This window comes from Sesamum indicum, linkage group LG11 (assembly GCF_026168435.1).
Source record: "Sesamum indicum cultivar Baizhima isolate 11 linkage group LG11, ASM2616843v1, whole genome shotgun sequence".
Taxonomy (NCBI): domain Eukaryota; kingdom Viridiplantae; phylum Streptophyta; class Magnoliopsida; order Lamiales; family Pedaliaceae; genus Sesamum; species Sesamum indicum.
Window position 1 is genome coordinate 1,558,747 of NC_142667.1, and position 70,174 is coordinate 1,628,920.

The 70,174-nt window shown below is 32.8% G+C and overlaps 9 protein-coding genes across 15 annotated transcripts in view; 3 read left to right on the top strand and 6 right to left on the bottom strand.

Annotated features, from left to right (window-relative positions):
* Positions 1-1,203, bottom strand: part of LOC105173190 (putative pectin methyltransferase QUA3) — a 4,969-nt gene extending 3,766 nt beyond the window's left edge. For both annotated transcript variants that reach the window (XM_011094867.3, XM_011094866.3), the window contains exon 1: positions 547-1,203. In XM_011094867.3, coding sequence (XP_011093169.1) covers positions 547-987 — 441 coding nt within the window. In that variant the 5' untranslated portion in view covers positions 988-1,203. The remainder of the gene's footprint in view (positions 1-546) is intronic.
* An 865-nt stretch (positions 1,204-2,068) lies between these two features.
* LOC105173191 (COP9 signalosome complex subunit 1) lies at positions 2,069-5,321 on the bottom strand. Of its 2 annotated transcripts, none has more exons than XM_011094869.3 (6): positions 4,786-5,321; positions 3,865-4,191; positions 3,271-3,387; positions 3,088-3,173; positions 2,665-2,899; positions 2,069-2,521 (listed from the first exon to the last, which is right to left on the bottom strand). In XM_011094869.3, exons 1-6 carry the CDS (start codon positions 5,176-5,178, stop codon positions 2,459-2,461), a joined length of 1,221 nt encoding a protein of 406 aa, XP_011093171.1. In that variant the 5' UTR covers positions 5,179-5,321; the 3' UTR covers positions 2,069-2,458. The 2 variants fall into 2 exon arrangements, with proteins under 2 accessions (XP_011093171.1, XP_011093170.1); XM_011094868.3 differs by having other exon boundaries at positions 2,069-2,567; positions 4,786-5,320.
* Positions 5,322-15,519: 10,198 nt separating this feature from the next.
* LOC105173264 (cytochrome P450 87A3-like) lies at positions 15,520-23,387 on the bottom strand. Its single transcript, XM_011094953.3, has 9 exons — positions 23,167-23,387; positions 22,044-22,368; positions 20,468-20,614; positions 19,453-19,698; positions 18,683-18,775; positions 18,355-18,433; positions 18,149-18,255; positions 17,886-18,013; positions 15,520-16,172 (listed from the first exon to the last, which is right to left on the bottom strand). Exons 1-9 carry the CDS (start codon positions 23,364-23,366, stop codon positions 16,076-16,078), a joined length of 1,422 nt encoding a protein of 473 aa, XP_011093255.1. The 5' UTR covers positions 23,367-23,387; the 3' UTR covers positions 15,520-16,075.
* A 3,793-nt stretch (positions 23,388-27,180) lies between these two features.
* On the top strand, positions 27,181-28,269 carry LOC105173192 (short-chain dehydrogenase reductase 3b). The gene is made up of 2 exons (XM_011094870.3): positions 27,181-27,302; positions 27,441-28,269. Exons 1-2 carry the CDS (start codon positions 27,289-27,291, stop codon positions 28,198-28,200), a joined length of 774 nt encoding a protein of 257 aa, XP_011093172.1. The 5' UTR covers positions 27,181-27,288; the 3' UTR covers positions 28,201-28,269.
* A 119-nt stretch (positions 28,270-28,388) lies between these two features.
* LOC105173193 (F-box protein PP2-A13) lies at positions 28,389-30,795 on the bottom strand. The gene is made up of 3 exons (XM_011094872.3): positions 30,342-30,795; positions 30,139-30,257; positions 28,389-29,048 (listed from the first exon to the last, which is right to left on the bottom strand). Exons 1-3 carry the CDS (start codon positions 30,648-30,650, stop codon positions 28,601-28,603), a joined length of 876 nt encoding a protein of 291 aa, XP_011093174.1. The 5' UTR covers positions 30,651-30,795; the 3' UTR covers positions 28,389-28,600.
* A 14,089-nt stretch (positions 30,796-44,884) lies between these two features.
* LOC105173194 (F-box protein At4g00755) lies at positions 44,885-49,045 on the top strand. 4 transcript variants are annotated; one of them, XM_011094874.3, is made up of 6 exons: positions 44,885-45,084; positions 45,694-45,827; positions 46,108-46,533; positions 46,649-46,794; positions 46,963-47,081; positions 48,589-49,045. In XM_011094874.3, the coding sequence occupies exons 1-6, from the start codon at positions 44,996-44,998 to the stop codon at positions 48,740-48,742; spliced, it is 1,068 nt and encodes a 355-aa protein (XP_011093176.1). In that variant the 5' UTR covers positions 44,885-44,995; the 3' UTR covers positions 48,743-49,045. The 4 variants fall into 4 exon arrangements, with proteins under 4 accessions (XP_011093176.1, XP_088731578.1, XP_088731579.1 ...); XM_088875452.1 differs by lacking the exon at positions 44,885-45,084 and adding an exon at positions 45,091-45,498; XM_088875453.1 differs by lacking the exon at positions 44,885-45,084 and adding an exon at positions 45,102-45,211.
* A 245-nt stretch (positions 49,046-49,290) lies between these two features.
* Positions 49,291-51,636, bottom strand: LOC105173195 (peroxisomal membrane protein 11C). Its single transcript, XM_011094875.3, has 8 exons — positions 51,509-51,636; positions 50,986-51,219; positions 50,634-50,708; positions 50,477-50,551; positions 50,315-50,395; positions 50,131-50,205; positions 49,871-50,044; positions 49,291-49,581 (listed from the first exon to the last, which is right to left on the bottom strand). Exons 2-8 carry the CDS (start codon positions 51,175-51,177, stop codon positions 49,546-49,548), a joined length of 708 nt encoding a protein of 235 aa, XP_011093177.1. The 5' UTR covers positions 51,178-51,219; positions 51,509-51,636; the 3' UTR covers positions 49,291-49,545.
* A 2,588-nt stretch (positions 51,637-54,224) lies between these two features.
* LOC105173196 (serine/arginine-rich splicing factor RS31) lies at positions 54,225-56,920 on the bottom strand. Of its 2 annotated transcripts, none has more exons than XM_011094876.3 (6): positions 56,763-56,920; positions 56,471-56,580; positions 55,530-55,642; positions 55,168-55,403; positions 54,495-54,932; positions 54,225-54,421 (listed from the first exon to the last, which is right to left on the bottom strand). In XM_011094876.3, exons 2-6 carry the CDS (start codon positions 56,574-56,576, stop codon positions 54,382-54,384), a joined length of 933 nt encoding a protein of 310 aa, XP_011093178.1. In that variant the 5' UTR covers positions 56,577-56,580; positions 56,763-56,920; the 3' UTR covers positions 54,225-54,381. The 2 variants fall into 2 exon arrangements, with proteins under 2 accessions (XP_011093178.1, XP_088731580.1); XM_088875454.1 differs by having other exon boundaries at positions 56,471-56,587; positions 56,763-56,911.
* Positions 56,921-60,649: 3,729 nt separating this feature from the next.
* LOC105173197 (RING-H2 finger protein ATL5) lies at positions 60,650-63,324 on the top strand. The gene is made up of 3 exons (XM_011094878.3): positions 60,650-61,767; positions 62,501-62,598; positions 62,695-63,324. The coding sequence occupies exons 1-3, from the start codon at positions 61,609-61,611 to the stop codon at positions 63,050-63,052; spliced, it is 615 nt and encodes a 204-aa protein (XP_011093180.1). The 5' UTR covers positions 60,650-61,608; the 3' UTR covers positions 63,053-63,324.
* The last annotated feature ends 6,850 nt before the right edge of the window (positions 63,325-70,174 follow it).

Below are 70,174 nucleotides of genomic sequence, written 5' to 3' on the forward strand. Positions count from 1 at the left end.
CAAGGTCATCTACAAGAAACATGTGTAGCACTCTACTAGCATATAATTTAAAGAGAGAAAGTTCAACTTCTGAAGCAATATACACATGTACAGAATTTATCACATGAGTAACATGAAGTAGCAATGATACTAACAAGGTATCAAACTCAGCAACAATGCAAGATTAAACTTTTAACACCTAAACCAGTTGTCAATTATAGTACTAAGAGTAAATTTAACGAGTTAAACTAATCAACCACTCTAACAATTCCTTGCACAAATTTGAACACGAAGCTCTATTGCAGAAGACTAATTCAACATTTTCATCCAAGAAGCTAATTTCAAGCTCAAGAGATACAGGTCACCATTCAACAGAGTAAACAAAATCATTTGCTTGTTTTCTCCCACATACTAAACAAGCTAAAGAAACATCTAAAAAGCTAATGCATACAGCCGAAAGACAGCATTGTACTAAAAATCAAGAAAATCAAACAAGAAGTAAAATAAAATTATCTTTTTGTATAACATCCGGAATCAATAAACTGATAAACCAAATAAGGACTTCACCTTGTGCAAACTCTCAGGCCACTGGACCGGAACCCGATACCCCTGCGGCGGAGGGATCAAACAAAGCGGCGTCTCCTCCGCCTTGGGACAATGCCTCTCCCTATAATAATTCATCTCCCTGCTAAGCTGACTATTAATTCTGGGATCCTCACAAGGCATGTGATCCACCATGTCGGCAGGGCAAGCGTCGATGGTCACCCCTTGTCGCCCAAGCTCCAGTAGCGCCAGCAACTTCGCACGGTTGCGGGGATCCAAAACAGGGGATTGCAGCGCCGTCTTCCTCCCGGATGCGGCAAACGCGTCGCCTAATGGGGTGAATACTAGAAGAAAGAGGACAAGAACTGCTAAGAAGAAGGCGGCGGTGATAATGTCCAATAGACGCCATTTCCGGGCGTTCCGCTGCTTGGAAGATGCAAGATTGAAAAGGCCCATTTGTCTCATTTGAAATGGAGGGAGCCCAGAAACTCAAGATCTTATTGTACGTATACATACACAGAGGGGTACGTATAGGCGTAATGTATCTATGTGTGTGTGTGTTTTGCTTGAAGATCTGAAGTGTGAGGAGTGTGCTTTACGATTCAAGAGCTGATACTATATTATTTTTCACCTTTCTTGTAGACTGCGACGTTGGGCAGGAAGTGATAATACAAGGCAGGGGCATAAGTTCTGCGTAATGTACACATTCATCCTTGGTCGATTCGATTCTGGAATAGCGACTAAGCTCCACGTCAATGGTATCTCATCGCCTCTCTCCTATGTGGTCAATCACTCATACTCACAACCACGTGCCCAAGTCACTTGTACCCGGTCGACCTATGTGTATCCTACAAGGCATCCAGCTCAGCAAACTTCCATTAAAAATGAACATTTTCAATGGGATTGTACTAAATAAACAAGCTTCCAAAATATTAAATAATATAAAATTAAAAATTAAATTTTGAAAATAAAACCAATCAAGTTATAAGTTTCTCCATGAGTGTGGTCAACGACCAATTGCTAACACGTCAAAAGACATGCACGATCCAACGTGGAAAATCACATGTCTTGACCTTGTGATGTGGCTTCCTAGCACTACTAACGACCCAGCTATGGTTCTTATATGCTATATGACGCGCATGATAGTTGTCACTTTATGATAATAAGTATGTGACATATATGTTATCTGCATGTCCAATGACTCATTCTATCTCCTATGTGGCAAGTAACTTGTTTGGATGGCTGATCTTCTCGTTCCTACGTGCATGTGGCCAGTGGATGGCTCACATACCACAGCTATGTGTTGGTGACGTGTCCTACGCTCTAGCAGCTGACCCACAGCTGGTGTTACATGGAAGATGATCCCTCTCCTTCCTACGTGGTCAGCTTCCATATGCCAGCATGGCTAATGACTCAGCTTATGATCCTACGTGTCACACGCCTGCATGGCTTTGTGATAGAACAGAAATCGCCATCCCAATACAAGAATTGAATCTGAAAATGTGAGGTGTGATAAATTCATGTTGAAGTTGTAGAATACTGAAAATGGCAGCAAATATCAGGTAGCCCCCGAAGGGTGCTATCAACATAGCTTCTTACTAGGCTTTTATAAAATCTGGCTATGAACAAAGAACAATATTTCAATCTTAATGACAGACAAAGATTCCAGAGCCTGTGATCCCCTCGACCAAACTAGGACTGCCTTGAATAGCCAAATAGACTCAAACTTCTCGTTTCAAAAGATGTAAGCATCCTTTCAAGCCATATCAGCAATACAAGTTTCTAAACTCTGACTGTATGCAGAACTTCCCAAAATCGACTTTTCAAATCCATATCAGAATGAATCTGATGTGTATATAACTTTGCAACTGTACATTTCAATGCTTCCGAAGGTTATGTTCATGTTTGATAAGATTTGCCCTCAAAATCATGGTTCTCACTTCCCTATCAAATTCACTCGCAGTCTGCAAGACACGCTGGAATGTGCTGTTCCTCTGATCTGCATGCCGTGCATAAAGAATTTTATTATGGGAGTCGATTCGAGCCTGCACGAAAAAGTGCAAGTTGCAATCATGAAAATTGTCAACTATATCTAGACGTTTTCTATATTTATCCGGAAACGCAACGATTGGCCTTGATTACCTTTATTTGGTTGTTAGGAATCAGTGCTTCAAGTTCTTTTTCAAGGTCTGTAACGCTTGTCTTGAAGGCATTCGCCATCATGTGTAGATCAACAGAAACAAATGGGAGTACGTAGTGGGTGAGAGCCTTGTTACGTATTCGCTCGTATAGAGTCTTCAGATGATCATGTAAATGGATGTCAAGCAACAAGTTTGCCTTTGGATTTTCGAGATACTCCATACAGGAAACATAGCGGCTGCAAAATAAGAGTATGTGCTGAAGTCAAACAAGGAACTTAAGATTCTAGTAGATACTATACCCTTTCTTAATGGTTTTTATTCCATGATGAAGTTCTTGTAGTGAAATACTGCATCAAGTTAGCCAAAATAGTGTGGCTCTGATTCCTCCTCTAACAGTGATTATCTAGGTGTCGCTTTGAGTTACCCGCTATAGAAATCATTAATGAGCTCCCTTATTTCAGGTACCAATTCCAAGCAATTCCTGAAATTAATGTTGTCAATGACATATCTCTGCAAAACATAAACAGTTTAAGTGGTAAGGAAATTGCAAATCATCAAACTCATTGTAATCTACTTCAAGAAAAACAAGCAAAGCATGGTATATTGCCTTCAGTTCTGCCCGATTAAAAGTTGCAAGTGCACATAGACCACCATAAGTTGCAACATCTTGCAGTGCGATTACTTCTGTGTAGCTGTTCTGTATTAACATTCCAGTATCCACGAACTGCAAGTACTCTTAGCAATGTTAGAGAAATATATTAAACACAACCAAACGCATATCATGATTTGCCCTCACATATAGCCTATTCAAATCAGTACTACTTTTTCTTGTTCAGAATATTTATCATTAGGTTCTTTAATTGGAAAAGACCTTCAGTTTAGCAATTGACATATCTTCTAGGATTAGAGATAAATCTCACTTCTATCATTTGTATGTCAATAACATTTTCTCCTTAATATAGAAATTAGTTTTGCAACCTCAACCAGTAGTATCCAAATGTCCAACCGAAAAGAAAACCAACGAAACAAAATACGAACACATTAGAGTAGAAAATGGGGAACATCCTAGTTCATTCCACCCTTGCATTGGTGCCTCTGTGACCCAAAAATCAATTGGGGGTATTATCTACAAGGGAATAAAATATCAACTCTTTAATACTCTCTTACGGCACAGGATGAAAAGAACATTTTACTGGCATACCTCTCGAGCAGCAAACTTATACTTTTCGCCCATCATAGCAGCCAACCCAGCAGCACAATGTAGTTTTGAAATTGTAACAGAATCGGGTCTGAAGCGATCCTGATTTTGCCATGCCATACAAAAATAGCTTGAAATATTGAAGAAGTGACCCATCTCAATGCTAACCAATATTGCATTCAGACACATGTGAACGATATGTGCTGATGTAGTACAATACTCATGAGTACGGATGTAACTTTTAAATGCTTCTTCAAGCTGACCATGTGCATAGTAAAAATCTCCAAAATCATTGTATCCCATCCGAATGCTCTCTTTGATTAAATTTGTCTGCAAGACGAGAGAGTGAAGTTACAAAGTAATAAGCAGAAAAACAATGATCTGCTAAAAAGCAAAGCATGCAAAAGACGTTCCAAAAGATACATATAACATGAATAAACTTGAACAAGAACTACAGGAAAATGCGAGACTTTGATAATGGACATATGTGTTAATGAATTAACATGGAGATTTTGAGAAAGTAAATTCATAATGCACAGAACATGTGGCATAAAAAACAAGAAATATCATCAGTTTTGGCAGGCAAATTGACAAAACCGAGATTCATCAGTGCCTGAGCGATCACAAAGCTTTAGCCATTGCATACTGATATTCACAAGAAAGAGAAGGTATAAGCGCCAACTGAGTCAGCTGAATCGGTGAACAACAATTTCACGAACTGAAACAACTCTAGGATATATTGATTACCACACAGTATTTCGGTCGAAAGGCAAGCAGCAAATATATGTCGTGATTGTGAAATACCCGATCCAGGACCAAAACAAATAACATAGAGTCACATTAACAACAAATAACCAACATGTAAAGGAGAAAGTGACAGAGCTATCAGTGTGCTATCTACAGTTTCCAAACTAGTCACTCTACCATGGAAGCATTGAGCTCATTCTCGAGCTTCTCCTTCCTCAACTCAGCCCGTCGGTCCACATCATCCGCCCAAGCGTTATCACTCCCATAATCCGGCCCCAATCTGCCATCAATCTTCGCCACAACCTCCCGAAAAAGCTGCGTATCCTCGCCCTTCCTAATCTCGTCATACGCCATCCGCAAAGCCTCCAACTCCATCGAAGCGACGCCGCAGTTCTCAGCAATGAAGAGGAGGCGGCTGATCTTCGTGCGTCCAGTATACAGCGCCGCGTACGCCTCAATGTCGAGGTGCTCGACAACCATAACTGGGCGGTGCCGGCCTTTCTCTCCAACGTCGACGGAGATATCGTCCTCCTCAATCACCGGTCCCACGGCGTCGCCTTCCGCTGCCATTCTCTCAGCCAAAACCGACCTAGTACTGACTAGGGCTTTTCGTTCTTCGAGTTTCCTAATTCTGCTTCTCTCCCGCTTCAGTGTTGCTCTGGTGGTGTTGTGTGCTGTGTGTGGTGTGCGGGTGTACGCAAAACCAAACTCTCTGATCAGCTAAATATGTCCTTTAAGAAAAAGTCAAAGATTTTTCTTTAAATGGAAAGAGTAGAAAATGGGAAAACTAAAATTAAAGGAATTTGGCAATATAAAAATAAGAGTAAATTAATGGGATAATTACACTGCAATATCTTTAAATTTGATATAATTACACGTAAATTCATATAATTATTTTTTATCTAACACATCCTATTAGTCAATATTTATAAAATTCGTTAATATCAACAAAAAAGAATATTGAATTAAAATTTATATTTTATTATTGATTGACTTATTGTTTATTTATTACGAGTCAAATATTTTTTTTTTTACCAAAATATTCTTATAAGGGTGAAGATATACCTTCTCATAGAATTTCGTGCAAAAATGCATAAGGGTAGCTTGATAAAAGAAAAATATTTGACCTGCAATAACTAGTACAATATAATTTTTTTTTAAGCTATTTTTTGATCCCATAACTACTAAAAGTAGCACATTTGATCCGAAATACACGAAAAACGGAAAGGTGTTTTGGACCAAAACTGCTATTTTTCAAAAGTTATGGGACCAAAATTGAAAATTTTGTAACCAATTAGATCAATAGTGAAAAAATCCCAAAATACAGTACGAAAAAATGCGATTTTTCCTTAATTTTAACTTCAAAATAATTCTGTATTTTTAATTCAGTTCAAATGAGTCCTTTCAATGAATAATTTTTCATACTGTGCTAAAAATCACATTAATTAGAAAAATATAACCGCTTTAATTGCAACAATGCAGTTATTTAGATAACGATTGGATTAAATGACTAACATAATTATTATGAATTTAATGAGTTTATTGGATTTCAAATAAAAAAAATATTTAAACAACAAAGTTCTATAATTAGAACAGATATAAGAAAATAAATATGTGAGCTAAGATATTGAAAAATAAGGTAAAAAAACCCCTTATTTATTCAAATATTCTTTGATTTGAAAGATTATTAAATTCACAACAATTACATTAATATGACATTTAATCAAGTTATTATCTATATCTAACTTTGGACTTCCTCACCATCATTTGATAGTTATTTTCTTTATCATTATTTTAATGCATTTTTTTTGTCACCAATTTTTCATAATCTAATATTAATTACTATTTTTTTGTATATATTTATTAAATAATAATTATTATATTTTAAATAATATTAAAGAACTATGCACACATGTAGAACGTGCCACAAGGTACTCGATTTTATATAATCGGCGAACACCATTTAGTGTCCTCAATTTTTATTGTCCGTCATTTTTATTTTTTTTAATTATTTTATGAATTTCCTTCCCTCTCTTTCTATATATATATATATATATATATAAATTCTCATTTTTCTCTCTTCTCAACTTCTATTTCTCTTCTTTTTTTTTAATAATTTCTCATAACTTTTTTCTGTTTCTTTTTATATTTTATTTCTCCAATCAATATATATACACACATTTTAAATTAAGAATTATTTTAAAAATTATAAAAATTAATTATACGCACAGATTTGAGTGCAACTGACCAAATTAATTATGCACACACATGTAAATAATTATTCAATAATAAATTATTTTTATTAAAATAATTATATTTTTTTAAAATTTATGTGTGATGACCAAGTTGCAATTAAAAATAAAATATGAAGGACGGGAGCAATCTTCTACAAAAATGAAACAAAAAATTCGAGGGGTACTACTAATGAGCTGGCTAGGCTCTTAGTCAGCTGGGCTAGTATGCGTAACTTGTGAGTTTAACCAATAATTTTAGGGGGCATCATCACTCCCTTCCACTAGGGGGCCTATTAGGAGGATGCGCCAGTTGGTGGCGACTTATTAGGAGCGGGCGTCAGCTGGGGGCAGCTTATGTAAGTGCGTATGCCAACTAGGAACGACTTATGTAAAAATATGCTCCAGCTGATGATGGCTTATTTAGAGTCAACTACAAGTTGAAAACTAATCTTGTGAGTAACGTAAGATGGAAAACAAGAATTGCATTTATTGATGTGAGATAATGCTTGATTACAACGATAACAAGTCGTTAGTAGAGAGTAGGGATTTTAGGGGGGGAAAAAAAAGAACTTTCTAAGGTTATAAGCGTTCCACGGTTGAGAAAGCCTCCTGCCATCAGTATACCTGTGCAGCAAGGTTGCGCTTTCAAACTTATGGATATGCTCGAATGGATCAGTAGTACCATTATAAGCAGGTAGGTGCGATGGTGCTCAAAATTGAGCAAGGAGTTCTTTCACCATGATGTGTTCGTTGAAGGGAATACCACGCTCAATAGGCATGGTCTCTTTCGTCACTTGTTGGCAAAGTTCCACCATCTCTTTCTTTAGTGATTGCCAAATGCCAGGGGGCTGGTACCCAGCTGCCTCCTTGCTTACAAAACCAGCAGGGGTGGATCGACCTTGCTGGCGTCCAGCAAAAATCTACTAGTCCATACCTTGACTTCCTGGCGTCTGTCCTCTCTCCAGTTGGGAAGAGGTCCCTGCTTCGCTAGCTTGAGAACCACGGAGAGTTGGGTTGATGGTTTCCATGATGAATTGTCGCAGTTGCTCACAGAACAGCAAGTTCAGAGCAACAAATCTAACTGTTTGGTTAGGAGTTGGAGCTGGGACTGGAGTATTAGCTCTTGGTGCTGGATCTAGATCGGAACGTTAGCATCTCCCACAGTGGGGTCTGTAGGTAGAATAGCAGGTCCAGACACAGTAGGGAAAGAAGAGTCTCCCTCATAAGATTCATGGTCACCTTCATTTTTGGAATTTATCATTTCTCACACCAAAGCTCAAGTGTTCCCACAGACAGCGCCAATGATGCGTACCAAAAATTTAACCAGATAATCGAATGATCTTCAAGAAAATTCTAAAATTATCAGAGGACTAGCCCTGCAAAACAGAGGTTAACACTCTGATATTTAAGTTAATAACGGATGAAAGGAGAAATAAAAGGAAAACTTGAAATAAAATGAGAATATGGTGAAACATGTTTAAAAATGGTGAATATTCTTATGTTGCAAAATATAAGCTTGAAATATCCTGAAACTCGAGAGAGAATAGTGCAAGAAAGTGAGAGTTTGAGAATAAGTGTTATGTTACCAGAAGCCTGCACAAGACCTTTATTTACTGGCTTGTACAGAGTTGAATACGGGGTCAATTGCTAAGTTCCGTACACCATTAAAAAGCTCTTTGACATCCGAAACAAACCGTTGGTATTTTGGATAAATATTGACTAAGATACATAAGTTGGACTAAATTTTGCCAAATCTGCCTAAAAATCGAACAGTTGGAGACGTGTACAAATGTGTTGGCAAGTTACATGATGTGTCCTCCCAACTGTATGATGACGTGTCCAACTGAAATAAGCTTATTTCTTGCCCTACCAGTTTAGTAAAGTAACAAGTAAGCCTATGGGCCTTTCTTCCCTGCTGATGGGCTTTTATCCATCCTACTAGTGGATTTTTATCCATCCTATTGATGATGAGCTAGTTGGGCTCTTAGTCGGCTGAGTTAGTATGCCTAGCTTATGGGATTGGCCCAATAATTTTAAAGGACATCAATATTTATTTTAAATAGGTTCGAGTTAATTTTTGATATACATAAGCAGAAACTAATTTTTTTTTGTCTCTAAATTCAGTCTCTTTTGGCCTTCCTAAGCTGGAGACACAGAGGTTTGGGGAATGTCAAACCTGATTTTCGGACTATCCTTCCTTCTTTCGTTATTTTCCACCTGAAAATATGAAATATTCATATTAGTTATGCAAATAATTACATGAGTATATGATAACTATACCTCATGAGATTGTAGTTGTAAAATTACACTAACACCAATATTCTCTTTGCGGGGGTGGGGGATATTTATACTTTTAGAGGGGGCAAATGGTATTTGTGTAAACATATTTTTAAAAGGTGTAAATACAATTTGCCCTAATTATAAATAAATTATGTGACGAGTCATTCTCATCAAATTAATTTTTTATAAGTTTCATTAACATCTTTAACCCTTTGTAAAATTATAAATACACTACTCAGATTGTAATTGTAATTCTAATTCGGGAATAAAATTTTACAAGTACACCCCGAGATAAATTACATGAAATCTCGTTATGGGGTGCGTGTATTGGTAATTTTTTTGCAAAAAGCATGGAGTGATTTTATAATTAAATCTAACCTTAGCGGATAATCACATAAAAACATGTGTAGGAAAAAACAAATTACATTTTAGAGGAAAAATGCAACTTTAGTTCTGTAATTTATGGGGTGTGGTCATTTTTGTCATGCATGAGTGAATTTTCTTCAATTTTGTACTGTAACTTTAAAATTTTGGTAATTTTGGTCTTTTCTCAAATATTTTGACTGAAAAATTACATGTGGCTTGCATATGACCAAATTAAATTGTAATTTTAGTTCTGTAACTAATGAGGTGTTGGTATTTTTAGTCTTGTAACTCAGAGGGTTGGCACTTATGGTCCTGCACAACTAGATTTTTAGAACAAAAATTATAATTTAATTGAATCGGGTGTGCAAGTCACAAGCAATTTTTAGGCCAAATTGGCTGGAAAATAATTAAAAGTGTCGAAATAGGACCAAACATGCCGTCTTCCTAAATTACAGAACTAAAATTATAATTGTTCCTATGTTTTAGTCCTATAATAAAAAGGATATTGTATTCGTAGTATGGTACTTCTGGAAAGATAAATACCTGTACTCGGTGACCAAATAATGTAAAAATGGCGATTTGAAGCTTTGCAAAGTAAGCTCCAGCACAAAGTCTGCAAACTTTTGATAAAATTATCAACACAGGATTAAATTTATTAAAAAATGATTAAATTTGATATGCTAAGGACTAAATTCATCAGAAAAAGGACTAAATATGTAATTGAAGTAAGTTATATGACAAAAAAATACTAATAATTTAAAGTTACAGGACCAAATATGTAACTTTGCCTTATTTAATTAAACAAGGGGTGAATAGTAATTTACCCCCCTATAATATTGAAATGAGCACATTATCTTCTTATGAGAAAAATATTGCAATTTACCCCCCTGTATTTTTTAAAATGAAGCAATTTACCTCCCTATATAAAGAGGTAAATTGCTTCATTTTAAAAATCATAGGGGGTAAATTATTGTATTTTAAAAAATACAGAGAAGTAAATCGCTATTTGTTTTTCATAAGGAGGTAATTTGCTCATTTGCGATATCATAAGGGGGTTGCTTGCATTTTTTCCATTAAACAAGTATAACAAAAATTTAAATTAAGTAGATTTGTGTTTGGATCGTCAGTATATTTAAATCCTAATTCATTTTGTGTTGATCACATGCATGCAAAAACACAATTAAATAAAAGAAAATTCACTTGCAATTATACATTCTTTAAGGCGTAAAATTACAAACATATATACTGAAAATAATATATATATATATATATGTTAATTCTGATCGGTTACTTAATTAAATAAATATAATAAATATTTAAATTTATACATACATAATCATGTGTGACGCCCCAAAAATTATAATATATAATTGTGGGATTAATTGATAAATTTTTATGAAACTTAATTAATTAATAAATAAATTATAAATTAAAAATTGAATATAATAAAGTTTGAACGGAATAAATTGGAGTTCGTTATAATATTTAAGAACAAAGTATATTAATTAATAAATTAAAAAAGACGTAATTGGTATTTTAAATATATATATATATATATATATATATATGAAGAGAGAGAGAGTTGAGAGTGGTGGGGTGGTGCCACAAACCCCCACCGCCTCACCTCTCTTTCTTACCCCTACCTATATATATATATATATATATATGTTGCTATTGGCCAAATCGACACGCACACTTCACACAAATCACAAATTGAACAGACATTGCGCATAGAACAGAGGGACTGAATTTTGGATTTTTAATTTTTAATAATTTATATAATTATATTATTTAATTAACCTGTTTATTAAATATTATTTATATTGATTGATATACCATTTAACTGAAATATTTTATGAGTTTGGCTATTTAAATTAGTGTTGAATTAAATATCAGATTTATATAAAAATAATATAGTTGGGTAATTAAATTATTAGATTTGTTAGATTTAAATACTACTATAATTAATTTACACAATTTCATCGAAATGATTAACCAAATACGTAATTCTATATATTGTTGTTTAATTAAATTATATAGTAACGATAAATTAATTGAAAAATTCATAAAAATATTTTAAAAATTATATTTAAGAAATATTACGTTATTAAAAAGAGAAAATGAGGCTTTTAATGATAATCTAATTTAGGGATGATATTAAAAATGATAGTTATAAATATATAAGGAGGTTTAATTAAATGAAATCTTATAAGTTAGTTGATAAATTAAATATATATTTGAAAAGCTTAGAAAATGTAGTTATTTAAAAAAAATTGGAAAAGAGGTTTGGACTTTAATAAAAATGAAATAAGAGATTGGTAGAAAATGTACGAACATTATATAATATTTTATTTAGAGTTTTATGATATTCTATATATATTGGTTATACGTATAATATTCTATTATAGGACGTGACAACAAAATAGAGGATTGAGCAATCCCTTGTGCTAATTGAAGCATTTTGAGATTTGAGGTAAGTATAGCTAATCGGATTTATAAATTTATATGTGTAGTATTATATATATTATATATATTGGTTGTTTATATATTTAATTGTGGACTATTTGTTAGATTACTTTTATATCGGTGGAATTATTACTATGCGTTATATGTGATTGAAATGTATGGACGTGAGAGGTATGATTATGTTGTCGTATAATTGATTATTGCATGAAATCGAATTAAAAAGTTATTACTGAGAAAATAATTATTATAGAAAATAGAATGAAAAAAGTTAGTGGTAGTGCTGTTGTGAATTGAAATAAAAGATGACGCTTATCTAGTTGGGAACATAGTCAATGGTTTACGATAATGTGATCAATAGTGATGTAGTTGATGATGTGATATGAAAAATAAACGAATTAAGCTAGGTATCATGGCGCGTAGAGTTATCGGGATATTCCGGTAACGGGGGGTATCATGTGTTGTTAGCTACACACTTGGGTGGTATGGAGATGACATGCTTGTTGTGATGCCATGTACTGATATTGCTACACACTAGAATAGAAAGTGTGGTGGTATCACATACAACGGGTATCCTATACTATGATATGACATTGACTGAGATGATGATAGCCGACAAAATCATTAACTGATTTATTCCAACTAGAGTAAGTAGGGCCCTCAAAAAATAAATGATAGCATCAAATATTATATCGTGGATTGATTTACAGTTATGGGTATGTATTACTCCTTACATCTGTTGTTACTATACGATGAATATTTGTTAGTTGATGTGATTTCATTGTACGTAACTTGTTGTCTATGTGTATATATATAGACTGATTAGCTATACTTACTGAATAAGCAGTTCATTCCTTGTCACGTACTTTTCAGGAGATAGGTCACACTGACTAGCCACATTGGACTTTGAGCCGTACCGTTATTCTTATTAGGTGGATCAGCCGTGACATCTGAAACCGGGATTTTTGGTTGTTTGGTTGTTAAATATTCTAGCCTTTTGTCGGGTTTGCATTTAAAATTTTGTACTGTTGGCTGTTACGCTATTTCCCTTTGAGGTTATGTATATGAGGACATCTGGTGAAGTAAATATAAACTTTTGGTGATATCTATTATCTCTTGTGATATTTATATATTATACTGATAAAATAGAATTTATTTTATGCGTTGAAAAGAAATTACTTATAAAATAAGTTGTAATTAAGAAAATAATAACATAGTGATAATTAAATATAGTCAGTAGATGTGTTATATCACGTGCTTCATTGCTAGTATGTATTATACCATATGAGTGAATGTCAGAGATTTCTGTCAATGGTACCTCCACTACCTGCGATTTTCTCATGCTTTTCCTGCACCAAAAATTTAAATAAATAATAATAATAATAATAATAATTAATCTTGATTTGTTATAAGTTTTCAAGAATTTAATAGTGATATTCCTTTTTTTCAAATTTAATTTTAGAAAAAAAACACAACGAACTCCTATGATATTTGGTATAATTACGAATTTAATACACCCCTCGAATGTTTGATAAAATTATATAATTATTGAATGGAGGCACAAAATTGTCAACTTTTCCCTTATTGCATTTTTTTCCCCTTAAATTCAATAATTGTTAAAAAAAGATGGACGAAATAGATGGAAAATTATTCAATAAAAAAATTCAAAAATAAATAAAAATAAATTTTATAATCCATAAGGCATTTTGGCCATAAAAATTGATCGAAAACTAATGAAGACTAACAGATCAAATCAGTTATTAAACGACGGTTAAATCAGGAGGGGTATTTGTAATTCCCAAATAATGACCGAGTATTCATAATTAAGACCAATTTCAAGAAAAAATATTGTAATTTACGTATAATTTTATTTAATTAAATAAATATAATAATCCTTATGATATTACAACGGAGCAAATTATCCTCTTATAAAAAAAATTTAGTAATTTATCATCCTATACTTTTTAAAATGCAGCAAGTAAATTATTTTATTTTAATTAACACAAGGGATAAATTGCTATTTTTTTTTCACAAGGGATAATCTTATTTATTTATAATATCACAAAAGAGTAAATTGCATCAAAAGACAGAGCCTGATCTTTTTTACTTCACTTTCCGAGGAAAAGCGCGATTTCTCCTAATCGAATCCTTTGTGAAGGTGTGGAAACGTTGTTACAGCATAAATGAACGTATAGCAATAGCAAAAGCAAAGGAGAAAACAAATTCCTTCATATATATTTGACTTTAATCTTAATTAAGAACCCTTGTTTATATATATATATATATATATATATTAATAGGATACATTACAATAAGCTCTTTTAAGGTTTTATATAATTATAAATATTTTATTGTTGTTTGAAAAATACAAAGACTCTACTGATGCTTGATAAATGGCTAGAATGTCAACTTTACCTTTACTGTATTTTTTTTATTTTAAAAAAATAAAGAAATTAAACGAGGTGGAAAGAAAATTATCCAATCCATAAAAAAATAAAAAAAATTTAAAAAATAAGTAAAGTTATAATTTATAATCCACAAAGGCATTTTAGTAAGTTCAATACAAAAAATGAATGGAAACCTGATGGAGACTAAAGGGTTAGTCTAATTGTTAGATGACTGTTAAAATCAGGAGAGATTGATAATTTTTCAACAACAAGAGAATATTTGCAATTATGTCAAATTTCAAAGAGCTATTGTAATTTTACTCTAAAAAATATTAAATAAATATGGATAGCTCATTAACCATTGTTTCGTATATCCTAAACCTTTCATGCATTAAGCCCACAAGTAAGGCAGATCAGCCCAACTGGATATGAGTCTAACTAGCCCACCAACAGGGAAGCAATGCCCACAGGCTTACCTCCTACGTTGTTGAACTGACAGACCCAAAAAACAAGCTCATTCTAACTGAACACGTCATCATATAGCTTGCCAACACATTAATACACGTATCTCCTGGTTGCTCCTTGTAGATCAATGGCAAATGAGTTGGGTTTCCACAATAACAGATTTTTGGATTTTTAGGTCAACCGAGCAAGACTTAGTCGACCTGGTGTATCTCAATCAATTCAAGTCCAAATCGTGCAGGGATTTTTTGATTTTGTTAGTTGATTCAAAGAGCTTTCAACTCAGTATAGGACTTTCTATAACAAACTCCTTTATCCTACTCTAAACACGTTTATAAATAGAGACTTTATGCAGTTATTTGGTAACATCAAATCTAACTCTCAAACTCTCACTTATTCTTTCAGTTGTCTGTCAATTTTCAGGTTATTCTAAGCTTATATTTTGCATACAATACTAATATATATACTTTATCATCATTTTTTACCATTATTCTCACTTTGATTCAACCTTTCTTGACTCTTTTTTCCGTAAAATGTTACTGACTTAAGTATTAGAGTACTAATCTTTATTTTACAGAGTTAATCTCCATTGATCTTGGAATTTTCCTTGAAAATTCTTCGACCTTGTTGTGGGAAAAAATTTGGCACGCATCAAATTTCATAAATAAAAGTATCCAACTTCTGCCTTTATAAACTTATTATTGTATTGCGCTAAAACTTTGTGATAACACAAGTTTATTAAATAGTAGAAAAGACACACTGTCTATTTAAATAGACTTAATTATTATTTTTACATATACATACATATATATATGTGAGTGCAAAGCCAACATAATTATATTTTTAGTTTCATAGGATAGAAGATTCTCAAATGATCTCAAAATTAAAAAACTCGACATATTTAGTCCTTTGTTGTATTAAATTCAATGTCCAAGTTTTTATAGAAAAATTGACGATAAAGACACGTGCAATGCGCGTGGTTGTATATTTGCTGGTCACACAACCGATGGACATGCACATTGTACGTGTTCTTACCGTGTATTTTTTTATAGAAACTTATACATAGAACTAAATGTGCCGAGTTTTTTTTTTCAATTTTGGGACTATTTAAAAATTTTCATAAAACATAGAACTAATACACTGAGTTTTTTTTTTAAAATTTTAAGACTATTTTAAAATATTTGTAAAATAAAAAAAACTATTAAATTCTTATTTTATGAGACTAAAAATATAATTTCATCGTGTAAAGCCATTGGGAGACATGTGTGTCTGAACTCAGTCTCTTCTTGCCTCCCGGAGCTGGACACACAGTGCTTTGGGGAACGCTAAACCTGGTTTTCGGACAATCACTCCTTCTTTTGTTATTTTCCACCTGAAGATTCAAACATATAATATTAGCTTTAGTAATACATAAAACTCAAACTATTTTAAAGAATTTATCTTTACAAATATTTACAGTTGACTCGGAGTCCCGCGAATCTAATTTCAAAAAGACATATTGTTAGGAAGACGAAAATTATAAGACCTATATGCTATGAGTAAACCATCATCATTCGATGTGGAAGAGCAGTGCAAACCATCATTCGGACGCAATTAATCACACAATAAGTACTTACCATGTGATTGATCGTTCTTTCTAAAATGTACTCTAATCAAATAACAATTATATTAAATTTGCCGAATAATTAGTGTAGGTGTGACCAAGTGTGAGTTATGTGTGGAGAAGAGGCCATGTGCCTTTTCAATTCAAAGGGCTAGCTTATGATGTTAAGTTGGGCCGAAAAGTGTAGTTTAAGTCTTGTAAATTAATGCATGCAGGACGAAAAATGATAACTTTTAAGTTATAGGACTAAAATTATAATTTAATTAGGTTACGTGCAAGTCACATTCATTTTTCAGCCAAATTAGCCAAAAAAAAAACAAAAATTACCAAAACACAAAACTTTGTTTGTTTTTGTGTTTTGCACACCTCTACTAGGTGTGCAATTGTAATTTAATTTTATTATTTTTTATTCTTTTCTTAACATAAATATATATATTATATTTTACTAACAAACAAAATACTATATATACATACACATATATATTACTAAATATATATATTTGATATTGAACAGTAACTCCTGTCTCCCAAATCCCAACATCAAACCTACACCACTTATTTTACATTATTTTATATTATATCAAAACACAAATCCAAACATACGATCTATCTCAAAACACATACTTACTTATCTCTATTTTTCTCTCTCTATCTCCAAAACACCAAAACAAAAACATTCAAAACATTAATCCAAACATAGTGGCTTTGTTTGGTTTTGTGTTTTTGCATTTTCCGAGACAAGATAAAACACACTCAATGTTTGTTTTTGTATTTTTACACCTTATCTGCGTGTTTTTCTGTTTTTCGACTTTCTATATATAATATATATATATTGACAATAAACAGTATTTTTTATCTCCCAAAAGTACAACATTAAACATAAAATATTTATATATATACATATTTATATATAAAATTATATATAAAAATATATGATTTGACAATGAACAGTAATTTTTGTCTCCCAAATCCCAATATCAAACCTACACCACTTATTTTAAAATATTTTAAATTTTCCCAAAACACAAATCCAAACATATCATCTATTTTCAACACACACTCACTTATCTCTATTTTTCTCTCTCTATTTCCAAAGCACAAAACAAAACAACTAAAACACAAATCCAAACATAATGGTAATTTTTTGTTCATATATTTTGATACTGGTATACTTAATAGGAAAAAAGTACATTCTTAGTTATGTAACTTCATGGGAGGTGATATTTTTATTGCACGTGAATTATTTTTCGCGATTCGGTCATGTAACATCTCTAAAATGGGCCAAAACACAAAACCAAACATTGTTTACAGCTCTCTTTCCAATAAAACACATTTTTATGACAAAATTATGAAGTTTTGACAAAAAACGAACAATATCTTATGTAAAAATGTTTCATCAAAATGGATAAATACACGTCATATCAATAACTTTTTTTTTTTTGGGGGGGGGGGGGGGTGAGGGGTTGCTTAATTAATAAATACCTATATTGGGTGACCAAATAATGGATAAAAATGGCGATTTGAAGCTTTGCAAAGTCAGCTCCAGCACAAAGTCTTCTACCTCCACCAAAAGCCAAGAATTTCTTGGATGCAGCATGCAGTTCTTGTCCCTTCATATCACATATATATTCATTAATATATAACAATTTAATATCAATTAAAATTCAAAAACATATATAAGTTTCGAAATATATATATATCATCATTTAAAAAAAAAGAAAAAATAATTATAGTTTTCGTCTGACCTGCCATCTCCAGGGATTGAACAAATACGGGTCCTCGTACTCGTTCGGGTTCAAATGAGTAGCGCATGGACAAACAACAACCGTCCAGCCTGCTGGTATAGTATATCCTGCTACATTTTTAATTTAATAATTTATGTATAAAATAAAATTTTAGTATACGTTATTTCAATATTTTATCTAATATATATAATTAAAAATTTTCTTGCCTTTTATTTTAACTTCCTGCATTACTTTCCTGAACATTCCGGGAACATTGTCCGCAAGGCGTACTGTTTCATTAATAACCTGCGAAAGAAATTAAATTAAAGAAAAATCACTTATAAAATCGTGTAATTATAAACTTATATTTTGGATCGACGAATTCGAATTTATAGAGAATGATCGTATTAAAAAAATTTAAAATCTATCAATATTCAAGTAAATACAATTAAAATTTTGATATTCTTTAAATATATAACTATCCAAAAAAAAGTTTATTATTAGATGATCATTAAGAATATTAAAAAAACTAGAAATTTAGGCAAATTATTTCACCATGTGAGTGAATGTCATAGATTTGTACTCTGTCCATGTAATCCCCCTCGTCTCCTTGTTATCTCTACCACTTAAGATTTTCTCATGCTCTTCCTGCACTAGCACAAAAAATAATATTAGCGATAAAATATTAAATAATAATATTTAAAATTATACTAAAATAGGTGTTAAGTATAAGGTGTATTTTTAAATATAACAGATCCTTCAGTAAAAATACAGATGAGTTGAAAAATCCCTCAATTAAAAAAAAAAAAAAGGGCAATACGATCCCCTTAAGGGAGAGGTGTGAGATTCTTTTTTAAAAGTTTGGGAGTCGCGCTAACTTTTTTATTTTTATTTTTATTTTATTTAGGGGGCATTTAGCTTGTCAGTATTTTTTATAAGGGAGTAAAATGCAATTAAATCCTGGGTACGATAATTTTGATTTTTGAAAATATGTAGAAAATTGAAATTTTGTTTAAAGCTCAGTTTGGCGTCGTGATTGCATAATTGATTATGTGAGAATCAATCTTTTAGTAATTTATTTTAGAAAAAGTAATTCTGACGTTCGTATTCGTAATTTCAATAACTGATTATACATATATATAGGGATAATTACACCATTCTCCCTAAGGTTTGGTATAACTACACATAGGGTCCTCCGTGATTTGAAATAAAATATATTTAATATCTGTAACGTTTGTTAGATGTGATTTTCAAAACATAAGAGATTTACGTGTAATTATACCAGACTTCAGGAGACGACAGTGCAATTGTCCCATGAAAAATACCTTAAGGTGTTGCAAGACATTGGGGTGTCGATGGAGGAAGTGCAAGGCCAATGCGATGGTCGTGGAAGTGGTCTCAAAGGAAGCAAAGAGAAGCAAAAACAACACATCCGTCGCAACTTCCCGTGTCAAAATGGTGTCTTCATCCTCCACTTCTCTCATTATCTGATCCAAGAAATCATGATTTCCGTTGCTTGATCTTCTTGCATCCAAGGCCGATCTTATCATTTTTATTGCTCTTTCTCGTCCCTACACACAAATTAGACAGTTTGTGCGAGATAAAATGATAATTATATTTTCTGGGAAGTGATTGAACAACTTTGTAGTTGTACAAAATCCCGACAGTTCTGTGTTTTCATTTGGCTATCCCTTTTAATGATGCTGAAGGGGGTACCTATACTAGGTTTAGTTGCACTTTTCGTCTTATTTGGCACTTTAATATTCGTTAGGGGTTATAAAAGGGTTATTCAACGATTTTAGAACAAAATTACCTGGAATTTTCAAAATCGATCGGAATTACGGTGCCACTTTTTGACAACTTTGTAATTCCGACTAAATTTATCCTAACGTCTCAATATTTAAAAAAGCTACATGACCAGCTTGCCGTCCAGTGGGCATGGACAGTATGGTAATTTGCTTGGTAGATCAGGAACATGTGGCTGTCCATCAATCTTTATCAATTAAAAAGCATGTTTCGCGCTCAATTTAATGTCTTAAGTTATTATATATTTATGCATTTTTTTTTCTTAAAATGCAGATCATACTCATGACAAATGTATTATAATCGTCCCGCGATGGATTTTACTTGCAAAAAATACGAAATGACTTAGCACGCCCGTCCAAAATAATAAAACAATAGTACAATCTAAAACTGACTAATTTTTAATATTTAAATTAAAAAAATACAAAAACACCCATGTTTTTTGGATAAAAATTATAATACATGTAAATATTATATGTTTCATATCTTGGATTTTCTTGAATTAATAAAATCAATAAATAGATAAAATAATTTGACCTGCATAGCTTCATGGAAGGCAGTTCCAGGGACATTAAGAGGAAATGAAATAAGAGCATCCTTGAAATTCTTGTAATTTTCCCTCAACTCTAAAGCCTTTCCTTCTTCCAAACCAAGGAACTTCTTCCCACCCAATTCAACCACCATCTACAGAGTTCCATTAACCAAAAAAATAAAAATAAAAAAATCATACCAAAATAAATAATCAATACAAAAAACACAATATCAAAATTTATAGATACAGAAAAAATTGTAATTTTCGTCCCGTAAGAATATGAATGACAATTTTGATCCTGTACAAATTTATTTCGGAAATTCTGTCCTTTAATTTTGGAAATTTCATTAGTAAAAACAGCTGAAATTTACTAAAATGACCAGAAATGTGCATGTAACATGAGTTCAAAAGAAAAATATGTTAATCCTGGGGAAATTTTATTTTAGTCCCTAATATTTTATTTTAATTGTAAAATAGTCTATATTTTTTCAATTCACTCCAAATTAGTCCTGCCAGTAGTTCGATAGGTGTCCCCCCCCCCCAATATTATTCTTATTAAAATTTTTATCTATATTATTATAAAATAAATCTTTTTGTAGTACAAATTTTTGAATACTCAAATTTATCCTTTAATTCATTTCTTCTCATTATAAAAATTGTTACGATAGTAATTTCGATATCTTTTAATAATCTCACAATTACAAAAAAAGATTATGTGATCCATTACTCTATTTTTCTCTCTCGTCTTATTTTTTTATACTTTTTTTCTAACAAACTTCAATATTAATTTTTAATAAACCCACAATTAGAATACATCAGCCCATGTTTTTTTCTTCTCGGGGAATTTTTTTTCCCTCATTTCCTCACAACATGATTGTTTTTTCTTTTCACAAATGTATTTTCTTTCTCTTCGTCTCACACTATAATTCTTTTCTATATATTTGTGGGGACTGTGTGTTTCGACGACTAATGTTTTGAAACTAAAATCATTTTCTTCCCTCATTTTTTATTTTCAATTTACAATTTGGTCCCTCGCACAAAAATCTTGAAAAAAAAATACAAATATTTTAATTATTTAGATGTAACTTGATCAATGATATATAACATAATTATTGTTTATTTGACGAATTTCTCGAACTTTTCAGATAAAACAGTTCTTGAATAAATTAAGTTGAAAAAAGAGTTTAAATAAAAAAAAAATAGCAATTCTTTTAAAATGGATTTTTAAAATTTTAATAAATAAAAAAAATTTAATATGTTAGTTAAAATGCTCAAGAATTGGGTTATAAAAGCCCTTACAGTAGAGTACCTACTCAAATTAGATGGGATATTTTTTTATTTATTTATTTTAAAATTTATGTGAAAGAGACGAAATTGCAATTGTAAATATTAAAAAGTGAGGGAGTAAAATATATTTTTTGTAAAAGATCAAAAGTTTTATAGGGATAACATGAAAAAATAATCCGTTGGACAGGGACTAATTTGAAGTGAATTGCAAAGACAATGACTATTTTGAAATCGAACGCAAATATAGGGACTAAAATGAATTTTACCCGAGACTGGAAGTGAAGTAAAACTTACAATTTCAGCTGCATCTTTGACATCCACTTCATGAGAATGAGCCCATCGAGAGAGATGTTTGCTGGTGATTCTGTCCATCTCATGCACCAACTCTTCCTTAAGGTTTTCGAGTCCGACGATGTCCCGAATCAGATTTCTGAGATACTTATGAGAATTTCCGGCGTGCACCGGCAGACCCTTTTCTCCCGTGATTCTGAAACCGCTTTGCGTGTACCACGCCTGGAACATTTTGCCTTCTTGCCCGAAAATGTATTGGTTCACTTCTTGGTCTGTGGACATCACCACTGGCTGCCCTACTAGACTTGTCCGAAAGACCGGCCCGTATCTGTGTCCGATTCAAAAAAGTGATTAATTAGCTATACGTACATGTGATAGTGTTTTAATTGGTGGGACGAGGATGTAAATGGTTATGGTAATATACCTACGAATCAAGTCAGTTAGGCTTCGTTTACGCTATTGGATTGGGTTGGATAACCAGTCCGGTTCAAGTAAAACGGATGTTAATTTACTTGTTGGGTTCTAGGGTCCGGGCTCGAACATCAGGTCCTGTTCTAATCACTGTTTTATTTACTTAACTCATTCCCAACAATTTTCATGGGATCAGTTATTTGCCAATCCAATCATATTACAAGAATATTATTTGATAGCTACGAAAAAAATTGATGCTAAAATCAGTTTCGAACTAATTAATAAAAAAAATTCTTACTTGCTAGCCTACATTATTTAATACAAAATATTTGCACGCTAATGAATTTAGCAATGATGATTTTAGCATCAAATTTTTTTTATAATTATCGAGCTATTTTCTTGTGGTGTCACTATAATTAATGGATAAGGTTAGTTATAAGGTTATAAGCAAACCATTATTAATTAAGGAAATGTTATAACATGACAACATTTGCATCTTTTTGTTTTGGTACTACATAATTAACGGCTTTGCTTGTTCTTCTTTCAATCATAAATAATTTACTTTATAGAATTTGATTGGTTATTTATTTTATTTTTCTTCTATTTTATTTAATTAAATAAATATATTAAAACAAATTAAATTATGCATATTCATCGAGTGTATTTCAGAACATGCGTGCGTTTATGTGTAAGACTTCATTGTAAGTAGGGGTACCTGGCCATTCTTTTTGCAATGAATGGAGGGATGCCCTCCAGCGGCTGAGCAGAGAAGTACTCAAATGTCTCTCCGATGAGCGGCAGCCCCATTGAACCGGGCGGCAACACCCCGTTGCACTTAGGGTTCCGCCACCGGTAAACCCATAGAGATACCGCCACGACAAGCGGCACCACCACGTATAGGAGGAGGATTGCCATATTAGTAGCTGTTAATGAGCTCCTTGCTTGCCTATGAAAGCATGGGGACATGGCGTACGCGTGTGTGTATATATATATATTATTTTTGTGATGTATTAGGGTGTGTCGTTCTTGCTAAGAAAGAGACATATCATCATAAAAACACGTGTTTTAGGTAAACTACAGTTTTAGTCGCATAATTATGTGTTATATAAATTGACTTTTGCGATTTAATCTTATAATTTTAAAATATTAGTAATTAAATTGAAGATTTTGTCGGATTAGAACTTGACTTGTGAAGATTAATTAAAAAAAAATTTATATCGTCAAGTTTGTTGGGCCGTGCCCTAACAATAAACAATTTTTCGACCAAATTTAATTAGTCAAAGTTTTTAATTTAATTAGATTATGTGCAAGTCACATGTAATTTTTTGATAAAATCAGGCAAAAAGTGACTAAAATTTTCAAAATTGTAAAAATAAATTATGCAATACCAATAATATCACCCTTTATGTGGTAGGACTAGATTACATTTTTTTGTTCCTAGATTAAATTAACCTCTTTAGATAATCATTATTGTTGTTATTATTATTATTATTATATGTTATTATTTATTTATTTATTATCATTGTTACTATTATTATTTTGTCAAGTTTTGAGAGTACAATGATCATTCTCGTTTGGACTAATTTTATACCACCTCCCAAGGTGGTATCAGTTATTCAAGTGTAGCAGTAATTAGTACAGGGCTTTGGTTTTATACCGAGCCCTCAAACAATAAAGTAAATATTATATCAACATATACTTATTTTCTTATACGGACTTATATATCAAAGTAAACGGGGCCTTAGTTCACAAAATTTTAAAAAATAAATAAAACTATAATTCAAGAAGGATATTGATAATTTTCTAAATAATAAAAGATGTTTATAATTATACCAAAATTTGAGAAAAATACATTATAATTTATCCTGAGAAAAATACGCAGACCGATGAAATTCATACACATAGTCGTCTTAGTTATGGAGTCTCAATTTCAATATCAAGATGTTGACTTTTGAAGACTTTTTGTTTTTTAATAATTTTTTGGAGGAACTATTTTTTATATTTTATGGTCCATAGAAAATTTAGGTATGTCACCATATCTCTCACTCCATGTGAATTGAAGGTTCATTATCATTATTCATCCAATCAACCTAATTACTTTATAGATGCCATATTTATCAACTAAACTAACATCTACCTAATTCTTTTTTAAAGCACAATAATAATAATAATAATAATAATAATAATAATAATAATAATAATAATAATAATAATAGTCAATACTCTCTATGTTTATTGTACCAGCTCAAGGCACACCGATCAGCCCAGCGGGTTTCAAATCGGCTGGCCCATGAGTAGGTATGTTAAATCCATAAATTCATCTCCCTTATCTTTACTAAATTGGCAGGCTCAAGGAGCATGCCCATTATCAGTCGTACACGTCATCAAACAGCTGAGCGGACACACCATACAAATTGCCTACACATGGAAAAACATCATGCTAAAATATCTCCAACAAACTCCTAAGAACTCGATGGTAATCTAGCCGATAATCAGCAAGTAACATATCTCAGAAGACTCGAACAGATTGGGGCAAGACTCAGTCAAAATATCATAACTCCTTCAAGATAAGTCTAAATTTTGACATTTTTTTTATGTTATTTAGCTAACACATGTAGTCATCCAATGGTAACCAAGTATCTCTTACTCATACACTCAATTCTGTCTCGATTTTTTAGCTACTTTTTGTACTTCACACGAATTATATCTGTTGCCGCCATTTTCAACTATTATTTTTTTTTGGGTAAATATGTGTCTCCCTCATTGGCTAGCCCTTTCCGGCTCTGATTCACCTGCGGAAAAAGGGGGTTCGATAGCAGTAGCTGCGTACTCTTCCATTCCTGCGGGAATTGGGACTAATCAAATTTCGTTCTCGTCCGAGCTAAGAGGATTTGATGAATCGTCTCTTGCACGAAGACTTTGGAGCTACTGATCTCTGACAAAATATAGTTCAAAATTATAATTGAAACATTTGAAATTTTTTAAATTTAGAACTAGCCAAACAAATTCAGATAATTTTGTTATTAAAGATTTAAAATTCATAATTTTTAAATTCGTATAAGGTAAAAGTTTCAAAATCTTTTGTGGGGTCGAATCTTACAAAATAAACCATAAGTTGATATTTCAATACCGAAACCTCAACAAACCCAAAATTTTCTATTTTTTTTTTCTTTTTTGTGTTATAAATTTCAATAACTAACGGTCAACATGGCATCAAATATTTATGACCGTTGGACAACAACTACTACTGCATTTGACCAACAATTATCCATGACTCAGGGTCATGGGGCCTCGATTTAAAATTCATAATTTTTAAATCCGTATAAGGTAAAAGTTTCAAAATCTTTTGTGGAGTCGAATCTTACAAAATAAACCATAAGTTGAAATTTCAATACCAAAACCTCAACAAACCCAAAATTTTCTATTTTTTTTCCTTTTTTGCGTTATAAATTTCAATAACTAACGGTCAACATGGCATCAAATATTTATGACCGTTCGACAACAACTACTACTGCATTTGACCAACAATTATCATGACTTCAGGGTCATGGGGTCTCGACTTTGCCAACTATCAAATATTATTAAAAAATTAATATTAAATAATTCTCGTCTTCAATAATTTAAATTTTTAAATGAGGTGATCATGTAACGTATGACTGAAACTAGCTATAATAAATGGAGAGAGTTATTAATTTCTATTGGCTCCTTAAATAATAATAAATCATGAATATTATTAAAAATCTCATTTTCGTCTTAATTAATTAACCAAAAAAATAGAATATTATAATAATTTTATTTTTATTGAAGTCTAAGGGCCATGTCTCGACCTGCCTATGGATACAATTATTGGTATAGATTGATCAATTAAAACAATCAATGGGGTCATCGTTTGAGCACTCAAAAATTAAAAATTATAAGTTCCAATGCTATAAAGTTAGATATATCTCTACGTTATAATAATTTATTTTTTAATATGTTCTTAATTTGGAATTGTCCATATATCAAATTATTTTTTTATTTAAATATATTTTAAGGATGTAATAATCGTATACTAATAAAAAAAACTATCATTTCGTGCCTGAAAAGTAGCCCTCTTGCGATAAGTCATTAATAAGTGGAACTCAAATCCATAATTGTATAATAGTGGAAGCCGAGCTTCTGAATTTACCTAAGAATAAAATATGGAATTCCTTAAAATACGCACTTGATATAATTTAGTCAATTTCGATAATACATATAAATAAACACCGATTTTTTTATTGTTCATTTAATGATAATAGTATCATTTAATTTGATTTTTTCTATTATTAGGTGAATATTGTGTCTATATCCCATAATAGAGTGGAGATATGGTGAGAATATTGGGAAAAAAGGTTGCTTTCATAATTAATATCAATTGTAAATATGGGGTAAATTACACTTTTGGTCCCTATATTTTAGATCAAAATTGATTTTGGTCCTTAAACTTTTCGAGGCATGATTTTGGTCTCCAATCTTTATTAATTCTTACGATTTTGGCTCAACCATTAAATCGAGTTTGAAGATGTTAAGAGGGAATTGTAATGTATACTTTGTAAAGATTAAGGACTAAAATTATAATAATTTGCAAAAAATAGAGATAAAAATCATGTTTCGAAAAATTTAGGGACTAAAATCGATTTTGACCCAAATTACAGAGACTAAAAGTATAATTTACCTGTATATATGTCATGACCTACAAGGATGTATCACCTGCCCATGAGTTTTTCATTTGTTCCCATAATTAAGTAATCCCAACTAAGTACTAGTTCCCTGCTTCTCATCATCACTTGATCAAAGCTCTCTCTTGCTCAGATCAATGTCCACTGGAAGGTATTTAGTCACCATATACATTTTCTTGATTCTTCAATTATACAAAATCATTAATTTATGACAACTTATGGTACGAAAGTTTAAGATGTTAGAGACGATATATATTTAATATTTAATATTTCTAACGATATACGCCAGGTTGGAAGGCAAGGTGGCGATAATCACCGGAGCCGCCAGCGGCATCGGTGAGGCGACGGCCCGGCTATTCGTCCACCATGGCGCTTTCATTGTGATCGCCGACATCCAGGATGAGTTGGGGGCTCAAGTGGCGGCCTCCATCGGCGAGCACAGGGCCACCTACAAGCACTGTGATGTCCGGGATGAGAAACAAGTGGAAGAAACCGTTGCCTTTACTGTAGCAAAATACGGCAAACTCGACATCATGTACAGCAACGCTGGAATCCTCGGCCCGATAGAGAGCATTCTTGATATGGACATTAGTGACGGATTCGACAAAACAGTGGCGGTGAATGCCCGTGGGGCGGCCATTGCCATCAAGCATGCAGCGCGTGTAATGGTGGCTGGAAAAGTACAGGGCTCGATCATTTGCACCGCTAGCACGGAGGCGACGCGTGCAGGGCGGGCGCCGGCTGCGTATGTAGCATCCAAGCATGCTGTTTTAGGCCTTGTTAGGGCGGCAGCGAGGGAGCTGGGGCCGCACGGGATTAGGGTCAACTGTGTGTCGCCCCATGGAGTGGCTACGCCGATGGTGTGTGATGTGTTGGGGATGGATGTTGCAAGCGTGGAAGCTCGTTTTTCGGGCATGGGTAACCTGAAAGGGGTTGTGTTGAAGAAGGATCATGTGGCGGAGGCTGTTCTGTTTCTTGCTTCGGATGAGTCGGCTTATGTAAGCGCGACGAATTTGAGCATTGATGGGGGGCTTAGTACTATGATCTAATGTTGGCTTTGAGTGTTCTAACTAGGAATGGGGCAATTCTTGCTACAATAAATTGGATTATTTGTAAAATGGTATTGTATTTCGTATTGTGTTTAATATATATATATATATATATATATATGGACGTTGCAATTGCATAACATAATTACCAGAAACTGAGAATGAAAACAGGATAAGGAAAGATGAAATCAAAGGAAGGCAAGCAACACTAATGTTATCAAAACTAGTCTTGTCTCCTCAAATTATGTACAAGATGCATCCAGCACTACCAGAGAGCAAAACTCGAAGCACACGAATCTTCACAAATCCAGAACAGAGAAACCGAGACCAACAAAAATATACATCGGCTCCTGGAAAAGCATTATCTCTGCTTCCTTAGTTTTGTTCTTAATGCGAGAACCTACAACTTTTTACAAACTTCGACATCTACAGAAGAGAACAACTCCTTTCCTAAACTACTCGGGCATATCAAGACAGAATCTACGCAAAGACCACCTTTGGTGTGCGTGCAATCAATCTGAGTCAAAGAAAATTTTACGTTTGTTAACGACTTGGGATCCTCAACAACAAAATCTCCCACGTGGTAGTGTACCCAGGTCCCTAAGTTGCCCAACATGTAACGGGATACTGCATGCTGTTCGTCCTGCGTTTTCAACTGAAATTGTGCAGGTTTTAGGTCCCATCCGTGTACATTATCAGAATTACATACCCGACGGCCCAATCTTTTACAAGCCCTTCCAAGCTGCAGTTTGAAGAACAGACTATAAGTTCCAGGCGGGAATGGGAACTCAAGGTTCCCATCTACTTCAAGCCACCAGATCTGCTGAAGGTATGCGATGGTTTGAAATCTACATATGAAGAAATAAGAGGAAAATCAGACGCTCAATTTCCTCATACGAAAAGAACAAATTTCAAAACCACAAGAAAAAGGATTGCACAACTTAGGAGATAGATAATCTTCCATAACTGAATAAACTGACAAAAGATAAAGAATTCCAATTCTACTCAATTCTTTTGCAGAGTGTAGAATACTGGCGACGACGAGACCAATGCCCATATATATGCACTCTAATATAGAATAGGTGCTGCACATTTCTTAGGAACAAATTAGTTTCCAAAGAGTAAGAGATTATTTCTTCTTATCACAGTTTAATCACCTAAAAATAAGGCTAAGAATCAAGCTCGACGAAACATTTTGTCATGGACTCTAGCAACTATATGTAAAGCAGAATTCGGTATTCTCCACTATGCTTTTATTCCCTGCTTTTCTTCGACTAAATTGGTAATTAATGATCCACCCTGTTTTCGCTCCTATTCAAGGTATAAAACGTTGATCAAGAACTAATAAGCCTAACCGAATTATAATGAAACCTAACACCTTCCACAGAGAACTTCAAAGGCATCAATCTCTTGAACTTTCTTTTACCATTTCACGGATAATTAAGGATCATTTCTCCTTGAACAGACTCATTGGAACTTTTAGAGGAAGTTCTCCATGGTTCCCGAACTAAAAGGACCGGAAAGAACAAAAATGAAAACAATGAATGAACAATTTTCCTTTCATCCTTAAAAGGAACAAACAATTTGATCCTGAGCTCCAGAAACTGGATGAGAAAACTTAGATTCAGGACTCTAATTCTCTTCAACTTCACAAGATCCAAAAGTTCATTCATCGCTTCCTTTTCCTATAGTTGCTCTCATGCTTCTCAAAGCTTAAAGAAATTCAAAAATCATCAACTGCAAAGGCAACTACACCAGTCCCACAAACAAAAAGGTCCCTGCAATCTTAAATCCCTACATGGATAACAAAAAATTAAATTCTTAGTTCTTCCGAGCAAGTCAATAGTAGTACACATAAATCTTCAGAGAATAATTACACTTGCATATTCAATTATTCATCATCAATTAGGCACCACACACAGTCTACCAAAAACCCACCTGGATTCATCAGTTGGAATGTGATTCCAATACCTCCGATCATCAATTCCCGTTATCGTTAGCGCCTTTGACGAAATCTCCAAACAAACCCCTCCTGTTCGCTTATCAATCCAAACTTCCTATTCCAATATACAAACACACAAGTCATAATCCACAACCCGAAAAGAAAAAGTTGAAAAATAACCAGACGAACTTTTCCATACCTTAGTGCCACCATCGAAGGAGCTGGGCCTACATAGCCTGCCATAAACGTCCTTCTTGCCCTTGTCTCCGGCACCACCCTGATCAGACAATTTGGAGAGAATATAGGGATAGGTAGAAGGCAATTTGGGAACCCAGATGAAGTCGGCGGAGGATGCTGCGCGAAAAGCACGGCTGAGTCGGGCCAGCTTGGCGATCTCCGGCGGGTCCAAGTAGGAAAGGACCAGGGCGATGCAGGATTCCGGTATGTCCTCCAGTTTGGGCCTCGGCCCGTCGTGCTCTACCGGAAGAGTCGATGCGTTTGCGCCCATTCTCAGATGGCCGGAGAATGGATTGAGCTTCTTCAACGGTTTTAGAGAGAAAAATGAAAAGGAAGGGATCAAATTCTATATTTATATGTAGGGAAGGAGAATTTAGAGGGAAATGCAAGAGCTGAGTGTTGGTATCCTCTGCGTTAGGATTCCATGTACCCCCACATCTCCTCCGGTTCAGTTTCGTACAATTCTGTGTTGACTGCTGCTAATCTACTTTTGTTGCCAGGTCCGTCTAGGGGCATAAATGTAATCAACTCTACATCGTGATTCTCGCTCTCAAAGGGAAACTGTAGGGAAGAGCAGGGAAGGATATGGGAGAGGATTGAGCACCTGTGTGCCTGGGAATTCTGACATAAACATGGAAACGTTCTTATCCAGTACAGTGTGACGGTGGGTCCCCTATCCCACGCTCGCGGAAGAGCGTGACAACAAGCCGTCTGATAAGCACTTTAACTTATATAAATATATACCAGTCCGCCGCTTATCACCCGTCTCTGGGTCCTTAGGCTGGGACTTGTTTGGTTTGGTTGATTACAAATAATTTGATTTATAATAAATTTTATTTATTATTTAATTGCATTTTATTCTCATAATTTTAAGATTTATGTCCGTTTTACAAATTATCTTCGTTCTAAAACATATGTTTAAATAAATCTATATGAATTATATTAAAACATCACCAATTAATTATTTATATTAAAACATCACCAATTAATTATTTATATTAAAATACAGCCCTATAAAGTATTATAAAATTAAAAATTTACACCAATTACATAAACATCTGTAGCAGTTAAAAGCACCGTTGTAATGGATTTCGCCCACCTTATATTTACTTTTATGATTAATTACGCATAAATTCTCTTTGAAAATATAAAATTATATCTTTTTTTAATGAAATTTTAAATTACACTTAAACCCCTTTATAAAATTTATTATTTATATTTGATCCCTTTTTGTCAGAATTTTCATGAAAAATATTTATATTACCAAAAAATTAATTATATACATTTTTATTTTACCCCTCATTTTATGTCCTTATATAATAATTTTGTACTTATAAAGAAAAAGAACATGCACACACACACACACACATATATATATACATAATAATTTTTATCGCACTCCGTATATATACCAAAATATGCATGAGAATGTTAAATGAGTGGCAAAATTAAAAATTTTATGTAACTCTTTTTACTTGAGTCAGCATTTCTCATCCAAACATTAACGGAAGAAGGTCATGTGTAAATGACGTATTTTCGGAAGGGGTATAAGTGTAATTTTAAAATTTTTTTAGAAAAAAATATAATTTTATATTTTTAAATGGAATTTAAGTGTAATAAACCCTTACTTTTATTTTCATTTGTTAGATTTCGTTATACATATATAAATGATAAGTGTAAATTACAATGGGCTCTTTTGAAATTTGGCTAAATTTTGTAATTTATCGTCTAAACCTTTTTTTGTATCAACTTATAATGACAAAATGTAAACTTTCGTACAATGATAAATTGACAAAAAAAAAAGATACCAAAATATAAAAATGATAGTACTTCGAATGCTAAAGTATAATAAACCTTAATTATAAGATATAATTACCCTCCGCTCCCCTGAAGTTTTGTGTAATTATACGTAGACCCTATATAGTTTGGGAAATTATATTTAGTACCCTTAAAGTTTGCTTTCGTCCAACAAATAAGTCCCTCCATTAGTTAAAATTCACCAAAATTATTAATATTAACAAAAAAAAATTAAAAAAAGATATATATTACTATCGGTTGACTTATTACTGACTTATTACCGGTCAAATGAATCTTTTTATGATTAAATTACCCTCATACGTATTCACATATTAATACACATGAGAAAGTATATTTTCACAGTTATAACAGTATTTTAGTTTAAAAAATATTATTTGACATACAATAAGTCAGTAATAGTCAATCAAGGGTAAAATTAATTCTCATTCAATTTTTGGTTAATATCAACAAATTTAGTAATTTTTTTGACTAATAGAGGAACTTATTTGATAAATAGAATCAAATTTCAGAAATGTTAGTTGTAATTTTTCAAATCACATAAAATTTAAATGTAATTATATTAAATTCCAGGAGAATGAATAGTAATTATTCCTAATTATTAACATCCCTTCCAACATTAAGTATGCAAAGTGTGGGAAACACGCTCTTATCTGAGCAAGTAGTCTGACATGCCCGCCAAGGTTGCTCAAACGTCCCACATATACATAGATTGCCACTTGTCTCAAAATTCCCCAAAACTAATAATCCCACTACCCCCCACCCCACCCCCCTTCCCCTCCAATTGCATAAAAATTTGATGGATAATGTAATATACTTTTTAATTAATTTATTCAAATCAAATTTCCACCTCACTCTCTGTCTCTCTCACTTGTCATAAAATCAATCACAGGAAAATTAAATTTAAAACCAAAAAAGGAAAAATAAAAATGAAACGTATTTGACCAAGTTATTATTATTAGTGTACAAGTAAAAATATTACACTATATTTGTTTTCATTTTCAAGTTATTTTTAAAATGAGTCAAAACATGCTCAATGTTTGTCATCATTCAGAAACACATTATCTAAGTATTTTAAACTGTTTTAGTATAAATATATACATATATATACACATACATATACATAAATATATATATAAAAAAGACATGATTTGACAATGAATAGTAATTTTTGTCTCTCAAAACACAACATCAAACGTACAATACTTATTTTAAATTATTTCCAAAAACAAATCAAAACATGTATATCATCTCTAATACATGCTTATTTATCTTTGTTTTTCTCTCTCTATCTCCACAAAACACAAAAAAACACTCAGAAAACGAATCCAAAGATTATGTTAAAGTTTTGGTAATTATACGTTTGTGTTTGTTTTAATTTAGCTTTTTCTGACTTCTTCCTACTTCCTATGTTGCTATCATACATTATATAATATTTTCTATTTGTGATAATATATAGTTTCTTTTACATTAATATGAAGTAAGATTTTATAGAAATATAATACGAATATGTGATATGATAATTTTTTTAAAAGTATTAAAATTTATTAATTACATTAGGATAGTCCATTAACATTTTAATATTAATATATATGTAATATTGTCAAATATATTTTTCTGGTGCAGAGGAGTTTGTGATAAGTTTAGAATAAATTATATCAGCATTTTTCACTTAAATTAGATTTAGTTTCGTAAATATTTACAAAAGCACCTTCTGAAGGGGTCTCGGTATTTAGTTCAAGATGTATAATGGCGAGGTTTCGTTCTTTAATAAGGAGAATACTTGTAATTACAATTATAACAACCTCAGGAGCTGTACTTATAATTTTAAAAAGAATGGTAACCTCAAGGGCTGTCAATATAATTTATCATATAAATTAATACTCTCGTCATATCTACTATTAATCAGATACTACAAAAAACGTATTTTATACCATATTCGAATTTTTTTTAAAAAATTCTGAATAGTCCACGTATCTAATGTCGAATATTTAGTAATAATTAAAATTATATAAAATTATTTTAAATGTATTCATATATAATAAACTACAAATTAGTGTCTTCCAAAGGTCACTACATTTAATAATCATGATTCCCATATCTAGAAAAAGAGTATAGGACACAGCTAGGGACTACTCCACACTTGGTGAAGAACCTTATCCACACTCTAAATTTGGTGGTAGGTGTAATCTTTGTGAATCTTTCTTTCTTCTTTTATAAAATAAATAAATAGCCAAAGAACATAAAACCCTCTTATGTTTAAAAAGTTTAGTTAAAAAATCGCCTATATTATTTTTTGAAATGTAGCTCTACTACCCCTCCCTATTAACTTTAACTAATGGCATCTCCGATATCTTCAATTTCGATCGCCATGATGGACCAAAACATCACCCTGGAGGCTGTCATATTCTCTCAAAGGTATTTACAAATCACCCATCAATGCAAAAATAACAAACTGCATTCAGTCAGGAAATTACAACCTTAAACTTTGCGCGATCTCAATATTACAATTACTCTGGATCTTCTTCCCCAAAAAAATGGACCCTTTTACACCCATATTATGGGGCAGCAAAAATACAGTTCAGGCCTCTGATTAATTGTCTTCATAAGGTGGTCGTTCTTGATCATGGGCAGTTCAGTAATTCGGCAAGACTATCAGAATAATGTAATTTTCTTATTGTCTTTACTGGTAAGAAAAAGCCTAATATAATGATGAGAAAAATTGAACGCACAACCTTCTGATTAGAAATGGCTGTGCTTATATAATAATAATAATAATGTTGGTGACTAGTATTCCATAATTAGAGGTCCCATTCCCATCCCTTCAAAGTATGCACTTTTTTCCTTTGATTAAGACAAAAAGGGATCACTATTTTAACCACTAAACACCTGTTTTCTTGCCTTAATCATAACCCCTAAACTGTCACTAATCTTTGGAAGGATTAAACAAATGTTGCTTTGGTCATTTCTTTAATTGCAGAAAGACTAAAGGTAAATGATTCCTTTTCCACTTTGTGTGTAATTTAATTAAAAGGGCAGTTTAAAATAATAAGACAATCACTAATGACAGTTAATAATTCACATAATAATTAGGAAAAGTGAGATGTTGGGTGTGGATGTGGAGGTGAGTCAGCAGAACATCTGAGGCCACAAGAACCCTTCTGCGCAAATCCATGTACACATCCTCTGCTGTCAGCATTTGGACATCTCATTTTATTATATATATATATATATATATATATATGTTTGTGGACTTGAAGTGAAGGGAGCAGCCCTCCCCCAAGGATTTCTTGTTCACTTGCTACAATGATGTTTTTTTTAATTAGTATGTTGTCAATTTGAGTTTCACAATGTACTTTTAGATTTTTTTTTTGTATTTTATAATGCTTTTTTATTTTTTATTATATTTAATATGTACGGGTATAATATATATATATGGTTCTAAATATATAAATGATATAGTATAATCAAAGCCCGAAAATGAGCTATGACGAGTGATTAGGGTTTAGAGTCACAATCATTGAGGGTGCACCGATGAATTTTCTATAAATTCCTCATATATATGGATAAGAGGAGCGGGGGTGGGGGGAGGGGGGAGATTGGTTTAGATGAGAAGACGGCCATTGAATTTCGGGAGCAATAAATGCTTCGAAAATTATATATATCTTATTTTAAAAACTATGACGGATTGTTGGTAGAAAAAATAATAAAAATTCTTTCGCATATTTAGCACGGAGGTTGCCTTGAATTTTTGTTTTCATATTTTAATATTGCAATATGAATAACAATGTGAATTATATATATATATATATATATATATTATGTACATATTGTAAATGAAATCTCTATTAATATTTGATAATTCCATATTATGAATGATGTTGTAGTTTACACTTAAATTTGGCATATGAAAATAATATGTGATTTGTAAATTACCTATTTCTATTCTTGTTTTTACAATAAAATGATAAAATTGTACTTTTTATCCCACTATTGAGGGGTAATTACACTTTCAATCCCAAACTTTATAGACACAGCAAATTAGGTCTCACAACTTGAAAAATCAATGCATGTGGCCACCTACCTAAAAAACTATGAAAACAGCCATGTATTTGTCACGTGCAGTTTTGTACAGCTATTTGGAGGGAAAAGAGGCACATGGGTGTCACATGTTGGCTTTGGTGAAAAAGATTGACGACATTTTTGCACTTCTCAACTGTATATATAACCACTTTGATTTTTTTTTTTTGGTAAATTATAACGACAATACTGAAGTTTGACATAATTACGAATACCCCTTGGGTGTTTGAAAAATTACAAACATATCCCTGATGTTTGATGAAATTATGTAAGTGTTGAAGCAAGGTATGAAATTACCAATTTTGCGCTTACTATATTTTCTTAAAAAAATTAAAAATTTATAAAAAAAATAAAACAGAGTGGATGAAAATTTTTTGAAAATTTATAAAAAAAATTCCAGTTAGTCCATAAAAAATAAAAAAAATTAAAAAATAAATAAAACTATAATTATTAGTCCATAAGGGCATTTTGGTCAATTCACCTATAAATGGATGGAAACTGACCAATGGATTGGCTAATTGTTAGGCGATCGTTAAAACTAGGGGGATATTGATAACTTTTCTAACAATGAGAAGGTATTCATAGTTATGTCAAACCTCAAGAGAGGTTGTTGTAATTTATCTTTATTCTTTAAAAAAAAAAAAACAATCTTGTTAGAGTCTGTTTGTGTTGGGAGTAGGGGTGGGCGAACGGATCAGGTTAATTGGGTCCCGACCCGATTGGATACAAACTATTCGGGTCGATTTTTTTGAGTTTTGTACGGGTTCGGATTAACTCGTAACCCGATTAAGAATAGTCGGGTTCGGGTGCGGGTTAGACCACTCGACCCGAAGAACCCGATCGGGAGAAAGGCAAAAAGGGAGAGGGTTCAAACGGGTTATACTTTACACCAAAAACACCAACACTATGTTTGATTTTATTTTTAACTTATTTTGATGTATTTTGTGGAGATAGAGAGAGAAACAAAGATAAATAAATATGTGTTAGAGATAGTTGTTGGAAAATTGAAAGACTGTGCCGTGGAAAACCACTGCCTTGAAAATAAAATTTCGGTATTACCGTGGTGCAAATAGTATAAATCGATCGCTCCCCAAGGTTAACACAGCTATTACTTTCTTACACGCGCACTCGTGGAAGAAAGCTTGGAACAACGAACAAAATATAAAACTTAGAGGTGAAAGAAGAGAAATAAGCTAGAAGAGGAGAGCTCTCAAATTTTGGTGTGTAGAATGAAATGAGCTTACCCCTATTTATAGAGCCTTACCTAAGTAGTTGGAAAAAATGGGACTCCATCCCATCCACAAAAATTCAATGGATTTATCTTAATATTTTAAAAGCAAAAAATTAATTTTAGGAGTCTTAAAGATTAGGAGTCTAGGAATCTAAACACTTAGTCATTCTCCAACAATCCCCCACAAATGATTAATGTAAAAGACGAATATGATTTCTGAGTGAAGGAATAGATATACTTACACATTAATATCTTTCGATTGAATTAATGCGTAGTGAAGTGAGCAATCAATTTGGCTAACGAGAGTGATATGACTATTGAACTTTCGATAGCTCAAATTGAAACCCCCACAATCACGTATGAATTCCTTAGTGTTCGTTGTTCCGCGATAACGCTTTATACCTTGGGTTCAAATGAGTGCTCTAGAAAGAACTTTCATTTTTCTTTCATAGAAGCGGCCCACCTCCACACTCAACACAGATAGCTTCATCAAGTCTATAGACCACTCAACAACTGAGCTATGAGGCTATCTTCCTGAACAGAGTCAGAGTTATCCATCAAGTCCTTATTAGGACCACCCAAACATAGGGCTATGGATTTATATGGTCAATACCATATTTCATCAATCAAGGGATTTTAACCCCATTGCTCTCGAAGACTCAAAGATAATTCTCCTGGTTAGTCCTTTAGTGAGAGGATCTGCCAAGTTCCTCTCGGACCTCACCTAATCCAGGGAGATGATCCCATTCTTTAGGAGTTCTTTCACTGCTTCGTGTCTGATACGAATGTCTCCTTTTGCCATTGTAAGCATAGTTCTTGGCAATTCCAATAGCAGCTTGGGAGTCACAGTGTAGAGATACTGGCACAGTTGACCCCCACAAGGGCACATCTCCCAATAAGTTTCTCAGCCACTCTGCTTCTTGACATGCTAATTCAAGAGCTATAAATTCAGATTCCGTAGTAGAGCAAGCTATACAAGTTTGTTTTGCAGATTTTCAGGAAATAGCTCCCCCACCCAAAGTAAAGACGAATCCACTAGTTGAGCTTACTTCATCATTATCGGTAACCCAATTTGCATCACAAAATCCTTCTAACGCTGGGGGGAATTTATTAAAGTGCAAACTCAAGTTTATAGTCCCCTTTAGATATCTTAACAAGCGACGTAGTGCATTCCAATGTTCATTATTGGAATTATGGGTATACCGACTTAGTCTACTCACAGCATAAGCTATATCAGGTCTGGTTTAGTTCATGAGAAACATAACACTCCCTATGATTTTGCATACTCAGCTTGTGACACACTATCACCTTTATTTTTTTTTGAGACATATACTCGCGTCATAGGGTGTTTTGACTGGTATTTCATCTTGACCACCGAACTTGTCCAAGATTTTCTTTATGTAGTGAGACTGACAAAGAGAGAACCCATTTTTCGTTTTTCTAATTTTAATGCCTAGGATTACATCAGCTTCTCCTAGATCTTTCATGTCAAAATGTGCCGATAAGAATCTTTTGATTTCATTAATTCTTTCTATGTTACTGCCAAAAATCAGCATATCATCGACATATAGGCATATAATAACACATTCTGTCCCAAACAATTTTGAGTATACACATGTATCTGATACATGTGTTTTGTATCTATTAGTTTTTAAAGTATGATCAAACTTTTCATACCATTGTTTCAGTTCTTGTTTTAACCCATATAGTGATTTTCTAAGTTTACAAACTTTATTTTCTTGGCTAGGTATAATAAACCCCTTTGGTTGTTCCATATATATTTCTTCTTCCAAGTCTCCATTTAGGAAGGCTGTTTTTACATCCATTTGATAAATTATTAAGCCAAGAATAGCTGATAGTGCAACTAGAGTTCTAATGGTTGCAATCTTTGTCACGGGTGAATATGTATCAAAGTAGTCTATGTCTTTCTTTTGTGTATAACCCACAACCACTAATCGTGCCTTAAATTTAGCTATTGATCCATCTGGTTTTAATTTTTCTTGAATACCCATTTGCATTTTATAGGCTTACTTCCTATAGGCAAATCTACTAAATCCCAAGTATGATTTAACATTATAGAATCTAGTTCATTTTTAATGGCTTCCTTCCAGAAACTAGAATCTATGGAGGTTATTGCTTCCGCATATGTCTTAGGATCATCTTCAACTAAAAACATTGAAACAAAGTCTTCATTTATCTTTCCTTGGTCTTCCGTTATGAAAGCAGTTAGAAAGAATGGTCCAAAACTATGTCCAGTTTTTTATCTTTTACTTCTTCTAGGTTCATTCACAATAGAATTAGAGGAAGTTAACAAAGGTTTATTCCTTGACAAAGCTATGTCCGTTCTAGAAGTTTTAATTAATGGAAAAACTAGTTCAAAAAATTCAGCATCTCTTGATTCACAAAGAGAGTAATCATTTAAACACATGAATCTATATGCGGCACTATTTTGGGCATATCCAATAAACACACAATCAAAGGTTTTAGGTCCTATGTTTATTTTCTTAAATTCTGGATATGCTACTTTAGCCAGACAATCCCACACTTTAAGATGTTTAAAGTTAGGAGCAAACCCTTTCCATAATTCATAAGGGGTTTTATCCAATTTTTTATGTGGGACTCTATTAAGGATATAACATGCAGATAAAGCTGCTTTCTCCCGCATATTATCAGGCATACCTGAGCTTAAAAGCATAGCATTCATCATTTCTTTTAGAGTTCTATTTTTTCGTTCGGCTATGCCATTTTGTTGAGGTGTATATGGAGCAGACATTTCATAGATTATTCCATTAATCTCACAATATTCTTTCAAGAATTTAGTATTGTACTTTCCACCTCTATCAGATCTGAGTCTTTTAATCTTCTTGTCTAATTGCTTTTCAACTTCAGCCTTAAATTTCAAAAATATTTCAGTAGCCTCATCTTTTGATTTTAATAGATAAATCCTAGTGTATCTAGAAAAATCATCAACGAAAGAGATATAATATTTTTTACCACCCTTGCTTAATGTGTTTTTGAAATCAGCTAGATCTGAGTGGATTAATTCTAATAATTTAGTACTTCTAGATGTGATGGGTTTAAAAGATTTCTTTACGTATTTTGCCTCTACACAAATTCCACATTTAGAGCATCCATTTGTGTCAGAAATATTAATAAGATTCATAGTTTTCAACCTTTTAATAGAGGAATAGTTTACATGTCCTAATCTACCATGCCAAATATCAACAGATTCTATCAAATAAGCAGAACTGGAAGAAATTTTATTAATGGCAGGCGAAACAGTGTTTAGAACAAATAAACCACCAGATAAGTATCCCTTTCCTACAAAGTCATTATTCCTAGTGATTATAACCTTATCAGATTCTAACACAATTTTTAAGCCAGCTTTATTCAATAAACTACCAGAAACTAGATTTCTACGTAAGGAAGGCACATATAGTACGTCATTCAAAGCAAGTGTTTTGCCAGAAGTAAGTTTAAGGAAGATCTTTCCTTTACCCAAGACTCCGGCGGTTGTAGAGTTTCCCATGAAGACACACTCGCCGTCCGTTGCGTCGCTAAGTTCATGGAATAGTGCTTTGTTGGAGCAGAAATGTCTGGATGCGCCAGTGTCTAGTATCCAATCTTCTTTGTTCTCTATCAAGTTGGCTTCTACAACTACTGCAGCGATGATCTCATCATATTCAACTAGGTTGACTTGTGGAGTAGATTTAGCGGTTGGTTTTTGGTTTGTCTTTTGTTGATCCTTTCTATGGTAGCACTGGTACGCTTTGTGTCCTAGTTTCCCACAGCAGTAGCACGATATTTTGTGCTTTTGGATCTTCCTGTCAGGTCCTTTGAACATCTTGTGTTGATTGTTCTTTTGAAAACCTTTTATTTTATTCTGGGAAAACCTGTTTTTAAATCCAGCAGACTCAACAAGGTTAGCTTTAACTGAAACAGAAGAGAGAGAAGTTTTCTTATCTTTTAGGCGATTTGCTTCCTCCGTTCTCATATGGCTGATCAGTTCTTGAAGTGTTAGATCCTTTTTCTTGTGCTTCAAAAGGTTGCGATATTCGCTCCAAGTAGGAGGGAATTTCTCCAGTAGTACGTTGGCTTGTAAAATTTCACACATTTTCATGCCCTCGCTTAGCACTTCAGTTACTAGGTTCTCGTACTCATGGATTTGGTCCATTATAGGCTTCTCATCGACCATTTGAAATTGAAGCCATTTGCCGACGACGTACTTTTTTCTTCCAGCGTCATCACCTCCGTATCTTGCCTCCATTGTAGTCCAGATTTCTTTGGCACTCTTATAGATTGACAAATAAATCGAACAGAGAATTATTCATATGATTCAGCAGATGACCTCTCACCGTTTTATTATCTTTGTCGTATTTCAGTTTTATCTCGTGCTCAAATTTTGTAGTCGTCCCTTCTGCTGGAATTGCCGCTGCAGTAATGGCAAGAGTGGAGATTTCAGTTGGAGTTTCTGGTGGATTCTGGAACAGCACATAGTCCACGTCCAATTGTTCAAAAAATATGAGCAACTTTTGTGACCATCGTTTATAGTTGGTCCCGTCAAGTGGCTCTAGTTTGGAGAGGTCAGACAGTGTTTTAGCAATTAGAACAGCCATTATAATAATATTTCGCTTTCAACTGTTGGAAAATTGAAAGACTGTGCCGTGGAAAACCACTGCCTTGAAAATAAAATTTCGATACTACCGTGGTGCAAATAGTATAAACCGATCGCTCCCCAAGGTTAACACAGCTATTACTTTCTTACACGCGCACTCATGGAAGAAAGCTTGGAACAACGAACAAAATATAAAACTCAGAGATGAAAGAAGAGAAATGAGCTAGAAGAGGAGAGCTCTCAAATTTTGGTGTGTAAAATGAAATGAGTTTACCCCTATTTATAGAGCCTTACCTAAGTAGTTGGAAAAAATAGGACTCTATCCCATCCACAAATATTCAATGGATTTATCTTAATATTTTAAAAGTAAAAAATAATTTTAGGAGTCTTAAAGATTAGGAGTCTAGGAGTCTAAAGACTTAGTCATTCTCCAACAATAGTATATACGTTTGGATTTTTTTTTGGAGATAATATAAAATAAGTATAATTTGTTGAATGTTGTTACTAGGAGACAAAAACTACTGTTCATTGTCAAATCATATTTTTTTTATATATATTTATATATATGTATGAGTATGTATATAATTTTTTTAGTTGTAGTGCCTATAATTAGTGTAGACTTATTTTGACAAAAAATAAATGAGGCACTGTTTCAAAACATCTTAAAACACCACAAAAACTTTCAAGACAAACATTGTTCATATTTTGGCGCATCTCGGAGATTAAGCAAAATTGAAACCAAACATTATGCTTCTTCCCAAAAAATGTTCTTCCTCCAATCATTGCCGTCGACTCCAAGGACCTGTTGTTGCTGCCACCGGCGACCAGAAGCCGCTGCCAGCCTGCCACCGACCCACCATCAATGACTTCTCCTCCTTCGCCGAAACAGTCCGCACTCGCTATTTTGCCAGGTAATTTTTTAATAATGGAGTTGTAATCATGTAATGGTGATGCATTTGTTGTGAAATTAGATTTTTGGTTAGTTGTTGGGTTTGTTTTGCTTTTGATTTTGAAGGTAAGTTTCTTTCTTTCTATGCATATTAAATGTTTGTTGAAATGCCAAATTGAAGGTAAGTCATCTTTCTACGCAGCATGCATCATACAATAGATGGACAGAACAGATTGCATTAGATTCATCTCGCTGAGTCAGGTTATGATGTCAAGATAGTTGTAGTTATTATATGAGCAACAAGGAAAGCAACTTTGGATGACAGAGGTCGAAATGCGACTAATTGTGCATATACTACACCTAACAACACATCTCACTAGCATGACAAATGTTTCTCACAGTAATTTTCTATCAATAAGAGGTATATGTCTTTCTTTACATGAAGGAATGATGTGTCGTTCAATTGCAGCATTATTAAACAATACATGGACAAAGTAAATTGAGTTAGATTGACATTTCCGCAGAGTCACCAGTCATGTTCAAAATTTCAGGATAGTTGCACTGTTTGTATGAATAATGAAAGCAACTTCTTGATAACTAAGTTGAATGTGTTGAATTGTGGATATGGGATAACATTACTACACTTATTGTATAAGTAATATAGTTACAACAAATAAAATTGTTCCATATAATTTGTTCTTATTGGACGGAGCTTTACTTTTTTTATTTTTTTTGTTCTTATACTTTGCAGATTGGAAACATTGGTTTCTCAATGGATGGAATTAGAAGTCACTCTCAATCTCAGTCTAACTCGTTGTGTAATGTTACCTTTTTAATTTGTTTGACTTTCTCTAGTAGTTCTTCCACTTTGTATGTTTATAATGCTTGATAGGTCGAGAATTCGATTGCTTTTTTAGTCTGTAGGCATTAGGATTTAAAAAGCCTTGACTTTATTGGTCGGGTATCCGACTCAGTCGGGTTCGGGTTCATTTTTTCCCAACCCGATGTGTCGGGTACCCGACCCGAATAACCCGAATAACCCGTCCCGACGCTCACCCCTAGTTGGGAGAATGACAACGACCATACTCTAACACCCATGTTTGTTAAATATGTATGGAAATGGTCTGAACAATGATAAAAGTACAAGAAGCGATGCTTAAAGCCCAGCACACAGACTAGCTCAGTGTTAATGAAGCCTAATAGTTATACATTGGGCTTTGAAAATTTAAAAATGGGTTGTAGCCCATATAATGTGAATTCAATTAATTCATTAATTGTTGTGTTTTGACACTCGCTTGATTAAACCTGATTCGAATTAATTTTTGATTCTGTGCAGAACACACATGAATTGCATTTCAAGAATTTTGGATGGGAAGGCAAGCGCAGATAATGTGATTTGTTTAATAGACTTCAAATAGTTATAACTTTTGGTATGAAACGATTATGAGATAATTTATAGTTGCACAACGTGAGTGCATCGTTTGTCATAATATTGTTTTTGTTTGGAATCGGGATTAATAGAATTTTGGTCCTCAAACATAGCACTTATATAATTTTGATTCTCAAACAATTTGAGATTTCCGTTTTGGTCCTCAAGTTAGTTTTTTTAGTCATCCTATTAATAAAACAGTTAAAAAATTAATGAAAATTTCATTTGATGGGGAAAAATAGTCATTTCCTTCCATTTTGTAGTGTTTTTTAAAATTTGGTCCAATCTGGACCAAAACTTAAAAAATATAATAAAAGCAGAAGGAAAATGACTATTTTTTTCTTCTTTCAAAATATAAGTTTAATTAACTTTAACAGTTTTATTAATGGAAAAACTAAAAACGTCTGAAACATAACAATTTGACGACGAAAAGTGTATAAATAACTATGTTTAAGAACCAAAGTCAATTACTTAAACTTTTTTGCAGTTGACCTAGTGATCATGAAGTGGGATTCACATGATGATGATTAAAATAGCTGAGATTATGCAATTTTCATATGGTTTCTTGTTCCTATTTTAAACTGGAAAGGGTTTCTTTAAGAAAAAAGGTTGTTCGTCAAATTGTAATACAACATCCGAGCACGAGGTAAGTCTTCATCTTCCTTTCTCTTTTTTTTTTTCTCTGAATTTCTGTATGGGTTTCTCTTCTCTTTTCTTGAATTTTTGCTGAATCTGGGATCAGAGCTCGCTTGTTTTTCCACTCTTTTTCCTTTGTAAGTTTTCAGACATTAGGGTTCTTGTCTGAGCTTCTATGTTCAGAAAAATCGAAGCTGCAAGTAGCATACATACACGCTTGATTTCCTGCTGTTGTTTAGAATCTTGTAGCTGTCTGTGTTATCCATAGTTTAAATATGTACGGAATGCTTTTTAGTGTGAAGCAAGTTGGAATTGCATTTGGAACATCTGCAAATGCGTGAATTTATAGAGTTCTTTCCGTTCTTTGTTGCATGCTATTTAGTAGACATAACTTTGGGGAGAAATGCAAGCAAACCCGCGTGAGGTAAAATTACTTTATTTTAAAAATAATACAGAGGGTAATTTTTTTTTTTCTTGATAGGGTAGTAATTTGTTTATTTGGAATATCACAGAGGTAAATTGCATTGAACCCCATAGCTTTGGCCGTGTCTTTGCTTTCTTTTGTTATGTCAACATAACTTCTGTACCGAATCCTGTTGCAAATTGGGGTCTTGAATAGGTCGCAAATGGAGCAAAGGATAGATTTCTTGGAACGTTTGGAAAGCGATATGGCCTTGAACATCTTGATGCGCTTGGATGATCCGGCAGATATAGTTCGTGCCAGTGCTGTGTCGCGGTCTTGGCACCATTTTGGTGAGCTGTCACTGTTATTCTTTTGATGCCATTTAACTGGAGCTGTGGAATTGGATTTTCATCTGTTTGCTGAAAGTGCAGATAGAAACTCATTTGGGAGTTAATATCCTCTTTTATTGCCTTCTGTGTTTGACATGTGTAGAAACTCATTTGGATTGTCATGGCTTTAGATAAGAGATGGCCTATACTTATATTCTTACTTTAAGCAGTATAACCTGATCGTTGAGTTTGTGTCTTTGTGTCGTAAATCTTACATTTAGCAGTGGAAGTTTTTGTGCAGTAATGGCAAATGGGCTTTTAAAACAGTTGTGTTTGACGATGTTTCCCCAACTCTCCAATAATATCCGTATAATTGCACCCAATTCTTGGAGGATGAATAATGTGAACATCGAACGAAGCAATGCCATTGAGATGGAGGTTCTTGAGAAGGAGCATCAAGTATATGCTTCTCTCTTTCAGGCTCTATTTAGATCGGAAGTTTCTCCAAGGGATTGCATTGCAGATGCAGTTAGCGCCTCCAGCACAGACCGTGATCCAGACGAAAGCATTGTCAACACGCTGAGCCCCTGGAGCAGATCGCAGTGGGGAATAGCTTCATACTGGTCAAGTAAAGGACATAGCAATCCTGATGTGCCCGAGACATTAACCTACAGACTCAAAGCTGGCATCTCCATTGTTACTGAAATTGATATACAGCCCTTTGAAGGTGGTTTTGTCTTTGTAAATCTTTTATGCTCCTACATTGTCTTTTCTAAGTATGGGTTCTGTCACTGTATGCTAAAGTGCCTTTTGCTGATGATGTTGTCTATCAACGTTTACAGTATATTGGGAACGAGACCGTCCCATATGCTCAGCACAGTCTGTGCGATTCCGAATGGGCTATGCTAGATCCCAGTGTTTGCTGTTATGTAAACCTGATGATAATTTTGTATGGACATATACTTCACCTACATTTCCCATGAAGCAGGTGAGTTCTTAGGGCGTTCTTGTCCCAGCGGTCCCATATCAGCAGCACGACTGACAGAAAACAGTCATTCTTCTCCTTGATTTTGAGTTCTTTGCTTTTGAAAAAGACAGAAGCTTTCCTAATGAAAAACTTGTGATTACTCCAACTCTTTTGCTTGCTTGTGAGCAGGAAAACCGCTTGCAGCGATTCAAGCTTCCAAAGCCTGTTCTTTGCATTGGTGGATATCTGCAGGTTGAGCTTTTGGGTAGTGTTCAGAGGGCAGAAATTGATGGACTATTCTACATATGGTTAGTCCCAGAATGATGTTCCTGTCCTGTTGGATTTCTTACATTCTTTCATTAATTTTTTTACTGGAAGAGATAATAAAACGTTAATGTATTTTCCTTCATGAGTCACTTTAAAGCTGTTACTAGGATTAAAGAGATTCACAATCCCTGACATGTAATTCTCTTGGATAATGGGGTCCATGTATTGGATAGGGAAGTAAAGCATTGCTGTTGGTGATATATACATTTTGGTAAGGGTAAATTATAATGGGCTGCCCAATTACAAATACTCCTTGTTATTTGAAAAATTACAAATATCCCCTTACATTTAACGGTCGTCTAACTAATACCCCTCATGACAGCTCATTGTAGGCAATATTTGTTAATGATTGCTAGTTCCAATAGGTTATTTATAATTTTTCAAATAATGGGGTATTTATAATTAGGGTAAATTACAACCACTTTCCCCGAGGTTTGGCATAATTATAAACACTTGATCATTATTTGAAAAATTTCAAATACCCCCTTGATTTTGATGTTCGTCTAACAACGAGCCAATTCAGTTAGGTTTCCATCCAATTTTTTTTGGTGAAATGATCAAAATGTCCTTTTGGATTGTAAATTATAATTTTATATATATTTTATAATTTTCTAAAATATTTTTATGAACTAACATTCCCTCTATAATTATAAACACTTGATCATTATTTGAAAAATTTCAAATACCCCCTTGATTTTGATGTTTGTCTAACAACGAGCCAATTCAGTTAGGTTTCCATCCAATTTTTTTTGGTGTAATGATCAAAATGTCCTTTTGGATTGTAAATTATAATTTTATATATATTTTATAATTTTCTAAAATATTTTTATGAACTAATATTCCCTCTATATTATTTATTTTATTCACCCTCAATTTTATTTTATTTTTTTAAATTCAACATGGGTAAAATAGTAATATTCACTTCACCGTCTAGGGGTTACATAATTATTTTTCATTTGACGGGGGTATTTGTAATTTTTCAAAACAACAAATGAGTATTCGTAATTATGCCAAATTTCAGAAAGATAGTTGTAATTTACCCTTATAATTATGATAAACCTCAGGAGAACCATTTGTAATTTACCCTAATTTTTAAGCTATCTTGAAGCATGCCAAGAAGTTTTCTAGTTTTTATTAGAAATAGCTGCACACTGCATGTGAAATGCCCATCAGGCAGCATTTGAAAGTATTTTTCATGTCTAAATTGAGTGCAGTCTTCTTTCCCTTTTACCATTGTCCGAACTTCCAGTTTATCTAGGTTAGGATAGCATTGTTCAGCCTAAGGTTAGAAGAGATCTTGTTCATCAAATACTTTATGCAAGCATTTCTGCATTACTACAACAGTAGTCTTTCTTTATCACTTCTGTACTCATGCATCGTACCTATTCATGTACAAGGTTTATTTGCAGAGCTCCCATGTCTTTTTTCTTGTTTTGCCGAGGTTTTTCTTACTACATCAACATTTTGACACTTCATTTGCGCTAGCAGTATCTGCCACGTACGAGTCCTGGGGCTTCCCCTAGAGCCTGCATTCAACATACAGATGTTCGAACCATCTGGCAAATTCATGCTCCAGTACAACCCCAACTCTCTACACTCTACCCTGGAACACTCTTGTAATGGTGAAAACTCATACATGTAAGGTTATCAGCAGCCCGAGACAGTCTCAGAGATTACGGAGAGGATCCAACAGATGCCATGTATTGTTTGTATTTCAGCTGCTGAGATCCTTTTATGTCAGCCCTTTATTTAACTTGTTTTGCTGAGTCTGGGCATATAGGATACCCAAGCAGGGCAAAACATGTAGAACTGCAACATTATGTTTGGTTTTTTTTTTTGGAATGTTTTGGAGATAGAGAGAGAAAAATAGAGATAAATAAGTGTGTTGCAGATAGAGTGTATATTTGGATTTTATTTTAGAGGTAATTTAAAATATTTTAAATAAGTGGTGTATGTTTGTTGTTGGGATTTAGGATATAAAAGTCACTGTTCATCGTCAAATCATGTTTTTTTTATATATAAATATTGTATGTTTAATATTGTATTTTTGGAGGTAGAAATTACAGTTCATTGTTAAATCATGTTTATTTTATATTATATTTATATATATAAGTGTGTATATATATGTTATATATAGAAAGTTCAAAAATAGAAAAAAACACACAAAAAAGGTGTAAAAACAAAGAGGCAAACATTAAGTGTATTTTATATTGCATCGAAAATTATCCGAAAATAAAACCAAACATAGTGCAAGACTCTGTAATTTGATGAACAATATAATACTAAGACGGATGCATAGGCTGCTGCATATATTATTATTACATTCTTGTGCAAGAAAATCAACAGATACCCCAACAAGACAACAAATTGCTTAGATTCATACAGGTTCCAATAATTGATAATTGTTTTAAGACAATGAAGCTTGCTGGCCTGAGAAAGCCCCTCTCAGGTTGTCTTAGCCTTCTGCGGTGATGGAAGCAACTGCTCAACACAATTAAAACATTTTGTTAACAAAACATCGCATCCTATGAAATTTCAGGCTCATACTGACTTATGATAATCTATTCAGACATAAAGATTTCAGGTTCGTGCGACTTGATTCAGATATAAAAACCAGGAATCGCCAATTCAATCTACTTATCTCGATCTTTTCATAAAGCTATTTGCGCGTGACAATGATGGCAGCATAACAACTAGAACAAGAACTTTGTAACGGAGAAATATAAAGCATAGAATGTTCTAAAAACTTGAGGTGAAAAGGGAGAGATACCTGGTAGCAGGAGATGAGAGAGGTGGCGAATCCAAAGGCACCAATTACACGAGGAGTGACTTTCTTGGGTGCCAGTTGAAGAAATCCAACAGCAACAACTATGTCCATGGCTGCTTTAATGAGGTCGACCGACCTCTCATTTGATTTCTGAAGCTTACTCCGGTACTGCTCGTTCTGAAATGAAGATGCAACGCAGCAGAAAAAGGGATGTATCAGGAACAAGAATTCAAGGTTGAAACCGCCAAACTGCAACAACAGACCTTGTATTTATTGGTGTTCTTCAGTTCCTTCTCTAATTTCTTCATTGATGCTGAAAGCCTTCCAAGTTCACCAATCTAAATCGACAAACGAAGGAAACACGCCAAAGATATCAACAACGATGAAGTGACTAAAGTATCATCATCTCGAGGCTAGAAAATGGAAGGAGCACATGCAAAAGCATACCTCAACCAGGGTGGTGCAGACTGAGGCACCCAACCAACAGAAAAGGGATATCCTTCCTATTAGTTCTGTACGTTCCTTGTTCTGCATAAGAAGACCTCCCACGCTTACAGTACAACAAATCCATCCCCCAACTCTGTGGAACTAGAGAAGTCTAAAACATACCTTATATATGCCGGTCCTACCTAGCCATACAATTTGATCCAAGAACAAGAAAGTGGACAAGAGTGCAGTTTTGGACTGAAACAGACACCAAGAGAAGGGGTGAGATATCAAGAAATGACTTGGTAGAAAATTCTAGGTTTGAGGAGTTAATCCTGACCTTTCCCAGCAGAATCAGAGGAAGTGGAGTTCTGGGAGCGTTCGGACTAATGAGAGCATGGAGACCATTGATAAACTGTAAAATTAATCAATACAGAGAATTGCTCAAGCCCACTGACACAAAACACACAAGTTATGTAATCTGAATGTGTAAATTAGTATGCCGTCTTCTGAAAATCTTCCACAACAGGAGGGTAAAGATTCACAAGAACTTCATGACAAAGGGTGTGAAAATTAAAGAAAAATAAGGTTAGAACGCACGGACAAACAAAGACATACATCAAGAAACACAAAAAACTGATCATAAAAGGAGGAGATCAGACTCCTCAACACAAATCACTAGCATTACTCACCTTGAACAAACGAAAAACTTTCCGGGCCACGCTAGTTGATTTGTCAACATTCTGTGCTGTGCCAGGCTCTCCATTACTCAAGAATTTCGAACCGTATTGTATCGCCCTGCATATCTTATCCCTTGCTTCAGCTTTGTTCAGGTACAAAACAGCAAGGCCAAGCTCTGCTCTGCTCACTTCCACCCAACTCATGTTTTGTCTTGATAATCCTCCAAACTCAACACACCAACTCAACTGAACAAAATTCCAGCAAGCATCAATACCACACAGCTCAACTCTAATCTTTTACTGCTCCGGCGACAAATAGTCAACTCGAAAAGAATTAAGTTTGTGCTCATAGCTAATCTTGCAAGGACTCACACAAGTCAACCCTTTCACCCAAACACACACACACACACACACACACAGAATCTCAGTTACAAAATTCCACAACAAAAAAGATCTCATCTTTACCGATCCCACTTAACACCGATTACAATGGAAAGAAATAAGTAACATCCAAAGGGGTTCATCATTTTCTTACCTGAAGTGGAAGCTGAGTAATTATCCACTGAAAAACACAAGAAATTCAAAGGGTTTAACGTTCAAACACTCTTCTCCATTGTGTGTATATATGCATTATATACACACACACACTAGAAGGCATTGTGCCTGCAAACATATATATTTAGAGGTAAATATATTACTTATTAGCTACAACGAATAATAAACTCATAATTTTACTTATATTTCTATCACTGAAATATTAATGTATACAATTATATATTAAAAAAATTAATAATGATTGTTTTAAAACCATTTAATTTCTATTATTTGTAATTCAATTCTAAATTTAACTAATATTATTAAATAAAAAATTTAATCTTTAAAACTGAAATTTTTTATTTTATATTTACTAATTATTATATTTGATAATTTTGATTGTAATAAATTAGTGTGCAAGTAAAATATAATATACAACAAAACTTCCCTATTGAAATAAAATTAATTAGTCAAGGTCTCTTATTTTTTGATTTTTTTATAAGAAATCCCAATTGTAAAAAATTGATTATGTCTTATTTGTAGTTTCTTTCTTTCTTTTTCTTTTTTTTTTTTTGGCAATTTGCTATGTTTTAATTTTATTTTTTTATTATATCATTTCAGTGTATGATATATATTTTCTTTTACTATCATATGCTTTTTTATATTATTAATGTGAAATAATTTTAACTAATTATTTATTAACTATCGTTCAGCAAATTTTAATCTGATTAAATATTCATAATATCAGTATTTGTATAGCAATGTCCTATAATTATGCTAATTTTGTTTAAATTCTTCATTAACTGCTGAATTTGAAATATTATTGCATAAAATATTATATTTTGGCTTTACTTGCAACTTTTTTTTTTTTTCATATTTTCAATGCAATTTCTTGATCTTATTCACATGAATCTAATTGGTATTATCTATTTCTCAATCAATAATATATTATATTTTTACAAAATTAGAAGGTGTTCGGCTAAACTTATTTGAAACATCGTATAAGATGTTTTAAGAGATTAAATATGTTGAATTCTACTTTAGAAATAAATTTTTAAAGTATTTGAATAAATAAGAGGTCAGAGCTCGAAATAGTATTTTATACAGTAAACTCTTTATATTGTAATAATATCTGAAAAAACTATTAAATTAACTATTACAATTTAAACATATATAAATATAGTTTTTCTTTGGGGGGTTTGAGGAAACGTACGATAAAATTGAAATGCTAATAAAATCATAAGAGGGATTTTGTCTATTAAATATTCGGATTAAAAAGTTTAAAAGATCTTACAAAAAAGATGGGTAAGTTTACATTCTCTTAAAAATCTTATAAGATCACAAACATCTTATTTTAAAATCTTATAAGTTTTACAAAAAAAAATTTATCGAACAATTTTATAGAACTTATAAGCCTAAAAACATCTTATACGATGTCTTATAAAACATTTTCAGATTAAAAAAAAATATATCAAACAGTTTTATTGATTGTGTTTTACTTTTAAGAAGAAATAATACGAACTCAATAAATTCTCAGTAAATAGTTATATTTTTGTATTATTTAAATTTTTCTAATATAAGATTTATAAATTATATTAATGCACTTTAAGTTAAAGAAATAATTAATTTATTTTCATTGAACTACGCTATAACAAATTAATAAATTGAGTCTTCTTCCCCTTTATAATGTTACCTTTTTATAAAAAATTTAAATGATAATTTTATAATTAAATATTATGGTAACCTTTTAGGAAAAGAAATTGAGTTTATATATCTGTAAGAAATTTGAAAGGAAGACATTTGTACCCTTACTTAAGTTAATTTTTTCAATAATGGATAAAAATTAGTTATAAAAAAAACTATTTAATTTATAAAAAATTAATAGGTCTAATCCTCTCAACCACTTGATATATATTTAATTTTTAATAGTGTTTATTATTTTATAATTAATTTTGATTTATTATTAAAAAAATACTTGAATAAAAATATTATAATGTCTTTGAGCAAATTCGCACTTTTATATATAGGGTAGGTGTAGATATTTGAATACCGATGGAATGGAAGGTGTGTTTGGTCCTCTCTTTTCTTTTCTTATTTTCCAATTTTTCGCATTTAATAATGTTGTCCTACTTCACCCGATCCAACGGTTGGCGTTGCGTCACTTTCTCAGATGGAAGTCTTTGTCAACTAGCGACTTTCCGAAATCAAGAAATTAAAGTCGTTATCCATCCTGTCTCTCAAGTCAAGTCAGTATAAGACTATTGAGTGGGAGGATGAGAATTTTCAATTCTAACCGCACCTGGATCATGGAACATCATTCCAGCCAGCTTCTTCAGATAACCATCTTCTTACATTTCTTTCTCAAGGACAGCAGCAAGACGCCGAGAATGGCGTATTTCTTTGCAGTATTGTAAGAGTTGGATAGAGCAAGGTGACTACATTTGGTAAGCTTTAAACAATCATGATCGCCGTTATCTTGTTACCTCCTCCTGTATTTTTACTAGGAGAAGAACGGATCCAGATTCTCCAACCAATCTTTTCATTTGGGTTGCAATGCTAATGCGACAGAATGCTTTGGCTGCAGCGCGTTGTGCGCCCAGGGAATGGATTTGTGTTGATATCTTTTCCTTCCTGCATTTTTACTAGCAGATTCTCCAGCAATCACCAAGGAAAATGACAGGAATATATAGCAGCATATCATCATTTTGGCAAGACTCTGAGACCAACTACCAAGAGCATATATATTCAGCTGTTTAAACATGGAATAGGCCCACCGTCCATCCAATTCAAAGATCACACCACAGAATTAGAGAATCAAAGGGGAAAATGACGATAACAGCTACTACCAAATGCATCCAACAGTAATCTTCTTCCTCAAGATCGAGATCGAGATCTTTCACGTGGAGGCGAATGGCTGCATGACAAATGAATTCAGGCATTAGATTATATTTCATCTCAAAAACTACATTGACAGGCACAAGTATTACATATTATATCTGGTGTTCAAAGGGCTTTCTGCTGTTCCATAATGAAGGTTGTTGCTTTGTTCAGATCTAGAATTGGGTACAGTTTCACGTCCAAAATCAGGGCTACCCCTTTCCCTTTGCTGAGTTCTGGAATTTGGTATGACTTCACGTCCATAATCAGGGCTACCCTTCCCCCTTTGCTGAGATGTAGAATTTGATAATGCTTCACGTCCATAATCAGGGCTATGCCTATCCCTATCCCTTTGCTCAAATCTAGAGCTTGGTAAAGTTTCACGTCCATAATCAGGGCTACCCCTATCCCTTCGGTATGGAATTGGAGAATGTCCACGATCATAATTCCTTCTACCGGGGGACACATCTCGAACTCTTCCATCAGGGTTATACCCATCATCATCTCGATTTGCATACTCCACTGAAATAACTCGATCCATGAAATTACTGCATCAAGAGTTATACAGTCCTAAGTGAGAAATTATTTCATAAATCGACAACACCCTGCAGCATGAAACCTATGAGAGTATATAATATGATTTGTGGTTCTAATAAATGACAACATTCAGCAAAAACATTGGCAACATTAACACTAAATAAATTATCCTGACGCCCCAAGTGCACCATTGCATGTAGGAAATGACACTAGAATAAATGATGAATTACTTGCAGAAAGACAGACCTCCTGTGGCTTGCTTCTAATGCTCGGGTAGCATCCTCCTGCAACTCATATTGCACAAATGCAAAATTCCTTCTGATCCTGACGCTTAATATTCTTCCATAATGTTCAAAGTACCTTTCGATGTCTCTGTTCCTAGTATTGATGGGGTCGAAGTTGATCACAAACAAAGTCTTTGAAGGCCGTGAGTTGGTTGAAGATCTTTTCGAGATATCATCCCTTCGGCCACCACGTTCTCGCTGGGATCAAACTCAAGTAACTTAGTTTAGTAATGGAACAGAATAAAACCATGTCTAATTGGCTGATGATTGAAACTCATGCAAATACTATATAAGCAAGAAAATCCCAAGGAACAACAGACAAACCTTAGTCCACTCAACACGAATTTTGCATCCCTTTCTACCAAAGTGTATCCCGTCGAGTTTCTGGATTGCAACCTCTGCATCATGCTCATCTTCCATGTAAACAAAAGCGAAGCCTATAAAGCCAAAAAAGTTAAAGAAGCCGAGACACTTCAGTTGGAAGACAGATAATTAACTAAAGATGCCTCCACTAAAAGCACTTAATCACCACATGATATTAAGTAAACTGTTGCCACACCCAAAACCCCTGCAAACCAGAGGGAGAGAAAAGGGGAAATTCCATATGAAGGAAGTACAACACCTGCCACCAGATCTGCAATTGACATGATATCTATGTTGAAACATGTCTAAAATTGAAGACTGTGCAAAGTCATGAGGAATGCAAAAGGCACAGGTCTCAGGAAAGAGGATGGGACCATGAAAGATCATAATGGGTCTTTAGAACAAAGACAAACATGTATCTTGTGCACAAGTGAGAAAATTAACACAGAGAACCATCCGTCTAGGAAGATCATGGAATATCCAAGTAATCCTGCACCAAAGAAACTACTAAGGTAGGGGGCTCTACAGAAAAGGGCGCACACTTCGTAAAGGGAACTAACGTGTATATGCACAAATTGTTCGACTGGAACTAGTTGAACGAACACGTTATGGCTTTGCAATGTTAGTCAATCGCTTCCTTCAAACACAATTGAAGATCAAAGCTAAACAATCATATGTAATTTAATCCCTTCATCGGAAAAAAGTAAACTTTTAACAGACAACAGAAAACACCCAATCTCCATGCAGAATATTAAAACGCTCTGCCAACCAAACACCAGGCCCATAATTTTTTTCATTGCATAATTATCAGCCATTATTTCAGTAAAGCGGGACAAAAGACCACAATCTTGACGCCATAAGAGCTACTCCAAATCTAAACAATAGTAAAGAGTAAATTATACCAGATTTCATGTCCACCCTGTCAACCCTCCCATATCTTCTGAAAAGACGTTCAACATCAGAATCGCGACAATCAAAATCGAGATCCCCGCAGAACACAGGCCTCATGACCCTGAAAACTTCAGCAAAAATAAGATTCTTCGCCTTGCAAAACCTTTCCAGCTCTCGCCAGAAGAATTTTCCACTCAACTACCTCATAAACCAAGGACTTCTCACAAATGTAGTATGTCAAACACATACGAAAATCGAATATACGCACGAAAATAGAGATAGAATAAGCTCGCAAGACTATACCTTTCGAGCTTTGCTACTCCTAATTGATGTGGAGAAACCCTAGATCGGAGTCGGGTGAAATCAGTTCTACGGCGAGTTCAAACGACAGCGTTACGCACACAATATTGACGGAGTGGTCCTCGGGCCTGCTCATTTTGGGCTGGGCTTGAAATTTTGGGACTACGGGCCATGGGTTGACCTCCCTTTAATCTTTCATTGCTTTTTATAATACGAACAAATTAGTGGTTGTGAATATAGAATAAATAATATTTTTATTTTTAAAATAAAATTATAAATAAAAATAAAATATATAAATTAATATATTATATTTTTAAAAAATTAAAAAGATAAATCACCGATCGGCATAATAAAAGAATTAATATAATAGTGTCACATAATGTCTTTTGTGAGTGAAAAATGCTTTTTCTTTTTATATTAAATAATCGTCGTGAAATGTCGTTTCTATGTGTATATAATGAGTAAATTTTTTACATACTTTAAAATATATTATCAATAAAAATAAAATACATAAATTAATACATTACATTAAAAATAAAAAAGAAGAAAGAAAGAAAAATTTATTTATTTATTAGTATAAAATTTGAACAGTTAAATAAGTTATTTATTTTATCGATCGAAAGACATTATTAACTTCACAATAAATTGGTATACCAGTGTCATTAATCGTCGTTTGTGAGTGTAGAAAGTTTTTTCCTTTTAGATAATTTAAATATGAATAATAATAAAAATAATGTCAAGTTGCAATGTAAATCATATTCATAATTTTATTAATATCATTTAGTAAATTTACACTCAAATCATATAAAAAAAATTATATAAACCTTAATAGTAGTGGAGAATTTATATTTTTAGAATTTATATAAGTTAAGTTAGTGGAACTTGAGAAGCGTGGAGGTTTAGAAGTGTGGGAGGGGGGGGGGAGATAATAAATAAATATATAAATTTTATTAAATTAAATATTAAAAAATATGTGAATTAGCTTAAAAAATAAAAAAGTCAAAGTGATGTTCCCAATTAATAATAAGGTATAGATAAGACAACTTTTTTTTTTTTTTAAACATACTACCCGTTATCACACGTCGTTCTTATGTGCAGACAATAAATAAACTTTTTATACTTTAAAATATATTAAATATAAGAATAAAATATATAAATCAGCATATCATATTTAAAAAATTAAAAATAAGTTAATAAAAAAATTAATTTAAGAATATTATCAACACAAAAGATTTGGTGTCACGATGTCAGAAACCATTGTTTATGAGCAAATATAAATAGAGCTTATAGATATATAGATGAGAATAATAATTTGAGTAAGGGTGATTGAAAACTATATAAGGGATATTTTTGGTAATTAAGAAATTAGTTTCGCAGTGTAAGTAACTGTTCTTTGTGAGTAAAAAAGTAATTTTTTCTTTTATTAGCATAGATATTAATATATTTATATATGATGTATCACCCAATTAATTTTAGGGTAAATTACAACAGACTCTTTTGATGTTCGCCATAATTATAAATACTCTTTTGTCGTTTGAAAAATTATAAATATCCCTCTAAAATTAATAGTTGTCCAACAAATAGCCCCTCGTGACAGCCCATTGTAGGAGAGTAATTCTTGTTATGGAAATTGTGTGATTTGTATTTATGATCATATTTCAGAACAATTTCATACACAAAATAACATTATATAAATTATTACATTACATAATATAAGGAAATGAATGAAATAAACTTAGAAAATAGAAAAACTACACCGATGGAGAGTCACGACACTTGTCGCTGACCTAAAGTCATGATTGTCTCCCTACGTGCAGGTTTTAACTGTTGACCATGACTCTACGATAAAATCCTATTAGCTTTCTGCAGTGTCTCATCCCATGTGTACGATCACAAGGAGACTAGAAACCAGTCCACAATCACGTTATCAAAACAGTAAAATACTTGTGAAAATATAAAATGTTTCTCAAACTTCTTCTTTATAAATTACCTCAAACGACCTCTTTATATAAATGAAGAATAATGATTCTATTAAAATATATTATAAATTGAAAATAAATATGATTAAGACAAATCAAAACACCATAAGTGGCTCATAAAATTATATTAAAAGTCCAACGGTCATATAATGATATAATAAACTGACAATAAAATAAAGTCATTAGTGAAAATCATGAAATAATTAAATACTGGAAATAATATAAATAAGAAACTTTGAAAGCTTATTTCTAATATTTGTTAGACAATTATTAATTATAAAATATATTTATAATTATAGAAAATTTTAAGAAAGTTGTTTATAATTTATTCTTAATTTTATTATTTTTAAGACATCTATGTCACTAGACGTGGGCACGAATCAATCAGTCTACTATAGATGATCGAATTTTTAATTAATTGAATATTTTTTTATGTATTGAGTCCGGACTTGAAATGCGAAAAATTGCGCTTGTTTGTAAAATATATCTCATTTCACATATCGTATCAGCTATCATCATTATATTTTTATCTCACGATCAATTACACACTCAACTAATCTTTGTATTTCTCGTCGAAACGAGATGAAAACACAAGCAACCAACTCAGAGTTCATTTTAATATAAGGGATAATTACATTTACACCCTCTCACTATTGCCCTTTTATACAGACAACCTCTGTCTTTTGAAATATTATAGAAACCATCACTTGCAACCTTTAAAATCCCAAAATGACTCTATTGATCTAGTAAAACTTTAATATGATTCTTCAAGGACATAAATGACCTTAGAGGAGTTTCTGTAATTACCAAAAGGTAGGGAGAGTGTCTAAATATATATGGGGATGAATATAATTTAATGTTTTTTTATTATTTATATTAATTTTTAATTTAAATTTAAATTATTTTATTAATCTTTTTTTAATTAAATCTATATATAAAAGTTACACCTTTTAATAATTAAAATATTAAATTATTCAATTAATATATTAAAAAAATTAATTGCTAGATTATGAATTTAAATTAAAAATTATCAACTTTTATAAATTATTTAAAATTATTAAAATTAAAAAATTATTTATATCCTCTATTTTTGTTTTTATAATTAAATTTTACTAAAACTAAGAAATAATAACTCAAAAAAATATGCACTTTATATAAATTATATAATAATTAATAAAATAAATAATTTATTTATTAAAGATAATTTAAATTACTAAGTTAATTTTTAAAAAAAAATTTCCCCTTTTCCCTACCCTACCACCATGCTTAAATATATACACATATGTACAATTTATTAATTTTAGTAAACTTTAGTTATAAACAAAAATAGAGAATAATTTTTTTAATATTAAGAATTTAAAATAATTTATAGAAGTGTAATAATTTTTTAATTTAAATTTATAACCTAGTAACTAATTTTTAGTAATATATTATTTGAATAATTTAACATTACAATTATTAAGAGATGTAATTTTATATAGTGATTTAATAAAAAAATTAATAAAATAATTTAAATTTAAATTAAAAATCGATACAAATAATAAAGCAATATAAGGGGTCATATTATTCATTTCCATAAATATTACTTTGACACCTCTTCTATATTTAATAATTACAGAAATACCCCTGAGGGCATTATATTATTGTAGATTAAATTAAAGTTCGATCGGATCAACATAGGCATTTTTGAATTTTAAAAGCTTTTAGGGGTGGTCTCTGTAATTTTTTTAAAAAATAAGATTTGTTTATATAAAAGAGCAATAAACGAGGGGTTGTAAATATAATTACACCTTAATATAATTAAAATTTGAAAATTTTGTGGAAAACTAGACTTGTTTGCTCACGTAATAAGCCTTAACTCGCCACGTATTAGTCTCCTTCTCTTGTCAATTTCCAAACCATTTTCTGCCCACAAAAGAAAGTCTTCTCAACTAGAATTTTCCCACCTACTCCAACACCTTTATTAGCACAATCAAAACCTTAAATTTACCAAATCAAAGGAAGGACAAGAATTCAGGGCCTTATCCAAAAGTAGTAAAACTAGGAAAGAGTAGTCGACAGACCAGAAACTTGCAAAAATCTGTCTCCCTTTTACTGAGAAGGAGAAATAATCCCACCCCCCACAGTTTGGGAGGTTTTGATCTTTAGCCGCCATTTCATCCAACTTCCAATATAAATAGAGAGGGGACCCCTTAATTGGAGTGGGACCCTAATGAAAACGCAAGTCCAAAGGTAGAAACCACAGAGAAATGAAATGGAAGACTTCTTGTATTCCAGGCTCTTCCCTTTAAGTCCACCTCAAGGGATTAAAGATTCCCTTTTTGGGGCAGCGTTCTTGGATTCCTGTTTACCCTTTTCTGTTCTTGGTTTCTAAATTGTAAATCTGTGGTTTCTTGGTGAAAAATCTTGTTAGATTTTTGTCTTTATAGTTGTTTTTGAGGTTGTTTTCCTCTTTTTGGGTTCTTGTGTACTGTTGTTGTTGATGATGATTTTGTGTATTAGCGACACATTGTTTTCCACAAAATTACGCTCTTTCTTGCATTTCTTGGAGATTCTTGATATGGACTTTTTTTTTAAGTCACAATTTTATGTTCTTGAGATCACAAATTGTAAATAGCAACTTTGACATTAGTTACACATTTCACTGTTGATTTTCTTCCTCTCTTTGTTTGGTTGTTTCTTGAACTGGACTTGTCACCTGAGGAGTTGACTTTCATAATAAAGACATGAAAGGTTGTCATTTCTTCTTGATCTGGGGTTGTTCTTGTTTGTCTTGTCTTCTTTTTTAGTTTTTAATTTTCTTACATCTTGGCTTCAATTTGCTTGCTTGGAGCCTGGGGCTGAAGGAGAGTAGTAGTAGGAGTCTTGATATGTTGGGCTCTGGCATGAATCTTATTACAACTATTATTGGGTTTGCTATGAGTGCAACCTTCATTGTTTTTGTTTGCACTAGACTCATTTGTAGGAGGCTCCGCCTTATGGAAGCTCAGCAAATGCTAGAAATCGATTCGAGGATTGATCTTGAGCTGGTATGTCCTACGTCTCTGCGGTCCTGGCTTCTCTTCCAACAAGAATTTCTTGCCTTAAAAACAGTTTTGTCTTGTGTTACTTATTTTCCTGTTACTGTGTTTTTAACACATAATGTGCTAATTATCTGAGTTAGGTAGTAGCTGATACTGCTTATTCAGAAACCAGTTAACTTTGTTTGCTAAGGCATCCATTATTGAGTACTATGAGTAAGTAGTTTGATCTTTATGGTCAGCAATTGCTCTTATGACGAACCACACTCGAAACATGACATTTGGGCTGTTGTACAATTTTCGTCATCTATAGTCTTGAATGGTAGGCCTCGGCCCAACAATCCGTAGCAGCGCAAATATCATGGTCCCATGGGAAGTAATTACAGGGAAAGAGACCATTGATTGACCTATGTGATTGGCGTGTGTTGTAACAATTGCTCTTGTGATTGTTGGGATTCTTGGCCTGTGTTGTGTTGTCACATTCAGAGGATTTGAGTTGCATCGTTGCCATTTCCTCTGAAGCAGCTGTCCCGTGTTAATAGTTATTTTATTAAGAAATTTATACTCTTAATATGCAGAAAGACGTGCCATCAAATGTATCCTTGAAATGAAGTTCTGTCTGGAATATACAATCCATAAAGTTCTATATGCATCATTCTTGCCTTAACTCAAATTATCGTTTAGAGATCGGTGGCTGGATGTCATTTCATCTCATTTTCAAATTTGGATCTCTTTGCGGCAGGCAGAAAACCATGCCAATGGTCTCGAACCAGTAGGCATTGCTGCAATTCCCACGATGAAGTTCGATATTGAAGCATTCAGTTCAACAGAAGATGCACAGTGAGTCTACGCTGTCACTATGATTTACTCACTACAGTTAGTTCAGAAGTTGCTGTCAACCTATAGATTTTGATGTATGTTCTCTTGAAATTACAGATGTAGCATATGTTTGGCAGAGTACCAAGAGAAAGAAGTTTTGAGAATCATGCCAAACTGTGGCCATAGTTTCCATTTATCATGCATCGATACATGGCTCAGACGACGGTCTACTTGCCCAGTCTGCCGTCTTTCAGTACAAGACGCTGCTGAAGTGAAACATGTCCGAGCGGCTACTCTGATGGCAGCTCATTTATTTGATAGTTCTGAGACGACGTTTGAGCATTCTCAGCAGTGGCTGCTCCCAACTTCTGAACGAGCAGAGGGTAATGGAGCAGACCAAACTCATACAGATTCCATTTCCGTTGTGGTCGACTCCGGAGTTCCTGTAGGAGGAGGATTTAGTCGATCATCATAGAAAGGAGTGTTGGTTCTATGCCTTTTTCATCCCTTGTTTCTGACTTTCTGTGTTTTTTTTTAATAATAGGATCAAGAATCTAAGGTTTTTTACAAGGGATATAGGCCATTTCTGTATATAGGTTTCTCAGTTGGGCTGTCTTGGCAGATTTGTTTGAATTTTTGTGGTTTTTAGGGAAGAGTATTGGAAAGGGATATGTCATAATTCATATGTATATATGTTGCTGGAGACTTGTTTTGTTACATGGGAAATGAAATATCATTACATGGCTACTCTTGATTTTGGATGTCTGAATTTTCTCTTAAAAGGTTGGTTCAACTTAATGAACATTAATATAATTTTTTTTAAAATAAAATAAATGTAGTTTTTATACACGCGGTCTGCATATTAATTAGAATAGAATTTTAAATAGAAAATTCAATTAAGAGTCAATGTAAGTTTTTTTTTCGGTAAATGTAATTTTCATTCAGTAAAAAAAAAGTACAATAGTACAATACAACTTGCTTAGTTTAAGCGGTTTCCTCGACATGCCAAGAAATTCGCCATAAGCGGTAAAGCGCACAAGTGCTAATAGCAATAGGTAATTCTACACTAAAAATCCTCTGCTGCACATCTCAAACCATCAGCGCACCCACAGTGCTTGTATCTTTATGTACTCCATCAAATCGCCTAATGTCGAGCCAGTGTAAGTCGTACTTGAAGCTTATGTAGGATTGACTGCACATTGGAATTTTGGATGAACTAAAATTTTATTTATTTATTTTGAAAAAAAAGAAGAGAAAAACAATGTCAATGATGTCTAAATTATCAACAGCTATAACATTTAATGTTGTCTGATTCCTTTTTCTTGGTAAAATCCTTAGCATCACCCTTCAACTTTCAAGTTTAATTGCAGAAGGTGAACCACAATACATACTTGAAGAGGCTAAGGAACAACAGGTACTTATTGTTTTTACCAGGTATGTTATCATTTTATATTGGACATGAAATTGATCATGTCGGAATGAGAGTAAAAGAGTAAATTTGGCATAATTAAGAATACTCCCTCATTATTTGAAAAATTATTAATATCCCCGGCTTTTGATGAAATTATGTAATCCCTGGATGGACGCTTGGAATTATCAATTTTGCTTCAGCTGTAAATTTTTTAAAAGAATTTTTTTTAGAAAAAATAAAAAAAATCGGACGAGGTGGACTGAGAAAATTTTAAAATATTACGAAAAATTTATTCACTTAGTCTATAAGAAAATTTTAAATAATAAGTAAAATTATAATTCATAATTCATAAATGACATTTTGATCAGTTCACCATTAAAAAATGAATGAAAACCTAACTAACTTGGTGGACGGCAGTTAAAATAATTTTTGTTTTTTTTGATAATTTTACAAGGGAAGAAGTATTTATAATTATATCAAATTTTAAAAAAATTATTGTAATTTACCCTAAAAATAAACTAGTTATGAGTGTATGACAAATGGTGGGTTGGAGCTTTTTGAAGCAATTATGTTGTAGTAATTGGTACAACCTTAATTCATGGGCCATCAATGAAATTGACAAGTGTGTAAAAAGATTTATCAAATTGGACCCAATATGACCTGCCACCGGAAAATGAGGTCACCGCAAATTGGAGGCCTCAACCAATGGCTATGATTGATACCTGCAAGCACTTTTCCGCACACACCATCAATGTGCTTAAATTTCTCAAAATAAGACTATAAAAATATTTATAAAAATTATAAGTAAATTTTTTATTTAACTATCTCAATATATATATATATGTTGAACTTATAATAATGAGCAAATGGAAAAATAGAAAAAATAAAAGGGAAAAAATTAAAACTATAAAATAATTGTAAAAAATAATTTTAAATAATTAATACTATTGATGTGTATCAGATTTTTGGCCACATCAGAAGGGTCGAAGGATCTTTCTTCAAATCTGAAAATTATCTGAGACTAACCCTGTAAAACGGAAGTTAGCACTCTAATGTTTAAGTCAGTAACGGATTAAAAAAGAGATAAAAGAAAAACTTGAATTATGGTAAGAATAATGATGAAATATGATATGAGAGTGATAAGTATTCGTGTGGAGTACAAAATGTAAGCTTAGAATAGCTTGAAAATCGAGATAAAACAATGAGAATAGTGAGAGTTTGAATGAGAGGATTGGTGTTACCAAATGACTGTACAAAATCTCTATTTATAGGCGTGTATAGAGCAAGGTACGGGGGTTGTTGTAGAGTGTCGTACGCCATTGGAAAGTCCTTTGAGTTGTTCATCATCTAGAAAATATCGTTTGTGCTTTGGACTAGATTTAAATGAGATAGGTAACCTGGACTGAACCCTACTCTATCTGCTTAAAAGTTCGGGAGTTGGTTATTTGTGAATTTTTCAGCTTATTTATTACCGATTTACTTGAAACCACCTGAATATATTCTAGGGTGATGTGTATAATATGTTGGCAATTCATATGATGTGTTCTCCCAATTGTAGGATGACGTGCCCGATTAAAAATGGGCTTGTACCTTGGGCCTGCCATCTCAGAAAAGAAAGAGTAGGTTTGTGGGCCTTACCGCTCTGTTGGTAACACTACAAGAAAAGGTGGGATTTAGGGCGTGTTCAAGAACGTTTTTTTTCTTTTGGTTTTTGGAACGGTTTGCAGGACAACTAACTTATTTGGAGCGATTTTTTGAACGATTGAAAATCTGTCCTTATAAATGGCGTTACAAAAATATAGGAACGATTCATGCACGACCATTCCTAATTGGGATGGGAACTGTAACACTATATGAAAAATCATTCCTAATATTGAATTTATCAAAAAAAAATTATTTTTTTAATTGAAATGATTTTGACGAAATTGGAACAGCTACATTATTTTTGTCGGGGTATTAGAATGGTTTTTATAATACTTGTGCCTGAATTTTGAAACTATTTTTATTGTATTGGTGATAAATGGAGGAAAATTATTTCAGAAAATGGGGGAAAAATGAAGAAAAATGGGGGAGGAAAAACGAAGAGAAATGTGGGGGGGGGGGGGTCAACAAAAATAGGGAGGAAAAAGAAGAAAAAAACCGGTAATTACCTCTACTAGTGTCGAGGAAGGGGTGACGCCGAGGGACGACGCAGGGAGGCAAGAGGTCGGGGAAAGAGAGAGAGGACGAGAGTAATGGAGAGTAAGGGAGAGAAAGGGAGAAGGGAAAGAAAAAATCTGCTAATTGTTGTATATATATTGATTTTTATAACGGGCTTTAGAACGGACATTGTTTATAAAATCGTTCCAATAACCAAAACGACGTCGTTTCAATTGATGAGCATTTTTAATAATAACCATTCCTAAAAATAAAATCGATGTTATTTAATCGAAGAACGACGTCATTTTGGAGCATTTTTAACAAAACCGTTCTTATTTTTAAAAAAATCGTTCCTAATTGTGTGCCAAAATTATTTTCCTAAAAAAATTAAAAAAATAAAAAATATAGGAAAAATCATCCTAAACATGTTAATGATAAAAAAAAAAGTAAACCATAAATTAATTAAGGTCATTGGAAACATATAATAGCTTTGAATTAAATTGATACATGATCAAGTATATTTGTACATATATAAGCTTGTTAGTCTTACATAGATGTAAGTAGCATCTTATATTGTATTGGATCACCTAATCAGACCGCTAAAATTTTAATCAGACTATTGGATATTATTAAATCGACAAAATTTATTCGATGAAGTTTTGAACATTTTTGGATACTGAGATATCGTATCTATACACAATCGACGAGGCTAAAAATGATGCAACTGTCCATCGGACTATGTGATTTTAGATCAGACCACTGGATATGTTCACATATGGAAAGTATTATTATGCATTTAAGTTTGGAATTAATCAGGGTTCGGATGTTGAGATATCGTGATCGGAAAGTGAACAAGGATTCTATTGACATATTTTGGAACGGTTTTGGAACTCCTTTAGGAATGATTTTCTTAAAGTCATTTTAGGAACAAATATTTTATACATTTAGAAATAATTTTATTTAAATTCATCTTAGGAGCTGTCAAACATTTAAAAAATGTTTCTAAGTTTGATTTTTCCTCCATTTTTCATTTGGCGCGAAATTAAATTTTTGGGAACTGATTTTGGGTGAAATTATTTTAAAAATACCAAAAAAAAAAAGAAAATTAAAATTTTGATGTTGTTGTAAAAAGGTTTAAAAATTTAAGTGGCATATTGAAATAAAGAAAAATAATAAAATAAGCCACCGCGGTAATAGACCGCAGTGGCATAGTTAATTTAATAAAAAACAAAAGTAGTTAATTCATTAAAAACAAATCATGCAATTTTAGCTGACATAAAAAAGAAAAACATTGTGAAATAATTTAATAATTCGAATCGTGGTGAAATATTGACGGAAATAAGTAAATTTGATCTCGTTGGAATCGTCAAGATGAGAGGATTCAAGCAGCGATGGTCTTAGGCCGTGATTCGTACAGACGGCGGAGAAACGATCACAATTAATTTCAGCACAAATATTGACGGCGAAAATATTTCAAATTTTCAAATCTCAACAAATACTTGAAAAAATTGAGCAAGACTGGCCTCGTTGGAATCGTCTGGACGAAAGAATTCGAACAATAGTGGTCTCAATCCGTGATTCGTCCTGATGGCGGAGAAACGACGGCAAACAACTTCAACGCAAATATTGACGGCGGAAATACTTCAAATTTTCATATCTCAATAAATACTTAATGAAATTGAGCAAGGCTGGTCTCTTTGGAATCGTCTGAACGAGAGGATTCGAATGATGGTAGTCTCAGACCATAATGAATTAACTACTTTTGTTTTTTATTAAATTAACTATGCTTATTTTTTTAATTTCAATATGTCACTGCGGTTTTCTACCGCGGTGACATAAATTTTTTTTTTTTTTTTAAATTAAAATTGTGGCACCGCGTTTTGTCACTTAAATTTTTAAACCTTTTTCAACAATATTAAAATTTTAATTTTCTTTTTTGGTATTTTTAAAATAATTTCACCCTGATTTTGGAATGGTTAATATAAATTGACCGTTCCTATATTTTGATTTTTCCTCTTTTTTTTAGGCTATTGTAATATATTTAGGAATGATTTTTTTTTTAATTAATGTTCGCTCAAAGTTAGAACGATTTTTGGACTGGTTCTTTGAATTTTTGACCTAGTGCCTAAGTTGTGAAATTAGTAACAGGCTAATGAGGAGATTCTTGTAGTTTCTTGTGCATGCTTCAGTGATTGGTTAATTATGGTTAGATCCTCCAAGATATAAGCCATGCTCTAGGCTAACATTTAAAATTAAATGTGGATAGTAATTGGATACCATTCTTATTCATAAATTTTTACTTGATTTCCTCGTAATACTCATTTGATGTGAGTTAAAGGTGTTCTTTGGTGAAGTTTAGAAATCTTATTTTAAACTAGTGCATAGTCGATTTTGTGTTGTCGCATTAGCTAGTTGAATTTCACTAATTCTGTAATTCTTTATTGATTTTGCTCAGTTTGTTTATTTATCATATAGATTTGCATATTCTTTGCTGGATTTTTATTGTGTATTTGACATTAGATAGAGCTTGTACCTTTTTTTTTGGGATACATGTAATGCTCAGTATTAATATCATCTTGTACTATCACTTTTTTATTTTCTATTTGTAGTATTGATTTCTATTACATCAAAAATATATTTGGATTCACTAATGTTTTGTTTGTTGCACTTTCAACTTACTGTGACCAAGTCATTATACTCTCGATGTCTCGGGCAACTTTAAGGAGGAGTGACACTACAAAAAAATGCGAGAATTTATAACGGCCATATGGCCGTTACAATACATACGGCCTTTTAATATTTTTATTACGGATTGGGCGTGCTGACGTCATTGAGGGGGTAATAAAAATATATTTAATTTATAACAGTCAGAACAGTTAAATTCGCCGTCAAAAGATTTATATGTATGTAAAACCATTACAATTCATAGACTGTTACTAATTTGCTATAGTTTTTGTAACGGCTCATTATTTTTGTAACGGCTTTTTTGTAAAATAAAGAGCCATTACTCCGGGAAAACATACAGAAAGGCTTTGTTACAAAAATCGTGACACTAGAGACAGTTTTCTTTATAAAGGCCTTTACAAAATCCGTTACAAAATAACGACTTCATTTTCTAACTACTAGTTTTGAACGGCTATCTTAGGAGTTCCAAAGGCCGTTCCAAAAAATGCTACAAAAAAACTTATATATATGTGCAAGTTGTTTTCATTTCATTTCATTAATTTGTTGTAGAAATTCTTGCTAACCACGTACACTCTCAACACCTTGATTTTCGTGCATATACATTTGAATAGTTTGTAAATTATTACTTGAATTTTGGACCATCAACTAGTGGTGATCATCACTTAAGTTGGTTGACCAGGTAACAGAGACTAATTTAATACTTGATTGTGTTTAGTTAAATTAATTATAATTTTCTTATTTTAGTTTTATGATTTTTTGTTAATCTTATATCATGTTAATTATATGGATTCTTCTGAATAGTGCAATGTAATATTTGTAGTTGTCATTTAGAAACTTAATTATATATATACGTGTAAATACAGTGATATATATCATCATATTACGAGAATTGAGGAGATGGATGCATAATAAGAACCTCCTAGGAAGGGCAGGTCCTACACTAGAGTTTAGTATGAGCTTAAGACTTTCATAGAATGGGCAAAGGGTCAGCGTAGATATATGGATGGTAAACAAAATTAGGTACCCTTGCCGAAAATGCAAAAACACAAAGTTCACAACAACAGATGATGTCAGTTATCATTTGTGTATGTGAGGGTTTATGCCATATTATTATAATTAGACTTCTCATGGCGAGGAGAGGGTGCAGCTGGAGTACTTGTGACTGTCCTTCCAGTGCCGCAGGAGCAAACCCCAGTTGCCCGTTACAATGACAATTAAATCAAAATTCTATTGAGTCGTTACAAAAGCAGTTTTAAATTCATTCTTTTTTATGTGATTAGATTTGTAATGGCATACAAAAGCCGGTACAAGGACCGTTACAAATTTAACAGTAAAAGCATCACTTGAATTCTTAAAACTTAC

What these genes read in the sequence shown, in the direction of transcription:
- LOC105173191 (XM_011094868.3), bottom strand. Translation starts at nt 5,178, where the DNA reads ATGGCAGCGGAAGGCGACGCCGTGGGACCGGTGATTGAGGAGGACGAT. An exon ending in ATAAGTTTGCTGCTCGAGAG is followed by an intron (nt 3,388 to 3,864) that starts GTATGCCAGTAA and finishes GAGTACTTGCAG; the next exon opens with TTCGTGGATACTGGAATGTT. An exon ending in ATTAATGATTTCTATAGCGG is followed by an intron (nt 2,900 to 3,087) that starts GTAACTCAAAGC and finishes CTTATTTTGCAG; the next exon opens with CCGCTATGTTTCCTGTATGG.
- LOC105173264 (XM_011094953.3), bottom strand. Translation starts at nt 23,366, where the DNA reads ATGGCAATCCTCCTCCTATACGTGGTGGTGCCGCTTGTCGTGGCGGTA. An exon ending in CCTTCCATGAAGCTATGCAG is followed by an intron (nt 19,699 to 20,467) that starts GTCAAATTATTT and finishes ATTTGTGTGTAG; the next exon opens with GGACGAGAAAGAGCAATAAA. An exon ending in CTATGACATTCACTCACATG is followed by an intron (nt 18,434 to 18,682) that starts GTGAAATAATTT and finishes TTTCTTTCGCAG; the next exon opens with GTTATTAATGAAACAGTACG.
- LOC105173193 (XM_011094872.3), bottom strand. Translation starts at nt 30,650, where the DNA reads ATGGGCGCAAACGCATCGACTCTTCCGGTAGAGCACGACGGGCCGAGG. An exon ending in CCTTCGATGGTGGCACTAAG is followed by an intron (nt 30,258 to 30,341) that starts GTATGGAAAAGT and finishes ATATTGGAATAG; the next exon opens with GAAGTTTGGATTGATAAGCG. An exon ending in ATTCCAACTGATGAATCCAG is followed by an intron (nt 29,049 to 30,138) that starts GTGGGTTTTTGG and finishes CTTCATATGTAG; the next exon opens with ATTTCAAACCATCGCATACC.
- LOC105173194 (XM_011094874.3), top strand. Translation starts at nt 44,996, where the DNA reads ATGGTTTCTTGTTCCTATTTTAAACTGGAAAGGGTTTCTTTAAGAAAA. An exon ending in TGATATACAGCCCTTTGAAG is followed by an intron (nt 46,534 to 46,648) that starts GTGGTTTTGTCT and finishes CAACGTTTACAG; the next exon opens with TATATTGGGAACGAGACCGT. An exon ending in GATGGACTATTCTACATATG is followed by an intron (nt 47,082 to 48,588) that starts GTTAGTCCCAGA and finishes TTGCGCTAGCAG; the next exon opens with TATCTGCCACGTACGAGTCC.
- LOC105173195 (XM_011094875.3), bottom strand. Translation starts at nt 51,177, where the DNA reads ATGAGTTGGGTGGAAGTGAGCAGAGCAGAGCTTGGCCTTGCTGTTTTG. An exon ending in CTCTGATTCTGCTGGGAAAG is followed by an intron (nt 50,552 to 50,633) that starts GTCAGGATTAAC and finishes TGTCTGTTTCAG; the next exon opens with TCCAAAACTGCACTCTTGTC. An exon ending in CTCTCATCTCCTGCTACCAG is followed by an intron (nt 49,582 to 49,870) that starts GTATCTCTCCCT and finishes TGTGTTGAGCAG; the next exon opens with TTGCTTCCATCACCGCAGAA.
- LOC105173196 (XM_011094876.3), bottom strand. Translation starts at nt 56,576, where the DNA reads ATGAGGCCTGTGTTCTGCGGGGATCTCGATTTTGATTGTCGCGATTCT. An exon ending in TTAGAAGCAAGCCACAGGAG is followed by an intron (nt 54,933 to 55,167) that starts GTCTGTCTTTCT and finishes CTCTTGATGCAG; the next exon opens with TAATTTCATGGATCGAGTTA. An exon ending in TTGAACACCAGATATAATAT is followed by an intron (nt 54,422 to 54,494) that starts GTAATACTTGTG and finishes TTTGTCATGCAG; the next exon opens with CCATTCGCCTCCACGTGAAA.
- LOC105173197 (XM_011094878.3), top strand. Translation starts at nt 61,609, where the DNA reads ATGTTGGGCTCTGGCATGAATCTTATTACAACTATTATTGGGTTTGCT. An exon ending in CGAGGATTGATCTTGAGCTG is followed by an intron (nt 61,768 to 62,500) that starts GTATGTCCTACG and finishes TCTTTGCGGCAG; the next exon opens with GCAGAAAACCATGCCAATGG. An exon ending in AGTTCAACAGAAGATGCACA is followed by an intron (nt 62,599 to 62,694) that starts GTGAGTCTACGC and finishes TTGAAATTACAG; the next exon opens with ATGTAGCATATGTTTGGCAG.